This window comes from Tyto alba, unplaced genomic scaffold (assembly GCF_018691265.1).
Source record: "Tyto alba isolate M040663 unplaced genomic scaffold, T.alba_DEE_v4.0 Super-Scaffold_9, whole genome shotgun sequence".
NCBI lineage: Eukaryota > Metazoa > Chordata > Aves > Strigiformes > Tytonidae > Tyto > Tyto alba.
In genome coordinates this window covers 40344285-40416373 of record NW_024881330.1, presented here as the reverse complement: position 1 = coordinate 40416373, position 72089 = coordinate 40344285, and the positions used below count along the sequence as shown (strand labels likewise).

Below are 72089 nucleotides of genomic sequence, written 5' to 3'. Positions count from 1 at the left end.
GTGTCTGGCTCTTCAGTCTCTTCATAAACAAGGATCTCGGAAGCAAATTCTTCACCAAGATGTTCTGTGGAGCCTCTGGTGTCTGTTTACCCAGTGTTTCTGGCTGTAATGGACTTGCTTTGTCTACAGCTGGGCACAGAGGGACCTGTATCCAGAGGATAACTTCCCCCCTACACCAGCATGCTGGGATCTGTGCATGAATGGTCTTCTGAAAGGATAGATACAGTCAGGCTCTAACAACAACAACAAAATACTAATATTTGAACTGTGCTTTTCCTCTGTGCCTTAGACAATGATTGGCTTTTGCTTGCTCAGTTGTCTATACATATGTATAAGACTTCTATGATATATTTCCTTTTGTATTATTCAAATAAAGGAAACAGAGAAGATTCAAAGACAGTCTAGAGTAGAGGTGATATATCCTAACTTCTAAGAGCTAAGGTATTTCCAAGAAAGTACCATGAGAAGTTTCCGATGTCAGCTTGTGAACTTCACAGGCCAGAGTGTGAGCAGGGACTTGCTCTACCAAGGGCTTCAAATTTCCTCTCTATCTGCTCTCACAGAAACAGGGGGTGAAGAATGACCTCCCACTTTCAGAGGAAGCGATCAAGGCACCTGATGTGTTACAGGATGGCCTGGGGCTCCAGCAGTCATGCACAGATACTTAACACTGGCCATGAGATGAAAAGAGTATGAAAAAGTACTCAGGATTTGCTTGTTTGCCATTAGGAAGAAGTAACAAAAATACTCATTTTATAATTTGCTGCTCTATAAACAAATCTACTGCAACATTCAAGCTTCTTACCACTTGCTTGCTGAGTTCAAATTGATAAGATTAAGTGGCTAGTATAGCACTAATAACTGAAAAAATGTATGATTGGTTAAAAAATGAACCTCAGTACCCTGCCAGCTGAGAGAACCTGATTATATTTACAATATGGAAGATGAATCTGCTCATCCACTGCTTTCTACTGCATCAACTGCAGATCTTGTGAGCACAGTAACTGAAGGAAAATTGTTCTGCTAATTTTTATACTGACAAGCCCATTCAAATTAACAATAGTTGTAGTTTACCATATATCCAGAATAACTCTTCTCTGCAGACTTCACCACAGACCAATGAGTCTTTCCTTAATCCATCTGATTTCATGTTTGCTTATCATAATAAAAAGAAGACACCTACTGAGTAAACAGGTGGTTTTGGAAGGTTAATAACTCCTGAGTTACTAGATGAGACTTTGTGCTTAAACAAACACAGAGACAGAAATGAGTTAACTAGTCATAGTGAGTTCTAGGAAGGGATCACAACTACATAACTCAGCTTATCCATGGAAGACAAAACTCCTGTGAAGAGTCATTTTCATTTCAGGGTGAGATGATGAATAAATCACTTAAAAATATATTTTTAAGGGCTTGATCCAGTTCCACTGAATAGGGTGGTTTGCCACTGAACCAGACAGTGAATCATCAGAGTCAGATTATTAATAAAGTCTGAAATCAATTAATGAAGAATGTGTATTCCTGAATATGTTGCTACATTATACACTTATAAAATATATGTTTTGAAGTATATCTGTGGCTTCCTAGAAATCTTCTGTGTCTGTAAGAAGAGGAAAAAATGCTGGAAGGAGGTTGATTAGTTTTTTCAGTTAAAATTGTATACTTTCTTGTTGATGCAGGATGAAACCACTAAGTAGTCTGTGAGATTTCTCATTGAGATTACAAATCTTTCTCTAAAACACCAATTTTAAATGATGTCTTGTTATCTACAGTTGATACTCTTACCATTCCCTTTTATAGCCACCATTTTTCAAATGGCTTTTGAGTCAGTGACTTATTCTAGTAGCCATTGTCTCTCTGAACACTCTTTATTCTGCCTGGTGCCTAAATTGCTGACTACCCCAGATCTAGAGGATGAATTACTGTAATGAAAAATATTCAACCATCAAAATGGCTGCTGTCTTTGCAAGAAACTGTATTAAAGACTGGAAGTGGCCTAGTCTAGATATTCCTAGTATTAGTGATGTATTAAAGAAATCAGAAATGCATCTACCATTTAATATGTTAAAGTTTGAAGAGCTGGTGGGATAAATGCATCAGAAAATACAGTGTGTAACTTCCTCACCTCTATGTATTCATTAATTGTTTTAATTAGTTGTTGTTTACACTGAAATTTCCTGTGTCTATACAGAAGTTATGCTACCTCTGCTGATAATTCTGGCTATTTTAATCTGTTTATGTGTTGATCCAGCAAAAATGTGCTTGGTACATCCTCTGGTGGCAACACTTGGAAACATCAGTTGGGTGTACAAAGAACCAACTCTCCGGTTTCTGTCTTAGTGTATTAAAGCCTCCTTTTCTCTGCATAGACAGAAGAGACCTGGTGGGCAAGAGCATCCAGAAGGACCTGTTGGGGAGCAGAGAACCACCTGAATCCCAGGCTGGGCTGCCCCAGGATGAGCTGCCAGACACGGGGCTGTCCACTGCATGAGTTTGGAGGGTTGATGGCACGATCACACCACAGCTCTCCATTTGCACCCCTCCATGCCATCCTGCTGCCTCAGACTATTATGTTTTTATGGAATGAAAGCAAAGTTGTGTAAGTCTTGGTTGTGGTTCCTTTCCCCCAGAGTCCCCTCATGTCCTGGCCTAAACCACGACACATCATTGCCAAGGAAACCACAGCAGCCCTTTTGAAGGTACTCAGGACAGGCACGGGTGGCAAAATACCATGCTAGGAAGGGAGGTAATATAGATGAGAGCATACTCCCACCTATCTGTATTTAACGCAAGCAGGACAAAATAAGGATTATTGAAGCAGTTTTCCACTAGGATGGACAAGCCTGACTGAGCAGAAGGTGACAGCCTGGCCATCAAGAACCAGCACATGAGGTCCCCTCACCTCTCTTTGCTTCTACTTCCCAGGCAGCCCAGGCACTGCTCCTCCTCACCATTGGAAGCCAGCAAGCAGGACCATGTCACTTACAGATTAATAACATGCCCAAGGAATGAAGAAAAATCTATAAAATAAGTGTGAAATTGTATTAATTTAAAATTAGCTAGCACATGATCGTCTGAAGGGCATGTGTAAATAGCTCCTTTTCTGATCAGGAGGTTTTCTGGTTTAACCCAAACAAAGTTATTTGCTTTTCTTCTTTTTTAGCCTTTTAACTTCAGGAGATGGACAACATACAAAACGTTTTACTGAACTTGTTTGCACTCTGACAATGAAGAGGGATTAGTTACTACTTAATCAGCTTCTTTCTTCCCAAGACATGTTGATGAGGCCCATGAAATTAAGCCCTGCAGGTTTCTCATTCCCCAGGAGTGGATTGCGCTGAGGATGAATTTCTGTCCTCTAGAGCAAGCCCCATGGGGGAGGCAGAGAGGATGGGAAAAGGGGGCATCAGGAACCAACGGGAGGTGGTGCCAGGTGGGATCTTTAGGATCTGGTTGTCACTTGCACCACAGTACTCAGGTGGGATGGTGGCTTATCTGTACCACAGAGACTACAGACTAAACAAAGCAAAGTGCCTGGTGCAGAAATTAAAGGAGGCACCAGGCTTTGTTCAGACAAGAGGACTGGTGACAGATGAGATCACAGCCTTGACGTGGGTAAGAGGCTGTTAGGAACGGGACAAATTTCTGTGTCTCTGCCTGAGGGTGTTGCCAGGCTTGTCCCTGTCCCCAGGGAGGGACCTGATGCCAGGAGAGGGTCTGCCCCAGTGCCCCTGGCTGCTCCTGGCTGAGGTGATGGGACAGGATGGGCTGCCAGGCCATGTCCTGTCCTGCCACCCCAGGGAGCCTCAGTCCTCATGGTGCCCTGCTGCAATGTCATGTCCATACCCTGAAGGACCCAAGAGCAATGAGGGCAAGGCAGGGGCCATCGTCACTGAAGTTCAGTGTGGTCAGCCTGGATGAAAAGCTTTCTAAGGAGGCAGGGAAGGCTTACGTAGGAAGCTCTCCAAAGCAAGTTATACAAATACTCATCTGTCACCTTTGCCACAATAGGACTAGACAACACGGCTCAACATCCCTGTGTTTTTACAGCAGCAACAGGCTCATATACAGCAAGGGGAGACCTCCTCTGGGAGACAATGTTCCTGTCAAGGATGCTTGAAGGTGCCTCATCAGACTTCACCCAGGTAGGGCCCATAGGAAGGAAGATGAATTATTATTTTGGCTACTCCTTTATCACCCTTTCACCCTTCTTTAGTGACCCAGGAAGGATCAAGAACTTTCATTAAGTCCTTCCAGCTCAAGACCTGAGCTCCTGGATCCAGCAGTGAAACTTCAGACCTCCGAAAGGCCCGTCAGGACCACTGGAGTAGCTCTGCTTTTCTCTCCCAAAGCAGAGCTGACCTGATTGCAGGTACCCTTGAGCCCACCCATTTCCAACCATACCAACAATCCCTCTTTCAAGAACTGACTACACAATTAGACAGAATCAACACTGTTTTGTAGTAACTTGCTGTGAACAATCAGTTAGTGCCTGTAACTCTAATATTTAATTATTTATTTGAGCATTTAAGTATTTGAACAAATATTTATTCAAGCTGCATTATTATAATTATTAGATACTCTGAGTACTAGAATGTCTTACTACAGCTCTGGCAAGAGGAAAACATGTGCAAGTATATAACAAACATGATAAGCAGACGATAAATAGCTTCCAAGACATCTCCTCCTGCTCAGAGATTATTTGTCTGAAGTACTGTGGAAGATTCAGGTCCTGAACAGAGTTCTGAAGAAGTGAAACATTTGGACCATCTCTACTGATTCTCTAGTACCTGGAAAACAGGAAATAAAGAGATTTTTCTTGTTTAAAACCACATGACCTGGAGATCAGTGAGTCAGAAAGAGAAGAGGCCCATTAGTCCTGCAGCTGGAGCTGAAGGACTAACAGGAGTGAGAAAGAGTGGAAACTTATTTCTGTCAGGTGATGTCTGAATGTGCCCAGAGGTAGACTATTTACTATATTACAAAGGTGATTCAGTCACTTCTGGAGAAAAGTGTTATACCGTGGCCAAATCCAGTCCTTATATCATCAGATCAAGCAGTCCTATGCACTGAAGTGGGTAGCGACAGATAAACATTTTTCTCAAGAAGTGCATAGACTCTTTTATATGTCATTATTCCCTCGTTTTATAATTTTATTAAAAGCTTTTAAAAGTAAAAAGATCTTTGTCATTTGTGGTGCATCCACAAAGATATTCTTGTGCCCTTGTTGGAAGCGATCCGCACCCTTTTTTGGCTTTTCACTTAAGATGCATTACCTGATTGCACTGACAGGAAAGATTCTGGACTTGTTTCGATTGATTTGCGTCTCATCTTCTCACTCAGCTGCCTCCCTAGTTATATACTTAATCTTCACATACACAAATGAGAAGGGGCAACTTTTATCTCATAAAGTTCAGAGTTCAGTGTCAGTTCTGGCTTTCCCCTGGTAGGGCTGGAGGAGCTTTTCCTTCTGTTGCTCCCTTTTGCAGTCTCGAGGGCCAGTGGTGCTCTCCTAGGCTGCATCTCCCCTTTGTGCCTGGCTGAGGCATGAGCCCTGGCTGTGCCAAGCCCACTAACACCTTGCAAGAGCGGCCTGCCTCCAACAGCCAAATGCAGGTAGCTGGCAAACAGCAGGCAGTGGAGTTTACCCGGTGTGGCAACCATCAGCCACAGCTGTCTCTTATCCGTGGCTGGTGCCTTACCCTAAGCTGCAGACAGCAGGCAGACGCGGGAGGCAGCACTGGCATCCCCCATCTCCCAGCCAGGCTGCTGCTGCCAGCCACACCACTTGGCGTGTAGCGCAGCAATGGCAGAGGAGCGCTCTCGCAGATGGGTTGCGTGCGGGCTGCTGATGGTGCCTGCTTCTCCCTGATAAGACCAGTGCTTGTCTAAGCTCCTCTTCCTATTCTTCTGGTGGATATTTGGCTGCCAGCAGCAAGGCAGGAGAGGTCTGCAGAGCCAAGCCAAGCAGCACACTCGCACTCATCCCCATCTCTGCTGGCAGAAGGGAGCAGGCAGTACCGTCTCCTGGAGAGGTCCAAATTAGCGACTTCTCCTCCTCAGTCCATAGGAGAGTCCCCACACCTCTGTGCCCTAGAAAGAAGTTTCCCAGAGCAGCAGAGCCCTCTTGTACCGTGTTCCAGGAGTGAGCTGGAAGTAGCAGTTCAAAGGCAACTGGGAGCAACATGTCTCACCAGCCTCACCCTACAGTACTGTATGGATCAGCATGCTGGGCTAAATATCTTCTCACAGGAGGGGTCTTGGTCTTGGGGAGCGCCAAGACTCAGGTTGCCTATGGCTGTTTCTAAGCTAAGAGGTTTGCCAAGATTCAGGCTGAAAGATTGACTCAAGGTACAAATCCTAGACACATGCTGCCTAAATGATATGTTGACCATATTGGCCAAACGACATTGGGTTACTGTATGCTTCGTGTATTTTCTATCATGGGGCCTTGATACTAAAGAATGATGGGAGGTTATTGAACACAGTGTAAATTAATGAAGAAAATTCTACTGTCTGGGTCATTTAGGGATCAAGAGAAATTACCCAAAGGATTCTTTCTGGTCTTAGTATCAGGAAGTTTATTACTTTGCTGACACTGGTTTACTGAGGCTATAGTTAGACAAGATGGTAAACCTGTTTTAAGATGCTTATTACAAGATCAAAAACCCTGTGGCCATATGACACAAAACAGTAAAACAACTTCAGTCTGTCAGTTCAAATTTGTTCCAAATATTTTGAATTCTTAGTACAACTTCAATCTGTCTTGACAGATCAGTTTTTAGCTCATCCTGCCCACTCTAATTTTATGCTGAATACACATCATCTGTTTACCCATAGTTGGGATAAAGCCTGGCATATATCCATACCCTGCACTCTGGCTAATTCATCAGAAATATGTCCATACCTTATTCAGATCAGATTTGCACCATAGGATGATCCAGGAGTGCACAGATCTTACTCTGTGGAAGTACAGCCTGCATGCACTGTGTTGACAGAAATGGTATGTGACAGAAAGAATCTAGGAAGAAAGTAAAAAGTATAAAAGCTGGAGGAAAGCTGATGAGCAAAAAAGAATGAGATCTGACTTAAAATGAAAAAAAAAAAAAAAAAAAAAAAGAAGAAAAGTATGTGAAACAATATATATGAAAACCACACACAAAACTGCATGCATTGCAAATATGGTTACACATAGCACCAGATGTAAAGCATTGAGAATATGGATTAAAGGTAATTCAAGACTAGGCAGAAGGTCAGTGCAAGCTTCTCAACTTGATGAAGGAATTAGTGGGTGAAAATCTGTGGTCTATTTTATGAAGACCATTCCAAATAGAGTGAACCTTTCCGCTTTAATGTTAGTTGATTGTAAGTAATTGCAAGTCACTTTGGTGAAGCAATTTGGATTGCACATATGGACTTGAATATATTTTTACTATAGCTCTGAACGTAAGGCTGTACAGCTGGAAACAAACAGGAAGAATGCACAGATAAAATGGGAGGACTCTATCTGGAGGAGATGAAGAAAATCTCATTAAAATCTAATGAAAGACAATTTAAGAGACTAAGGAGATAAAAAAGACCACATGATCTCATTAAATTAGTAACTGAAAAACTCTTGAGAGCAGATTTAGACTTGACAGATTTCTAACTCCTTTCCTTCCTCTATCCAAATGTCCTCCTCTTACAGGTGCAATTGCTTTGTTTTGGGTGACAACAGCTCTATCCCTGCATGCAGACATCCATCACAGATAAAATGTCAGCTGGAATTCATTGCTGGGAAGAAGACCATGTTTTATTTTTTTTTGTTTTTCCTCCTTCTTCTGGCTGCTAGGGAAAAGGACAGGCATAAGGAAAATGAAGAGAACAGAGGTATCTCATCACGTAGTCTCCTGTTGCCCCATAAGCTCACCGAATTGAAGATATTTGGGTCCTTCCTTCTTAGAAAATGGTAGGAAAGCAGCATTATTAAAAAAAACTGTTAAAGCAATCTCATCTAAGTGTAGCTGATGTCTTAAAGATTACCAAAATAATACCAGATTGCTCTTTTCTAACTGGCTATATAGCAAGAGAAGGTGTGTATTCAAGATCACAAAGTCTCTCCTACTTAGAGATAGTAATGTAACCACACATTAACACTCTCTTCATTTACAGGACAACTCTCATACACTTTCTCGAAGAGCATTCTTTTTTTTTCTCTCTCTCTGAGAAATAAAACCAATTACTTAACAAAACAAAGGTAGAATGCAGGTTGGTCTAGAAAGGAGCTGGAGGATAAATTGAAAGAGAAGTTTAGCTAATAGAACAAAAGCCTTATAGAGCATGACTAAAACTGGTTGAGATTTGAAATCTCAATAGTTTATGGTATTCTGACATGATTAAAATTTCATCGGTTTGGAAAAATACTAGAAAACTCAAAAAGAGCATTTTCTTTCCTCACAGGTGAAACAAAGACCCACTTTCTGAGGACTTCGCTGGCTCCTTACTTTTGAGACCCCAAGATCATGTACATTTTAGGCCTTTCTCCCAAGACAAATCATCTGCCCAAAATAATTTCAGGAAATTAAAATTGTTGTTAACTAAAAAATTGTTACTGTTCAGAAATGTAATGAACGACACAGATTAGCATTCGCATAAACAGCAATAGATCTCTAATGCAAAAAGAAGTGACAATGGCAACGCTCGGCTGCACTCTCACTTCTTAAAAACAGAAAATGTCCTCATCACTCTGTCCCTCAGCTTCATGAATTTGACACTCACTGTTATGGACAGTGAAAGAAAGTTTCTGCAGCTTGTAACTGCAAGATACCAACTGATCTTCCTTCTCTGCATTTGCCAAATGAAAAGGGTGTGAAATGAGCTTGTTAGCTTTTAGTGATTAAAAACAAAGTTAATTGCGATGGAACACTAACCACAATTATGGTAATCAACTCTAAAATGAGAATGAATCCTTAATATTAGATTCAATTTTGTTAATGAGAAACTGGATTTAAGAACTGTTACTTGATTAACTAACCAAGAAATGTAAAGAAGCAGGAAAAGCCTGAACATGATACACCATTCAAATTCTTTTGGGAAAGGGTAAATACTAGAATATCAAGCAGCACACAAAAAGCAGCTGTGCTCTGCAGCCACCCACTACTAGATGCATTTGGGAAAGAACACTCGTCAGCAAGGGAAGGTGTCTGATCAGGAGAAGCAAGAGGAGGTTGTATCTTGGAGGAAGCAAACAAAAGGAACATGATAGAGGTGTCAAGAGGCCTTGGAGGGAGGAGGCACAGTTCAAATTGAAGGGTTACAGGACATGGTTAATCTGCCTCTCTAGTTGTCCTCATTTGAGGCATTCAGGTATTGCCTTGCGTAAACCAGTAAATTTCACAAAACTTCACAAACTTCACTTATTCCCAGACTGTGAACAGAGATAAAAGTGACCTCTGAAGCTAGGTGTCTAAACTCAGGCAATATTTGCCTTCCAGGCAGTGGCAAAGGCCTGGAAAGCATGGGATGTTTTTCCTCAACCCATTCTTGGCATTTCAGCACAACAAGCACCCAGGAAGGGCTGGCGATCGTTGTGCCTTGGGGAAATCCTGTGAGAAAAATGTTTATGTTTACAGGTATGTAAATATCTGTACATGCAGGCCACACTTAGGCTGGGCTGTCCTATTGTTCAGGAAAGACGTGTGCATTGCTTTAACGTAATAAATTATTACCTTATCATTATTATTAGGAACAAAGCCCTTGGGGACTATACCTGGGCTCACAGTACTCGCAGCGCTCAGCTTTGAGTTTCCTAACACCACCGATTGCACTGAAACCAAACAGATGAGCTCCATTTCACAAGTAAGAAGCAGCAAAAACCAGTGGGACCCTCTGAAGAGTCGGAGGCAAACCAGCACCGGGACTCACAATGCTCCTCAAAGCCACTGGTGGCTCTGCTGCCGCCGGCCCCCACGCCTCCGATGCAACCGCGGCGATGCCCGGAGAGCAGTGCCCTGAGCCACGGGTGTGCCCAGGACCTGCGGGGGCCGCAGGACCAACTTCGTAGCCACCCTTACACCCGGGGACATCGCTACTGCAGCCCGACTTGCCGCTGCCTTCGTCACGGGTCACTGCTGCTCTGTGGAGCCACATGAGCTGATTAATTGGAATTCATCATGACTTAGGTAGCGGCCATTAGGGTTTGATTTCCAGTGTTTGTTTGTGAATTTCGTCTGAGTAGATGTGATCTCAACAAATGGCTTAATCTACAGTTTTCTTTCCATTTTTAATAGAAACCATCCTCAATTTTCATACATGTAATTTTGCTTGCAGAGTATCCCTTTGCCCACAGACCCCTCCTTGACCAAGGGGCATAGGTCAGAAAAAACAGATGTCAAATTAAGATACAAACATCTGCAGATACGAATTTTCTTTGTTTGCTTTTTATGCTGAGGAACAAACCCTGCCTGAAGCTCTATAGTATGCAGACATCTAGTGGTTGGATAATATAGTGCAATTAAACATTTTTACAGGACACCTGTAAAAATTTTGTGCAGTCACGTCATCGTCTGGAGGCCAGATACCTTGGGTCCTGTTGAAAATGGATTCTTTGGCTCTGCAAGTCCTTTTTCCCTTCATTACAGCCCTAGTCACGGGTATTTTGAGATGCTCTGGCCTCATGTGTTTCTAGGATTTCATATTAAATTGCATGGAACTGGGGTGGTCAAAACATAAAAAACCAAGAAAACAGGAAGGTTCAAAATGCTGCAGCACATCTGCTAAATCACAGCCTATAATTTCACACTGAGACTCATGCACTTGGTAATCATTACTGGCTTCCCTGCCAAGAGCACACAGCTCTCAGGGTCTTTTGTGTTTGTTTTTTTATTTGTCTCTTGAGTAAACATCTCCTTATCTATGTGAATTACTACATGTTTCTAAGCCATGAATAAACCTTTCAGCTACCTTTGGTTTGCATTTTTTTTCTTTTTTGCTCAGCCACACATATGATTATGCAACTAAAGCAGCCCAGCCTTTTTCTGATTATGATTCAAGATAACGAAATTCACTTCCAACTGACCTATAGTGCATCAAAAAAAAAAATAATCTGGTATCTTCACCACATGAGGTTAAACACACATTTTCCAGAACTGCTATTTAAAATAATGCTGACATGGTGTATCATAGGCAGTTGTATGTGTTTCACTGACTTATCAGAGCTTTCATCTGTTTCATGCTCACCACTGTCAGATGTTTACATGGGAGGCACTTCAGAAAGCACTGTTTGTAGTGTATATTTATGTTAAAGCCTAAGGGAGTCAAAGATTTTATGCCTATGGAAGCTCAAGATGTTTTTTGTCTCCATCTCAGACACAAACATCACCTTAAATAATAAGCACAAGAGTTGTTTACGTGCTTGAAGCTCCAGCCTTCTCAAGTGCTTTACTTTTTAAAAGAATAGAGGTTGTGTTATGACCTTATTTCTTTATTGTCTTCCAGTGGGTAGGGGCAGGGGGAAGGTAACCCAACACAGGGAACGTGGTGAACAGTCAGAGTTTGGGATAACATCTGGTGCCCAAGGACAAGCAGCCAGTTCCTTGGCACTGGTGGGAGAGGGGCAGGAGAGCAGCAGCCTCGGGGAACAAGGCTGGATGGACATGGTTTCCAATCACTGACTGGGAACTGGCTGTGAGTTAGTCAGCCAGTTTTACCCAACCCAGAATGGACCACTTCCAACACAAGCAAGTTGAGATGGAAATAAAGAAGGAATATTTCCAACCACATCCCTGCTACAGAAAAGGACACTTAAAGAAGTTTCTTCATGCTGTTTTTAATTTATGCTGTCTTTATACTTTCCTTTTTCTTTGTTACTGAAGGCTTGAATAGCTCATTGTGTACTCTACAGGGCAAGTTCTTTTCAAGTTTATCTATTATTCCCCCCCCTCTTATACCCCATCTTCAGCTGTTTGCCTGATATTTGAGGGGGAGAAGGGCCTCTGGATCACAATGGGGTCAGGCTCTGGAGAAGGCCAAGCAGAAATAAAGAGCTGCCACTGCCTCTGTACACAGCATGGTAAGAACATCGGTGAGAAGGGTTTGAAGATACTGAACAGAAAGGCCACAAAAACTTATCCAGCACTGAAAAACTAACCTTGCAACAGAAGTCATCATCTCAGCAAATCTGTCAGGGAGAAGACTGAAGAGGTGACGTGACTACTGCTTCAATGCTGTTTTTTTAACTTTGCAGATAAGGTCACAAGTAGTTCTCCTGGACAAGGACCACGTGTTGCTGCAGATCAATATGAAGAGTCTCACTCTAACATGGCTGACTGCTGAGACTTTTTCTTATGGCTGGCATCCCATAGATAGCCAGTCTGTGATCAGAGAGGAATCCTCACATGATACAGGGGAGAAGGCATTTGCAAAGTGAGCGTAAAGGTAAGTTCATTAATACCCATGAAGCATTCAAATGACTACTGTAAGAGAGAAAGCCCCATGAGAAAAAAAATTATTATGACTTCAAAACAAGTCTCAAACAGCATTTAGAATAAAGGATCTAGGACTGAATAATGAATAATGGGTGAAAAAAGAAGGGAAAAGGACTTTAACACATGTTGATTAAGCAAAGGGAAAAAATATCAAATCACTCAAATACCAACAGTATAAGTACAGTGCTGGTGAACTGGTGTGAGGCACACAGTCTTCACAGTAGAATTTATTACTTTTAATTAGAAGTTCTAAAATTAATTTTGAATTGTCCCTGTTTTAAAAATAGTTTTTCTATGTATAGCATTCTAAAGATATGAATACGCACACAGACGTGTGCTTACAGAGACAGCTACAGGTTCATAAATAAATACGTACACAAACACTTCCAAATACATCTTGCGTGGTCCAGCCTCAGGACATGCAGTGGATGGTTCTCCAACTGCCTGACGTTTCAGCAGGCAGCACTGGTGTATAAAGCAAGAACACATCCCAGAGCTAACTCCATGGCTGATGATGCCACCGTGAAACCCAGTGAAGGAGGAAAAGGCAGGCCAAAATTTGTCCTCCTTCCACAGTCCTCAACCTTAGGAGAGGGATTTCCCCTTTTCCTCTGCATCCATCATTCACCACGGGGTTTCTCCATTTCTGCAAGGAAGGACGCTTCTCTTCATTCTCACTGGAGATGATGCGACAACCATGAAAGGATTAATTTGCACAAGGCATTACTGCACCAGTGCTGTGCCCGCCAAGCCAAGCTTGATGAAGGTGAGTCTGAGCTTACTGCAGCTGCGCCCTGGCAGGTTCTGGAGAACACTGATGTGTACGACTTCTTGTGAAGCTGTCTGTGTAGGGAACTCCCCCTCCTCGTTGCTTCTGCAGTCTCAACAAAATTCAGCTGAAATTTCTCAGTAAAAGTGTTTTTACTTTATGTTGCCCTGTTGTTAAGGTCTTTTAACTCTTCGTCAACCGCAGCCTCCAATTACCCTCTGGGATTCAGGAACGCAAATGAACCAACCATTAGGAGACAGCAGGGATGCTGGCCGGACACCACTCTTATTTCCTCTTAGACTGTGTCCTACTTCACGCCTGTTTCTATGCACAGCCACCATACCATGCTTGCCACTGCAATGTCTGGTCAAGCCTATCCTTTCACCCACACCAGTTTATGTCCGGTCACTGGTTTATTTTGGGAACAGGCCTAGTATTCATTATTGCTCCACCTATGCCTTGATTTTCACACAAAGGAAATGTGGGAGCCAGGGCAAGAGGCAGCCGGAGGGAGGCACGGTGCTCTCTAAGAGGCTCCTCTGATCTGAAGAGGCAGGAGCCCAGGATCACGGGTGCAAAGTGCCTCACACCACAGTCTGAAGTCCAACTGGGAGCTTAAAGCCTCTAAATATTCCTGGGAGCTCTAGAGAACTACAGAGGAACCTAAAGAACATGTCGCAGCAGACATCCTGCCCCAACACACCTGCCTTCTCCCAAGAGTTGGATTGCCTCCTATTCCCAATACCTTCTAAGGTTTACCAGAAGGCTGCAGAACCAGCTTTTGCCTCATGAGGCATATAGCTGCTTTTAAGTATTATGTCATTAATTTTTTGATCAACAAGCGTGTAACTGCTCAACGTATCTTGGAAACTTATAATTCACATTTCTAACAAATATTTTAAAATTATGCGGAGCATCACTCACATTAATACTTACCTTTAAAAACACTTCCAGTGCAGATAGCGATTTGATTCAGAATTTTAGCAGCTGTAGGCATGAAGAGGAAATGACTAATTTAGGGCCTTACACTATCCTCAGAATACCTTTATCAGTTCTTATGGTTTGTTAAAAATGTTAATACAAAGGCAGGCATGTGGAACTTTAATCAGAGTAACAGAGCCTCATCACACTCCATAAAACCCCTCACTGGTGCAGCGTAACTGAAGTAATACACAGAGAGCCCTTCCTGAAAATTCTTTCCTGTGGATTACTACCAAAACCAGAAAGACTAATTTAACTTTTCCCAACACACCATGAATGTGGGTTGACCAATCTGTAATTAGAATGGCTGTGTTTTGTGAATGAATTTGTTATTACAATCACATCTAGTTCTAAAGACAAAATACAGTTACAAGTATTTTTACCAGTGGGAATTTTTTCTCTTTCAAAGCCAGGCCTAGGGAAAAAAAAAAAAGTCTGAAAAGTATTGAGGCAAATTCACTAACATCAGTTCCTCAGTAGTAGTATTTATATGACTAGAAGTTCACTGCACAAGGCAATGCAGGGAAGAACAGCAAACACAGGAAAGGAGCACAGGAAAGGGAAATAATGGACTTTTTGGTGGAGACATTACATCATTTGCTTTGCAATGTATCTGTATTTCACAGCCAGAATAATATCAGCCAGCTCCAAGATAAGGAACGCATTTATTTAGAGAGTAAATCTAGTTCAGATTTCATCATAATGTCAATATTTGCCATATTAATACTACAGTTCCTCTCAGTTAATACTCAGTAGTTAATAATAGGTTGTGTGCAAAGGGAAAAGATCTTCCGAATGAGCTGTGCATATAACCTGGGAATTACCAGGTTCAGACCACGGGGCACTCTGCTTTTGGAGGGTTCCTTCATTGCTGGGTGCAAGGAGATAGAAAGAGGCCTTCAGCTGGCAGAAACCAGTTGGCTTCTACCTTGCAGGGCTTTGTTTTGGGCTTTTTTTTTTTTTTTTTTCCCCCCCGCCCCCCGAGACTTCAGTTCTAAATCTGACAACTGGGATGAATTTTCAGGCTCCTGTCAAAAAATGCGGACCGTCCGGCCTAGCCCTTGCAGCAGGCCATTACAGCAGACGTTACGCAGAGGCTCCTCTCTGCCCGTGGGCAAGGTGTGGGCAAGGTGTGGGCAAGGTGTGGGCAAGGTGTGGGGCAGTGGGAGGCCAGGCTGCGGTGAGCAGTGCTGGCGCTGGGCTCTGGCTGCAGCTGCGCGGGCAGTCCTCGGTGAAGAGGGGCAGCAGCCACTGAAGCTGCTACGTGGACATTATGGAAGCGCTGGGGACGCCGCAGATGGAAAACACTGAGATCTTCAGCCCCTTGACTAGATAACGGGGTTATACTTTCATTATATTTGGGCGGAGGGTGGACAGGGGCTTCCTTAAACATTATCTCTAAGAAACAGAAGTTTCCATAGGCCCAAAGGGCAATTTGAAAATTGCTACTCTGCTAGGCCCAAAATAAACAGATGGCTTCATGGTGGGCTGCTTGCCGTACATTTTCTACACACTTATTGCAATGCATGCTGTCAAGGGCAGTTGCGTGTCTCTCCGAAGGCAGCACGTGCTTCTGCAGTACACAGAGTTAGGAACGCACGAAGTGGTCAGCAGCATCCACTCTTCCTCACCCAGCTCACATGTGGCATGGGGGGGTTGTCCTGTTGTTTCTGTCCCTAACATACACCTAAATGACTCAGAGAATTCGTAACTCACTATTCAGCAGCAGTTTTCCCCCATCACCCTTGACGAGGTAGATCAAGCACGCCTCCTGACACTGCATTTACCATTGCCTGGTGATGACTTTGTGACTGATGACTCACGGATCGGCTCCAACGGAGTAACCTCCCCCTTTGTGAGCCTGTGGTTTGCCACTCCGTTGTGCCCCAGCCTGGATTTTGCCGTCTGTGCCTCCGGTGTTCTTCCACTCACAGAGATCTCTGCACCAACCTGCCCTCCTCAGGCTAGTACAGTGGACCTCACTGACACCTATGGTGATCAAAGCTATTGCCCACCACAGGACTGATTCGGTCCTTCAGATCTTGGTTGTTTTGCAGGAGTCAGAAGCTATGAGCTTAACTAGCTGGCTTAGACTACCATTCCCTTATCTGTTCTGTCAGATGTGTCATGTGTGGCCCAGCGTGGCGATCCCCATGCTGTGCAGTGAGCTCAGGACACACAGAGCAGGTCCCCAGACCACCATCCTCAGCAAATGTACAGAACGAACAGAACTATCATAATTCACAGGATAACAAAGGGTGATAATTTTCTGCCTGAATCAAACACTTCTTTGCAAAGATTTGTGACTCACCAAGTAGAAAATAATCCAGGTGATTCTGTTTATTGTTATAATGGTTAATTTTCCTTATTTCAAAATTGTCCTTTATTTCAGTAAGGTTCCTAGTAATGCAAATGTCATTCAGTTTTATTCAGATCAGTCATGTTAAGTGCACAGGTTTGGCAGAGAAGTGCTTCCTTCTGCCCCAAAATTAACTCAGAATTTGTATAATACTCTCTGCGAGCAAACAACATTTTTATTATCTTTATAGAATGCACGTCCCCTCTACAGAAAAGATGGTTACTGACAGCGCAAGAGATGATACAGAGTAAAATTAAATCTAGTGTTTAAAACAGTATTTCTACATATTAACATTCATACCAAGCTTAAAATTAGTGCTATTTGGATCATAGACCACTACTGAATGCTATGGCAAAGAAACTATATAAGCAAAGATAATTGCCATTTAAAAATAGTTAACAGTGTGAATTGGAAGGTTTAATGTGTTTTCTTCTTTTAATGTACAGCCCCATTCCCAGAACTTCACTGGACCGTGCGGACAGACCAACTGGCACAGCTGTCTATCAAGGCTGAATTAGATGAAGACAAACAATACAGGCTTTGTGGTTCAACTGAAGCAGCAGCCTCAAAAGTTTCCATTTCTCATCTGAGGCACTGTGGGAGCATTGTCTTCCCCCTCTCTGGAAAGAGAATGGAACAATTATGTTACTGAAATTCCTCTGCAGTGGGTCTGAAAGACTGTTTATGTCCAGCCAGGGAGACAGGGAAAACTAAAAGCTGGGATTTCATGACAGCAGGTGGGGGCAGTTTCAGGGTATATACTTCAGTGACATAATGGTCCTGATTCTTCTCTTTTAGGGTAAAGCCAGTGCTGGAAGATTTACTAGCAGTGGAGGAAATAGCAATGAAAATGCAAAGTTAAATGCAATGGTAAACTTATTAACTTGAAACAAAGCTTTGCAATTGGCTTTCTGAATCAATCAGGTAATTGATTCCAATGTGGAAAGCATGGCGATAAACTAGAAAGGAAAATACACTAGTCACAGAGAATTTTTTACTGTTTACAATTTTAGGGGCCCTACCAAGTGAAGTGCTGAGTACACAGCTCTCATGGGAGTCAGGTGGCCTCAGGAGATAGAAAGCAATCACCCAATTTGTCCCTCCTAATGGAAGTAATATTCTTATTCATTAGCAGCAGGGATAAATCAATACTTGGTTTCATGCAAACACATATTCATGTGCTTCAGCATATCCTTAGGAAATCAGCTGCTCAGGTTGCCCCAGCGCTCTCAGTTCAGAAGCAGTAGGTCTGAGAGTGCCAAACCATTTCTCTCAGTTTTACTAATAATCTCATTTTTTCCTGAGGTTATTTTAGTGCTAACTAGAGCTCAGTACATACACACAAAAAAATCCGTAAGTGCTTGGGCAGAAATGGTCACCCGGGGCTACAATTGCTTGCAGAAGGAGTCAACACACCTCTATAGAGTTTCTACTCATTTTTCTTAGGGACGAAGGGAGTGTAGAGGCTGTCAGTCACCAGCACTGCTGTTAAGAATTCAGTGTCTGCCCATGAAACAATCTGTGTCGCGATTTCCATGTGCTCCCTGGTTATCATCCAATACTCCCAAAAATCATGGTGTCTAGCAGCAGGACAATTTGATGGTCAACTTGAAGAACTTTCTATCAGTTGCCTTCCAAGGGAAGGCTGTAAGCCCTTCACAGAGCAGCTGGTTTTAGCCACAGTTACACTCTGTGTAAGAGCACAGAGGATTCCCAGCTCCTTCTGGGGTTTGGTATAACGGTGTAACACAAAAAACCCATCTAATAATAACCAGCTATTCTCTATCACTGGAAAATCTCTTGGCGTGTTTTGCAATGGCCTACTGATACAAGGGTGCAGGAACCAAGCCACTCCCTGCAGTGAACAGAAAGGTTCCTCTTGCATGGACAGAGGGTACTGGATTAGAGAATCAGACTGAAAAATCTGAGCAAGGAAGATCAAAAGAAGCCAAAAACTTTCTGTTCTTAAGGCTCCATGTAGGCAAACTGATGCTGTGACACAGTGACACTTTCTCAATCTCAATTAGTGCTAAACTAATTAAGAAAACTGTTTTATACACTGCAGTGAGTAGTATCTCTCTTCTTTCTTGGATAATCTCTAGTGTGATGTAAGGGTGATTGAGTATCTAATTACTCCTTAATTGAATGCACATTTTGTACATTTTTCACTAGTTCAAGCCTAATGCTTTTAGTCCAAAAATCAAAGTCAGTGAAATTAAGTTGAACTGGGATTTGGGCAGCTATCGTATTAATGGATTACTTTTGGAAAGGAGCCTAATTACAAGCCGGTCTGAAGATTTCAGTTGTGTTTGTTATAGAAATACTTAATGTATTGTCTGACAAAAGAATGACTGCATATATTGGTAGTGTTGTTATTCTTGCTTACCCTTTATTCTTGTTTAATTTTTCTACCATGCTAAATTAGTAACACTGTTCTATAATATATGTGGTCAAGTAACATACTATTTAGGCTAAAGGTTTATGTAGACCTGAAGATACCTGATTCTCTTACTCTTCTGAAAAGTTTCTGGAAATTAAATATTTGACTCACAGTTGTACAAATGGGCTTGTGTATCATAATCAGAAAACTGCCTGGATGCCTTGCTTGTTTATAAATTATGTTTCTGCCTCTGAAATTTCCTTTGCTTGGGTTGAGTCCTACATATAGTAGAGTCTCACTGCTTCTGCTGAAGTCCTCTACAGACCAGACAACCATCCCCAAAGAAATGCTTTCAGGATCAGTACTATAAAGTGTAACTACCTGGGAAACCTGAGAGCTATTATTACAATACCCATGGTTTAAAAAAACAGGATTATTAACAAGGTCAATCAAAATTCAGAAATCATCTTCAGAATGTAAAAAAATCATTATGTTTCCAGAAATATTTATTTCTAATTCTTGCATATAATAATTCTATGTACTTAGGTTCCTCACAGAGAATAAATTTTCTTGTACAAAACTGGGATAAATGCAAGACTGTAACTTTATCTCAGAAACAAGGAGCAGCAGCAGGAACAAAGATAGGGCCAAGCTGGTATATTCTTAAGAACCAAAGGTCCCAATGTTCCCACAGTAATAGACAGAGCACATTTAGAAGAGAACATATAAGAAAACTTCAGTGAAAAGGATTATTTTTCAAAGTCTTCCAAAAGTGTTGAGAAAGTGCAAATAAACGGACTATAGAGAAATGAAATAAGATGGTCACGATAATAGGGAGGAAATAAGATGCCCCACTGCAGCAGCCTTAGGTCAGGATCACTACATAAGACCAAAACCTTTCTTCTGATACTTAAAAGTAGTCAGTCTGCTTTCTGGGGAGCTTTTCCACCCATTTTGTCTTATCATATTCCTTACCATTATTGTCTCGCTCAATGTCTCTATTTTCTTCCTTGTAGAAACATCTTGCCTTCTCCTCCTTAACACTAGGTTAAACCAAGAAGTTTAAGAGTTTAAAAAAAAATCAAATGCAAAAACCACTTTAACACTGACTACACATTACCATTATCCTATACCTTACTAAAAACTGCACCTGAAAGTATGGTCAGGCATGGATTCAGAGTGTCTCAGAAAGAGAACTGACTACCTTATGAACCCTTATCTTTCCTGAAGCACTCTGTATTCCTTCCATGAAAAGGTCACAATTTATTGAGTCTACATCTAGTTCTGTGGGCATTTAACAACAACTAGCTAACTCAAGTGTACCTTTGTTTTTCTTGAGCTCTGGGGATGCATAAAAATATTTTTAAAATTACAGTAAATTTTGCTTTGTAGCACTGCTCTGTCATAACACACCCATGGTGTTAGTCATAAAACACTGCTAACCACAGTCACCGCTGGTAGTCTCTTCCTTGAGTGACAATTATCAATTGCAAAAACATTTTCAGTAACCCAAATAACTTGGTCGGTTTTGTTTGCTATTTATTTTCAAAACATTGCTGCCTGTTTAGCAAGAGTTTGTTTGCATATTTTCATTGAATTGTTTTCATCCATATGAAATAATTATAATTAAAAATTCTAGTAAGAGTGAGGACCTGTGACTGCCTTGAATAACGTTCTGCTCAAAACTCCCTGTGTGATTTCATAGAGGAGTACACTCCCACTGCCTAACACGTGTAACAATGCTGAAGGAGGAATGCATATGGTAGGCTTTCTTCTGTGTGGTCAGACACAGTCCTTCTAATATCCTTGACATTTGAGAGCTGTTACATTACTCCACTTCACATATACTAACCCGGAATGTCTATATTTTAGAAAACAGGTGTAGCTTTATCAAAGATGATTTAAGCTTCCTATCATTTTGCCTCACCACTAATTTGCAGCATTTTCCCCATAAGTGAAAATAACATGGCCGAGTTTCAGTGTGCGTACAGACTCTAATTTTTGTGTTGGAATTGCCAATATATGTGCTGTGAGGGTGTTTTTTATGACAGGCACTCCAGTTTACATTATCACTTCCCAAATAGCTGTGTACAAACCACACATGGTTTATGGTAAGCAGCTGGAAATTACATCCTCAGAATGCCTTTCATAAAAAAGCTGATGATGACAGTGCATTGTGGATAGCAAAGAATGTGTGATGCTGATAGAGAGTCACGGGTCTTGAAATTTGGGAGCCCTTGTCAGCATGAAGTATCTTATTTGAAGCATAAGCAGGGGCTTGATTCCTGGACTATCTTACGATTTTTTTTAGCTTTGAAAATGAAGCAGAGTATTTTGTTTCTTCTTTGCTTCTTCTTTATGTGCTAAGGGATTTTGACTGTTTTCCATTCCTCCACCAATAGTTGTGTATTTCTAAGAAGAGCTTAGTAAAGGATTGAACAAAGACAATTCCAATATGGTACTAATTCTGGAAACAGCTACAACTCAAAATGGTTTTCTTCTTCATTTAGGGCTTGATTGCTCTCTATGCCGATGCTCTGGTCTGGACACAGCATCAATTCCTACTACAGCAGTGACCAGTCTATGACTATTGGGCTGCCTGTGGCTACCAATTCCCTAAATTGTGACTCCTGTGTCAGAGTTATGTCACGCAAGCAACAAAAATGTTTTACTGCTCACTAATTTGGATGTTCAGCAGTGGGAATACAAGCTAGGCTGACTTTACAGGGTTCACTTACAATCTCAGTGCACACACCATTCCCTGCCACTACAATGAAGTAGTGGGAAGCAATCTGAAAAGGCATCATCTTTCAGCCTTTCCTGAAGCTTTTGGTCCCCTCAGTGCTCCAAGCATTTTGGTATGTTGCCAGTAGGTCTCTGATTAGGGTGTGTGGCTCACAAGCCAGATGTGTTTGGCCCTCTGTCCTGTAGTCAAGCACTCAAACGTACGCACATTCTCAAGTACTCTGAAGTGGCAGCAGAGTGTTGGGCACTATACAGAAGTTCTTAAAATCAGGAGAAAAAGTCAGTTTTGTTGATAACATGGAGTTTCTTTCAAAGACTGAAACAACAAATAAACCAACCACCTTTTAAGCACAAACCCTAAACTTACGGAGGCAATGACAGATGAAAAATCACTTGCTGAGAAGCAGCATACTTGTATTTCATCAAACCCAGGAAATTGGTGTTTGTATTTCTAAAGAACTAGTGTTGATAATCTTTGTGTTGGTTTTGGTTTGTTTTTTTTTTTTTTTTAAAGCAGGAAAAAGAGAAGAATGGTCATAGGAGCCTAATGATGCATGGCTGCTGAAAACTCACTCCAGTTCTGGATCGACACAACAGGAAAGGATAAAATCTCTAAGTGTTGGAACTTCTGCAGAGCAACATGTTTGTGAACTTGAGGAACTACAAAGGCTACTAGTAAACTGAGAGTAAAGACACGTATCGATTGGTAATGTTAACGCCCATTCAAATGCAAAGTTTGTTGAGATCTACTTAGGCAAAGAAATACAGACCATAACATCGTGCCACTCTTACTTCCATTTCTCAAAGGCACGGCACAGCTCCGAAGCTCACTCTGTATTTGAACATCTCTTCATGTTCTATCATCTAGTTACCATACAGTGTGCAATGCCACAGAGAGGGGAGTGCACCATTACCTGTTTAGTACTAGCTCATTCCCACTGGCGACACTGATCCCCTGTTCAGTGTCCCATGGCAAGGGCAGCATAGTTTTGCTGCCACAAAAGCAGCTCAGCAGCTTCAAAAGCAAGTAATTTGCACTATCCACTCACTAAACACACCAGATACAGTCACCACGTTGCTCTCTGTCCTTACTGTGAAACCAGTGCTGAGCCAATTTCTGCTTGCCTGCTCAGACCTCTCAATATCACACAGACGGTCTCTGCAGTATTGGGCATGCAGTCTCTGTTCCTCCCACCCTAAATTACTCCTCCCTGTTCCTCAGGCCTAGCATAACCTTGGTATTTGAATGATGTAATTTATTTTTTTTCTCTAACCTTGAATGTACAACTAGGGAAACGGTAATTATATTAAGAATGTTTTTTTTAATCCAAATCAGTTTCTGCTATCATAATTCAGAGGACATTGGATAAGCTTGCAGCTACTTACAATCTGAGGTCTACCAAAGACATACGTGTATGTATGAATGTGTACATGCATTTCTGTATATAAAAATTGCTGCTTTTTCAGGAGTTCCTGAATCAGTCACAAAAAAAGTTCAGATGAACTGGAGTAATGTATATAGATAGATGGAGCACGTATATGCCATCATTACACTTGGAGGACAATGCTTTATTTACGGATACAAAATAAATTGCATCTGGGATGTGCACTTTTGAGACAACACAGTGGGGATCAAATTCTTTAGTTTATTAACTCTACTCAGTGGAAAGTAAATTAAAGTTTATCGCTTTCAAAAGAGAATCCTCTTTCAATATTATTTTAGTAAGTTTTTGTTTTTAGAACTAGCTCTCACTGCCTTCTATTAAAAGAATCTCATTGATTTCAATGACTTCTGTAGCAGGCACTTACTTGACCTCCTCTTAGTAAATGGGAGCAATGCCATTTAACTATCCCATGCATGAAATCATGCTTATACACCCTGATTTATAAAGGGATGAAGACATGTAGGCATGCCATACCGAATTCAGTACCATTATCAATTCAAAGTGATACTCGAGTGTTTGAAATCAGAAATCTTGCTCATTCACAGATAAAGCCGTTCCCCCGATATAAGTGGAGAAAGGCATGTCTATCAAATCGGTTACATGTAAAACAGCAAGGATTAAAGAGAGGGTAATAAATCCATTGGAAACCACAAATTATGTTGCCTTCAGTGAAGAATACACTGCTGAAAAAGTAATTATCCAGCAGGTAAGGTGGCAAGCCTGGTAAACAAGTGGAGCATGAGTCAGTAGTGCACCCGCGTAACAACGGCAGCCAACAGCCCCCTGGGCTGCAGCAGAAGAAGCACTGCCGGCAGGTGAAGGGAGATGATCCTTCACTTCTACTCAGCACTGGTGAAACATCTGGAGTACTGGGTCCAGTTCTGGGTTCCCCAGTTCAAAAGAAACACGGACATACAGGCCACAAAGATGATTAAGGGATTGGAGCACCTGTCACCGAAGGATAGGCTGAGATTGCTGGGACTGTTTGTCCTCGAGAAGAGATGTTTCAAAGGGGAACTTACCAATGTGTATAAATACTTTATTGAGAAAAAGTATAGAAGATGGCACCAGACTAGTCAGTACTATCCAATGAAAGAAGGGGCAGTGGGTACTAATTAAAATACAGGAAAAGTCATTTAAAATTAAGAAAAATCTTTTTCCCTGCAAGGGTGGTCAAACACAGGTACAGGTTGCTTAAAGAGGTTGTGGAGTCTTCACCTTTATAATATGCCAAAGGTAGCTGGACGTGGCCCTGAGCAACCTGCTGTAGTTAAAGTTGCTTTGAGCAGAGGATCAGACTAGTAGATCCAGAGAGGCACCCTCCAAATGCAATTATTCCGTGATTCTATTGTGCTTCAACATCTAAAACTGAACTCAATTTTTTCACCTTCCATGACTGACAGCAAATCTGTACTGAGTTTTCCCTCCGAATTCCTTAACAGCTCACTGATTCTATCACTACTGGATATGATTTAAAGAGGTTAGAAATAAGAAAAAAAATGGCTTTTTCGAACGAAACATGTGAAAACTTTGGCACCTGCAGGAGAGAAAGGATGTAAAGGTTGTTATATAAGGGATATATCTCAAAAACACCCACACAAGAGTCCAAAGACTCATTAACCTCAGGCTATAGGAGAGAGATGCATTTTTAGCAGAAAAGCAGAGTCAAAAGAGGCTAAATAGATATAAACAAACTTATTCCAAAACCCACTGGGTTAAAGAGAACAGTGAAGCTACAAAGTTCTACCTGTTTTGACCTCCTGAAGGCTCCCTTTAGAGCCTGGCCAAAGTTTGTTCTAGAACTGGAAGGGGGTATTTTGGGATCTGGGCTTTCTCATGACAGAGGAACATTAAAAAAAAAAATAAATCAGATCTTTATCTGAGATTATCTACCATGATATACCATGTTTGTGGCAACTCTGCCTTCAGTTTGACAAACTAGCACAAATTGCATCGTAGATCAACATATGCCACTTGATCATAAGCCACAAAGGTTTCAGTCCTGTCAAGGTTTAAATCAAGGCTGAAGAGCAGATGTTCTGAAGATCTGTGAGTATAGCATGCATAGAGCCAGTGTTCTGATTCAGTCAAAACCAGTTAGACCTTTTAAGCAACCTCTTTCTACTCCTGTGTATACAACGCTTACAGAAACATTCATCTCCTTCTTTCCCTGAGAGTGATAAGGTCATGGAAAACTAATGTTCCTCAAGGTTCTTCAAGTGACTGTACTACACTGGCTTGGAATAAAAGAAAATATCACAAACTTTACTGAGAGGAGTTCCAGCAGCCTTGACGGAGGGGCATCATGTCAGAAAAACAGTCCACCGGTGTGTTTGTAATATTCAAGACATACCAAAGCTTTAAAACAAAAGGAAGAAATGCTCCCTCTTGGATTGCTATGTAGATGCCACCCTGCAAACTATTACCTCCCCATCCGCTACTGAGTCTTCATGGCAATATTTAGCCAACGTCAGTGGTCCCAGCTCAAGGACCGTTACCCATGAGTGAAGGAAGGTGATTTTTCGGAGGCCGTCTGAGGTCTGTGTGAGGAGCTGCTGTTCCTCAACACCTTTTTCCTGGAGAGAACTGTAAGAAAATCACTACAAAGTAGGTAGGATTGTTTTCTTCCCTCTTTGCAGTTTCTTCCCTCTATCTCCCTCTTCGCATAGAAGAAAGGTGATCAAAGCCACATAATTTCTTCTTATACTTCATTTTTCCAGCTCCCCAGAGACAAACTCAGCAAGGATATATTGTGAACCCTTGATTGGTTCAGTGCTATTTGGACTGATGCATCAAAAACTAAAAAGAAGACCTGGCCAAAGGAATTTCTGATAACTAATGCAATCAGGTGTAGAGAACCAAGTGTCATTTCTTCTGTGGGCTACACAATGCCCAGAGTCACAGCTCTTTCTCAGCCCTTGAGACTCCACAATTAGCATAGCTCTACAGTGAGGACTAACATTTTACATTAAAAATTCCATCATTTGGGAAATAAAACTGCAGATTATTTTGTGAAGCATGGCCAATTTAAATCTTATTATTTAAAACAAATCTTTAAAAGTATGGACAAATGTAATAAAATTTCAAACATGAAAGCAAAAGGGAAATTTTTACATTTCAATTCCAGCATTGTAAAGGAAACTCTTTCATGCTTAAAATTCAAACTCAGTGTGTCAAGTAATTTCACTGTTACAGACTTGAATTACCTGCGCTGGCCTGAGGGCATTATTCACTCTCTGAGAAAAATTGTAGTTTAATATTGCTATGATTTTCCCAAGTAATTTTTATGCAGAAGCTGGGATGAATTTAAAACATGCATTTCAAGATTAAAGTGACGATATTTGGTGACTGCAGAGAACCATGTAATTGAGAATTGGGCTTAGGGATGTGCCCAAAATTAAATATGGGAATGAGAAAACAATATTAATAACAGCACCTATGTTTTGCTTTCTTTGCTTAACTTCTGTGATGCAGATATTAAATAGGCTTATAAAATACAAATAACCTTTACTTCAGAAATGTTTAGATGCATACGCTATATTGAATGCTTACACTCTATGGAAGGACCATGAAATTGTTGGCCACTGTCCCAGCCCATGTAATAATTTCTGTCATATGCAGGAGGAAAAAATAATCTTCCCACTCACTTTTAATGGATCCATTTTTGGAAGCACTGAATTATCAATCGCTTTTAGAGGTTATCTGCTGTCTGATCATTTGTTAACTTCATATGAAGTTGCGGGCTGGACCCAGAGCATGCTCTGAAGAGGCTTAACTCCACAACAGAGCCTGATGTGAATTAAGGAGTTCTATCATTGACCTAGATAGGACAAGAATTTAATGTACAAATAAATGCCCTTACCTAAAAGGTTTTATCAAAAACCTTTCAGCAGCATGCTTCCATGTGTAACTCTGGATGAACTGGTTCTCTTCTGAGCATATGGCTTTGAAGATGATCACTGGGCTGGAGCACCTCCCTTATGAGGACAGGTTGAGAAGGATGGGGTTGTTCAGCCTGGAGAAGAGAAGGCTCCAAGGAGACCTTAGAGCGGCCTGCCAGTACTTAAAGGGGGCAACAGGAAAAGTGGGGAGGGACTCTTTATCAGGGAGTATAGGGATAGGATGAGGGGTAATGGTTTTAAACTGATAAAGGGTAGATTTAGATGAGATCTAAGGAAGAAGTTCTTTACTGTGAGGGCGGTGAGACACTGGCCCGGGGTGCCCAGAGCAGCTCTGGCTGCCCCCTCCCTGGAAGGGTTCAAGGCCAGGTTGGACGGGGCTGGGAGCAACCTGGGCTGGGGGAAGGGGGCCCTGCCCGGGGCAGGGGGGTGGGGACTAAGTGATCTTTAAGGTCCCTTCCAACCCAAACTATTCCAGGATTCTAAATGTGCAGACAGAAGAACTGATGTTTTTATATAATGAATTCTACCAGTAAAATAGGGTAATGGGGAGTACCCAATGTGTTTATTATTTAAATAAATTTTATTGTAGGATAGTAGATGAAAAATTTTACTACATTAAAAAGTAGTAGGACTTATTAAAGAAAGCAAGTGAAGAGATTCATTATTTTCTTGGAGACCTCCCATATTAGCTGTCATTATTTGTATCAAGGTGGGGCCACTTCATTACAAAATCAACCGTAAATGTTGGTGTCTTGACTCATGATTTTCAAGGTAACTAGTTGTCTTGATAGCAAATTTTCTTTAAGTCTCTAAGAATCTCATTGCCAGGTTTTTTCTAAAATCCTAAAACATTGATTAGCTACCTATAATGAGGTCTAGGAATAAGTGCTGAGCACTGAGGGAATTAATCTTGTAACTGATAGAGGCTAGGGGAACATGACATGGGAGTTTTAATAACTGAGACGAGGCTAATGCAGATTCACATGTGTATTAGTTCTTACACATTGAATCTAGCATCATCCTTAAATTCTTGCTCTGTGAGCCAATGAAGGCTGAAAACATTGAGGACAAATAGAAGCAACTACTTTGATGAATGAAATATGAAAAATTTGCCATGACACAAGTTACTTAGTATCCTCTTGTATCTGTACTAGTTTTGCCCAAGATCCAGCTTTGTTGGGAAAGAACAATATCGTAAAGCAGGAAGAAGTGGTCAAAAAAAAAAAAAAAAAAAAAGCCTCCTTTGAGAATTAGAGGCCTTCTTCCAGAATTACTAGCCTGTTTTTAACAGATAACACTAGAAAGATTCACCAATGACTGGTCTTCTAAAAACACAGTAAAGAAACCAACCAGTGAACCGCAGTAACTGGAGAAATCTACCACATAATCTAGGCATACTGTGCTGATGCTGACTGCAGTAGGAGAAATTTAAAGCTACAAGAAGTAACTGTGATCTAACTGTGCTTGGTCCACTGCCTCCAGAAGTCAATACAAATATTTCAATTCACTAAATCGCGTATTAGATTCCAGCCAATAAAGAACCAATAGCAACTAAATTATTATACCACAGGACAAAATAAAACAGTACAGTGTCAAAATTTACAATTGCAACAATATATTGTAACACAGATGAAATTAACTGTGTGCATTTTATCCTTTAGTTAAATTTCACCTATGAAAATTATTTCAATGTTTTGATTTTTCTGGTAGGATTTTACTTACCTGAATAAAGATTTATTTTTGTTGTTCTTCCTCTTCTGCTACTGAAATGCAGCCCTGATGACTCTATCGCTAAGTGGCTGAGTTGGTCTGAAGTTATCTCCTAGGATTCCATCACAGCCCTCTAAAAGTTCAGCACCTTTAACATGCGTCCTCAGTCTACGAAATTCCTCTATCTGAAAAGCAGAAAAACAGACATGAAGAAGCAGAGGTACATTCTTCACTGCAGGACTAATGATCAAGATCAGCCTTGTCCAGCCATTTCTGGAGCTTTGAAACTTGGAGATGCAGGTACCACATACTAAAGTGAATATACATCATTAATAACATTTTAAAATAGTTGTCATCACTGTCAATACACTTAACATATACAGAAAAATAGGCACTTCTATGCACATGGTTTGGCAAACTTATCCTTTGGGTTTTTTTATAACTTCTTTTGGGATCTGTAACTTTCTTAGCCACTGCAGATTATACCTTATGAATCAGCCTCACAGTTGTGACATGAGATTAATCATTCTGGTCTTCAAAGAAGTGCGTTTCAGGAAGAACTTGGTCAACTATAAATTGATTTTAATTTCTTCCAGTGATGTATTTATTGCATGAAATTGTTGCTTCATTTAAATATAAATTATTTTCTAAACCAGGAGAATTCTAAACAGACTCTCAGCTTTAGAGGAAGTATGTTGAGATTTTATATGGAAAAATACAGTTTTTCCAATCAAACAAAATACCACTTCAAAAGTTCTGAAGATGTAGGTGCTAACTGTACTTAGAAAATCAAATGCAGTTAAAAATCAATATAAAATATTTCAATTGGTCCAAAAGAAATATGATTCCAGTTTATAGACTCTTTTTAGATTTTTCTAAATCTAATCTGGTGTAGGAAAGAATGTGAGCAGCTTCCATCTCCATCGCTGGCATCAGCATCAAGCTCTGTGTGATAAAAAACCTAAGAAAATCAATGCATATCTCAGCAATATTATACCTTATTGTTCGACAGTGCTGTTTTTAAGACTCTGGTATTTTAAACAAGTAGTTACAGCTACTAAAAAATTGTGTCTGCTTTTTCTTGGCATATTGACAAGCTATCTTAGCTGGGTACACCAAACCTACTTGAAGGATGACGTCCCTAGCCTGAGCCTTTGTATTTGCACTGACCCTGTGATGCCTTGCTATTCAGCTCAGCTGTAACTTGAAAGCGAAGTTACATAGAAAGCAAAATGGAGCCTGAAGTATTTAATCATTTTACCATCTAAGACATTACAGAGAATTAATTTCTCCATTAAAGCCACCCTATGAAGGATTACAGGGAGAATGCAAGTGTGATTCCAGAATTAAAAAAATTAAGTACCAAACAGAAGGTAATAGCATTTTTATTCTTATACTGCCTGCAGAAAATACATTCTTACTGCAAGCTGGAAGACAACTGCCTTCATTGTTGTTCTCCACTCTATAGCACAACAGATACAAACTTATTTACTTGATTTAGAGACTAGCTCTGCTCTGCCTTATTTTCCTCAAAAAACAGTGTGCTTAGAAATCGACACTCAACTTTTTGGAGGTGAGACATAAGGCAACAGCTTAGACTCAGAAGATGAAAAGAAGAACAAACTGTAAAGCTCCTTGAAGATGCTTTTAGAGGCAGAACCCTGTTCTGGAAGATTTTTTTCTTTGTTTATTTAAAGCAAGCTGAAAACAAACCCACTAGAGGCTTGGAACTGATAAAGCCTTCAGGAGTCAAGTGCTGGTAAATCGCTGAATGGGTTTTGTAAAGGTAGCCTCTTTCACCGTCTGAATCAGCTCTGGAAAGTCTGAAATAATTGTAGTTTAAGAAGTAGCATTTTACAAAAACACGGCTTTTGTTTGATCTTTTGAGAATAAGAGACTTCAAGCAAACACAGATGAAGGAGAGAGGAGAGCAGACTCTGCAAAGCTGGCATTTGTGAGCTGGCTCCTGCCATAGCTACAAATGCTCTGCCCCAATCCACACTGTGAAATCTTTCTCCGGGAGGTACTCCTCACAAAGCAGCTTCCAGTTTCTTCAGTCAGGAAAGCAGGACTGACCCTGTGCCTGCTCTTTAGTCTTCAGGGAAGTCAAGAAATGTAGCCCTGCTTCAGAAGGGAATTCCTTCTGAGATCACCAGCCTCCTTGCTTAGTCCTTCCTATCATGGTTCAGACCCCCGTGACAGAGCCCCGCCGCACACAGGGTGCTCTGCTTCACTCCTGAGAAGTGGTTCTGTCAGAAAAGGGCACTAGCTGTGCTGACGCTGCCTTCCCTGTTGAATTTCCACATGGCAAGGCAGTATGCGTGCCCCACTCATCCTGCTTCATCTCATGTGGAACCACTTACTACCTCCTCCCAACCCCTCACGAGTCAATGCTGTGAAGTACACCCTGTAGGACCGCCGAGGAAGTAGGTATTTTAGAGGCACATGGCAAATCATCCTTGGATATTCACATACATTCAACAAGAATAGACATTTATAAGAGTTTTTCTCATGCCCAGAAGACACTGAGGATGACCTAGGCCTGTTCACACTGAAATTCTAACCAGTGAAGGAGTAAATCCACCATGTTAACAGTCACATTTCTACTGAGTACAAGCATTTAGTTTGTATTTTGTACAATTTTGCAGGAATGTTTTTACCACTTCCCTGTATTCAGATCCTGAACACTGATTTCTTCTGTTTCATTTAAATATTTGCTGAAGAACAGAACACACATAACAAAGAATTTGCATGTTTACTCTATAAACATTTCTTCTATATGAGGCATAGAAGCATTATCCTTCTGCTTGAAAATTCCACATGCCTCTGTGACACCTTTCAAGAACAGAGATCTGCTTCCCAGTGAACAGAACACCATGAACCTCTCAGAGTGCTTTATTTCACCAACTACATAAATTTTGCACAATTCCCACTCCAGCTCCATATGCTAGTTACTATTTCTGTCCTTTAGGAGGTCTTGATTTTGAATGAGGTAGACAAAAGAACTAGAGACCTCGCCATTCAATACGAACCCAGTTAACTCTGACAATGAGTACAGTAGAACGACAGCTCCTGGCTGCATCATTTTTCAAAATCCCTACTCCGAGTGGCTTAGACAATGTACTTCTTCTGAGCTTCAGTGAGCCACAAAGCACATTATTCAAAAACGTCCAATTTTTAAAAAATATAGTGGAGAGAAGCACTAGCAAGTCTTTTTCAATTATTCCCTGCTCTTTACTGGCCAACAGGAGGGAGTTTTCTATTTTCTCTCATTGCATTTCAGCAGTGTACATGAACGGGCAAGGTGTCTCACAAAAGCAGTCAACATTGTTCTTTCTGGGCTCTACATTTCAGCACCAGACAAGTGAGGATTATAAAAACCACAAAAGGAAGGCAGGAATATGCAAAAAGAGCACTGCAGGGTGTGAAGCTTTCCAGGCAAGGTCCTTTATACTGAGGACAGTAATAGAACTCCAAGGCCCAGAATTGCAAAGACCTTATTCTTCAGGGGAGCAGAGATGCCTGAACACTTTATCCAGGCCTCACAGAAACACCCATGAAGGAAAGAGCTCTCTGATGGACGTGAAGCCTCGTGTCAAAGAAAACAACTTCCAGCAAGGAAACAGCATTGGACTCCAGGGAAGCACATCCCAATGCTGCAGTCCTGGCTTGCTCTTTTGCTACTCACATAACCAGCACACTCAGATCCCAGATAATGCAGTGAGGTACATATGGAGATGAATCTCCTTTCGCTTAACGTTAACTTAGATCAATAGTAAATCAACTCCTCAGTTGAACTTTACTATCCATAAATGTCTTCAGGAGAAACAGAAAAAGGTTCCCTGCTTTTCAATGGTCATGCTATGCCAAAATAGTTATTTCTTCATTGTTTCAAAATACGCAAATGTGAAAATATACAGAAGTGACTATGAACTAGAATTACAATTTTATTCATTTTTTCCCCTTATGACCCACAGCTTGTTAAGCTAATCAATATTGCTATGTTAATTACAGAAAATGAGAATGTGAATGGGTATCTTGTCTCCAATATATTAACTAGCTTCATCAGAGGAAGGCAGTAAAACCTATTCCGTATCAGACTGTGTCATTCTTTATTGTTACTTGTTATTGAAAGTCAGAAGTTGATTATTTTATGTCATGAAAAATGAAAATAGAAAGCTTTGAATTTGCCTCTTACCAGCTATAACCGCAGATCTTACTACTATTTATATAAATCACTTGAAGTTTCATAAGCTGTATTCATTAGTATCCCACAGAAGAAAGTTCTACAAGTTAATGACACATGTAAAAATAATATATTTAAATCCATTAGGAATGCATTTGCACTGAAATCTATGCTTTAATACTACAAGCAGGCTTAATAAAATTAAATGCCTTTACCAGCCTTCCATGGATGATTCAGAATGGTGTATGCTATACTACATCCTCTTATTTTCCACAGACAAAAGCTCTTGCATTTCTAATCTCTCCTTAAATGGAATATCTCATAGGCACTCATGACCACATGCACAAAAGAGACCAGGTACTTAATTGCAGCCAAAATCATAGAATCACATCATAGAATCATAGAACAGTTTGGGGTGGGAAGGGACCTTAAAAATCATCTAGTCCCAACCCCCTGCCCCGGGCAGGGCCCCCTTCCCCCAGCCCAGGGTGCTCCCAGCCCCGTCCAACCTGGCCTTGAACCCTTCCAGGGAGGGGGCAGCCACAGCTGCTCTGGGCACCCTGGGCCAGCTCCTCACCCCCCGCACAGGGAAGAATTTCTTCCTAATATCTCATCTAAATATACCCTCTTTCAGTTTAAAACCATTACCCTTCATCCTATCATTACACTCCCTGATGAAGAGTCCCTCCCCATCTTTCCTGTAGCTCCCTTTAAGTACTGGAAGGCTGCTGTGAGGTCTCCCCAGAGCCTTCACTTCTCCAGGCTGAACAACTCCAGCTCTCTCAACCTGGCCTCATACGGGAGGTGCTCCGAGCATCACCTTCATGGCCCTCCTCTGGACCCACTTGAGCAGGTCCATGTCTTTCTTATGTTGAGGGCCCAGAGCTAAACACAGTACTCCTGGTGGGGTTTCACAAGAGCGGAGTAGAGGGGAAGAATCACGTCCTTTGACCTGCTGGTCATGCTTCTCTTGATGCAGCCCAGAATACAGTTGGCCTTCTGGGCTGTGAATGAATATTGCTGGCTTATACTCAGTTTTCCATCCAACAATGCCCCCAAGTCCTTCTCCGCAGGGCTGTTCTCAATCCACTCATCACTGAGCCTGTATCTGAGCTTGGGATTGCCTTGACCCATGTGCAGGACGTTGTAATTGGCCTTCAGATTCATGAGGTTCAGCTTCATGAGGTTTGCATGGGCCCACCTCTCAAGCCTTTCAAGGTCCCTCTGGACCCCTTCCCTCCAGTGTGTCGACTGCACCACACAGTTTGGTGTCATCAGCAAACGCTGAGAGTGCAGTCAACCCCACTGTCCATGTTGCCAACAAAGATGTTAAACAGTGCCAGTCCTGATGCTGACCCCTGAACAAAACCACTCATCACTGCTCTCCACTTGGACTCTCAGCAATTGACCACAACTCTCTGAGTGTGACCACAGAGCCAATCCCTTATCCACCGAGTGGTCCATCCACCAAATCCATGTCTCTCCATTTTAGAGAACAAGGATGTTGTGTGGGACTGTGTCAAATGCTTTGCACAAGTCCAGGTAGATGACATCAGTTGCTCTTCCCTTATCTGTCAATGCTGTAATCCTGTTGTAGAAGGCCACCAAATTCATTAGGCACAGTTTGCCCTCAGTGAAGTCATTCTGGCTGTCAACAGACACCTCCTTATTTTCCATGTTCCCCAGCATAGTTTCCAGGAGGATCCGCTCCACGATCTTGCTAGGCACAGAGGTGAGACCCACTGGTCTGTAGTTCCCTGGGTCTTTTTTTTTTTCCCTTTTTAAAAATGGGGGTTATGTTTCCCCTTTTCCAGTCAGTGGGAACTTCACTGGACTGCCACGACCTCTCAAATATGATGGGTAGTGGCTTAGCCACTTCCTCTGCCAGTTCCCTCAGGACCCATGGATGCATCTCATTGGGTCCCATGGACTTGTGCACTTTCAGGTTCCTTAGATGGTCTTGAACCTGATCTTCTCCTACAATGAGAAGTTCTTCCTTCTTCCAGTCCCCACCTTTACCTTCTATGTCTTGGATGATGTGGCTGGAGTCCTTGCTGGTGAAGGCTGAGGTGAAAAAGTCTCAGTAAAAAGTTTTCACAAAGAATTCTAGTTACAAGTTAAATCTTGGATGTCTAGGCTATAGCAAAATATTCTGGCACTCCCAAAATCTTATTTTGGGCATCCTAGAGAACTCTCAGTCCCTTCTGACTTTAGAATCCCAGAATCACTGTCTCTCGCTTACTTGTCCCCATATTTATTTTCAACTGACATCTGAAGGCAATATCTGATGCAAGTAAAATTTTTATCCCACCTTGGCAAAAGTCCTTCATGTTCTTAATAAGTCTTTTCTGCACAACCTTGACTTTAATGCTGCTCCATTCATAACTATCAGTGAGGATTTTCTTTCTAATTGATGCTAATCTACGACAAGTACCAAGTATGGTGGATCATATTGGCATAAGTCTGCTCCAATCTCACTCTGCTCCAGTGCCACGTCTCATCTGCATACTGTGTCAATGGCAGAGAAAAATCCCCTCCATGACTTGTGTGCCCTTCATCACTGCAATGTTCTTGCTGGATTGTGCTTATACCGATTGAAGTAATGCAGTAACAGAAACCAGCTACCCCTCACTTACAGGTGGTCATGGTTATGAATCACGATCATTTCTCCAGGCACAGTATTCTCTTCTGGAGATTTATCCCTTCCACACCACGTTCCAACATCTCCTTTTTTTGTGGTAAATGAGTACATAATAATATTAAATAAAGTTGCATTTCTCTGATTAATTCCTCTTTTATTCACCCTCTCACCATCTCTCACTACATGTGGATGGCTTGAACAGTGCTCTTCTCTGTGCATTGACTGGATTAAAAGGGAATAGAGACTACAAAAACTGAAACTAGCATGAAATAAAATATCATACAATGTCTCAGTGTAATAGCTATGGTCCTTATATTTCTGATTAAGTCCTCTTATTTATCCATAGCATATCTGGGCAAATAACTGCCAAGTTATGAAATGCACTGTCTTTAAAAGTTATTGTGACTCCAATAATGCCAACAGATTTCAGTTTCTATTTGCTCAGTAGTAAGCAGCCATAAGACTTATCCTTTCATAAGCAAATAAATACCAGATTCACAATAGGATACATTTAAGTTGCGGCTGCCATACAAATAAGCTTATTGGGAGCTATTGCTTTTATCTTATGATTAGAACTAGAATCCAGTTTTCATAGGAAAAGGAACACTGCCAATTTCACATTGTTAAAATTGTTAAAAAATTGTGCTGGGATTACTAGCAAAATTTTAGATTATTAAAGCTGAAATAATTTAAATCTGAATTTATCACCTTTTATACTTTTTCCCCTTCCATCTGCACATGCTTCAGAGCAGGCAATGAAAATTAACGTATTCAGCTTCAGGGATTCTAGATAGCTTCACTTAAATTAAACCCACATTCCTCCAGCTGGGATTCACAGACTGTGGGAGAACATTCATCAGGAGTTTTCATTGGTTTTACTAGGATTATTTGTAGACAGATTTGAAATGTTTCCTACAGAATGGCTCACATGACACTTAGATATAATTCATAAAAAAAAAAAAAAAAAAACAAAAAAAACCACTTTAAAATACATACGTGTGAAATCAAATTTAAATAGGTAGTTTCCATTTGACATTTATTAAAAAAAACAGAATTAAAGAAGAACAAGTTAAGTTAAATATAGTTCAATGCAATATAGCTAGCCTGGACTATGTTAACATTTTTCATTCTCCAGGACATAGTGTCTCCCTGAGCTTTTTTGTTCCTTTAACATCAAAAAGCAGTGATATTTGAAAGCTTACAATTACAAAGAATTGAATTTCTTTTGCCCATTGACTTCTTTCTTTCTTTTTCTTTCACTTAAATAAAGAATTATTTTAAATGCAGATGATAAATGATAACAAGGCTTTTCATCTCTGACCTTTGCATTGCTTTCAGTGACTCAAAAGGCTTAACCTTTACTTGAAAAGCCATGTACTGATCTAATGGGATCTTCAAGGAGAACAGATATAATGTCCTGATATATATATTTGCACGCTATAACCTTTAGCTCATAACCATATTCCAAGGTCACTCTAAGCACAGCTGTTACCTGCACTTGGGACACAGTCAAAGGATAGCGAAATAATATCCAGGTGACACCTTCACTGCAGGGTGGAACGGTTAGAGAGCCCTCATACACCCAGTAGTCACGCAGAAGAGGATCTGAAATGAAAAGAAATGTGGAATTTTAATGACATTAAGGAAGATAATTGTGTCTTTCGATTTATGACAGTTCATGGTAGCCATGGGCTTGCTCATATGATGAAGTTAGTATGCAGTAAGCTAAGGTGTGAATTTATAACCTGCCAAGCACTGTCCACTACTTCCTCACATGAATATACATGAGCTTGTGGTCATCGTATCACAGTAATATCCCCCTGCAGATGAGTAGTTTAAAGATGAAAATGCTACTTTATAGATGTGAAAAATAACATGTGCAAAACTCCTTAAATTAATACAGCAAATAAATAATATGGTGGAAAATAAGTCCTGTTAGTTTCAGAAGCTACAAGAGACATCCCATTTTGAAGGCAGAGGGGCTGCGGTGATCAAACTGTAGCTGACTTTTACATTTAGGATATGTCTCAAGGATGATTTATTTCATTTTTTAGAAAAATTCAGTGAAAACAGCTCAAGCCAAACTCTTCAGTTCACAAACCCAGTGACATTTTTTGAGATGCACTGGTGCCTCCTAGCTTTGGAAAAGTGAGTTGAATTTCACAGGGGAAAAAAATCAAGGTTTATTGTAAAATAAAGTTATTTTAATAAGATTTTAAACTTATTAATAGGTTTAGAAATAACTATTAGGATAAACAGTTGTCTCTCAAGAAAATGTACAATGGTTTGTCCAAGCAGAGTTTTAACTCTACATACAATATGTTTGATGTTAATTATTTTAATTCCCCAGAGATTCCAGACACGCCGCACTTCGTAAGTGAGACTACCCAGGGCTTTCCTGTGCTGCTGTAGGCCATAATCACAGATGACTCCCTATGTTCCTCTCCCCTAAGTACAGAGAGGAAACTGTCTGACTGTAAAAGAGGTGACAAGAAACAAACCTATAGAGGAACTGGGGACAAAGGGTGGTTAATTATGGCATGGAGAAGGGGGGGAGTTGTGACTAGCTTGACAAGGACAGAATAGAAGATTGGAAATTAATACACTTGCTTGGTTGACTTAACCTGTTACTGCCATTTCACTACTAGCTCAGAGGAATATCAGTAGAATTAAAACTTGCTAATGAAGCTTGTGATTGTCAGTGAATGAATTTTGTTTTGATGGTGTAATTTTCTTTCTCAGTTAGGGAATTACATAGCAAACCCATCGAAAGCAAGTTGCATTATCAAATGCTCAAAAGTTAAGAACTGCAAGAATTAATTCAGCCCATCCTGTGCATGCATTGTGATACCATCTTGTTACATGATCATGTATGTCTCTTCTAGAGAACCTTTCATCATTTACTTGCAAAGATGGATGATTTTTTTCTGAAAAGCATCTAATAACATTTGAATTTCTTAGTACAATATGTGATCCTTGATCTTCTTTTTCCCACCCTATTAAAATTCTGCTTGTTAGAAGAACCATATTTTCTCATTTTTCATATTTCTAACGCATTCATTTCTTCATTGTCTGAGCACTTCACAAACATGAATTAATTTATCCTTCCAACAGCCCAGGGTGGTGAGGAAGGACAGATTAACCCCACACTTTAAAGCTGGGGAAACGAGGCACAGAGAAGTTAAGGTCAAATGCATCTATTCATTTGGTGTTCAATATGAGATGCTTAGAACCTGATTCCTCAGAGTAGTTAACTTTCTATAGCACTTAATGCAATCAGAGCACTGCTCCCATTGACTTCAGTTGAAGGTGTAAGCACTCAGCACTTCTGCAAATCAGACCCCATGATCTCAAGTCGGGCACCTAAAAAATGAGGAACACATAGTTAGAGATGACTTCTGAAAATTTTGGTTTATGTGACTTGATCAGCATCAAACAGGAACTGCAAGGCAGAAGTCCTGTAAAAAATAACTTATGGTCACACAATTAAAAGACGTTTTGTAGCACATATGCATGAAGGGGCACGGGCAGCCTTAATTCCTACAATTCCTAATTGCTGAGCTCTTGACTTTGCAACCTAAACAATATTCTTTTGATACAATTAATATCGTTTAATGTAGACCTGGATTACTTTGGAAAATAAAAGATCTTGCCACTATGACATGGAATTCAGCTCAGAAGGATTCCTACATTCACCTTGCAGAAATGCATTTTTAAAAAGTCACATTTTTTTTCAAGACGAAGTAAAGGAAGCGGTTGTTTCTTACCGTTACTCTTTAACTTTTAGCTATATGAAACTGAATTTGCCTCCCATTGTCACTACTCCTGTCACTACTGTCATTGCATTACTGCATTGTCTTTTGATGCTGCCAAAAAGCTACCTTGGTAGGGGGGTAACCTTACGCTTCCTACTTTACGCCAAAGCAGAGCAAGGAGGACACACAGCACCCCCTCTAGGTAGGATGATAAATCATCGAGAAAGCTAGCCACAGTGCTGCCAGCAGTGCATGGACTACAGTATCACATCCCAGTCACACGATGAAGATGCAGATTTACCCTAAATTCCAAAGGGACTTCACCCCTAACCCTGTTAGCACCACGAGGTGCAAAATGCATTACCACCTTACGGGACACACTCTCAGGCTTGCACTTAGGCTACGCTTTAGATCAAGATTGTCTCAGCCTCTGCATTTAGCTAGTAATCCATGCACACAAAAGTAAGCAAAGGCACCTACCTGGCAATAAAGAGTTGGGATTAAAACAGGGTATTGTTTTGGACTTTCCCTGAAAAAATGAATACAAATCAATCTCATCTCTAATTTCTTATTAAAATGATGATGAATGGAGAGGTAAAACACACTGTGTGTTCTTATAACATTAAGCATTGAATTCCTGTGCAAAGCAACCTCATTAACAGCCCTCATTTAATCATGACTGCATTTGTCCTTGCAGCTACACAAACACGGTTTTTTATTCTATTTTATACTCTAATTTTAAGGTTATCTCAGTAATTTGTTAACTTTCTGCCTTTAGTACCTGGGCTCCTTCTGGGTCCCAGCCTTGAAATTCACTACATGAAATTCAGGGGTTCCATACCAAATGAGTTTAAAAAACAAAGGCCAAAGTGAGCTTTTCCTTGACTGACATGGATAATGCTTAATGAAATAAAGCCGGTTTCACATATTTAATGCAAGAAAATCGAATGTATGCCAAAAGTATCTTTGATGCTGACCCTATGAAAGTCATTAGTATAACACACTCACAGTGACGAGGCCTTTCATTACCTTCTTCTATTTGGCTGTCCTTTCAGTAATGAAACTACATAGTTTCATACACTATTGTTTTCTCTGACACCTTCATAAACAATGGGTTTGTAATATTAAACATCATGACTGAAGTTTAATATAAATTATTTGAGTAAAAGAAGATTTTCAATTCCTTTCTAATAAGGGCTTCTAATTTCTCTACTTCAGCATCCACTGAAGTAAATGGCTAAACTCTACAGACCAATAGAGAACATCTCATTAACACATCTCAAAATCCTTTAAGATCAAAGGTAAGTATGAATATTTCTGTGTTACAGACAAAGACCATGAAGCAGAGAGATGGAAGTAACTTGCCCAAGGTCATTTAAGATAGCACCAACATCCTGGAGAGCACTCATATCTCCTCAGTCCTGCTAGGATTATTATCTGCCCTTCAGGATCTCCACACATAATCCACGACAAGACAGCATTGTGTTTTTGCTGATTTTCCACTGCAAGTTAATAGGGGTGCTCAGTTCATCTATTCTTTTCCCCTACAAATTAAAAACAGGTAAATTTGGAGATACTGCTGCTGGTGTTCACTAAGCATGTTGCAGTGCTTGCATTCCCACTGACTCCCTTGCAGTCACTGAAACAGTAGTATTTGCTATCAGTTAGTGGTACAGATCAGACTTTCTGGACACCAGAAAAGGAAGTAAATAGAAAGATTGTATATTATCTTAATACTGTAAAATGCTGAGATTCTGATGCAGGTAACCAAATGATGGCTTTCACATGTGGTTTTACTATAGACACATCTGAACCCCTTCTCTTGGTGTCGTATAGACCCTTTGCTCACTTACTCTCTCTCTGGTCAGTGCAGGAAGCATTTCTTCAGATAATGCCTTACCTTGTACTGGATGTCCTGGAGAATTTCAGTTACGGCCTTTAGGCCTACATGCTCTTTTCCTATCTGAAATACAGCAAGCAAATATGACTTTCAGTATTTTGCCATTACAGAAACTGTGAGGCAAGACAGAGGTCAACCAGTTTTGTAGTTGTTTTTAGTTAAGCTACGCAACCTTGGGTTAGCCAAATACACCTCTACATGGCAACTCCAAACAATGAAATCACTATAAAGCCACCAGTCAAAAGTAAACGAGGTGTAAATAACTTTAAAGCAGAGAGAGAAGCTCACAGAAGAAGAGAAAGGGCCACAGTTAAGTCTGGTAAGTTTTGCCTAACCCTGTTTTGCAGCACGTACTGCATGTGGAGTCAAAATCATGCAGCATTATGGCATATAAATGCCAAGGATACAATTTGTCCTTACCAGCTTTTGTCAGAAAAGTGCACAGAAATGAACAGAGTGAACAAGCACGACAGACACTTTTTGAATTTGTTCCCACAGCACTGCAGATCTGGCCCAAGGTATCTCTGAAGCTTGGGGGAGTTTTTTCCTGTCTGCAGAATACAGAATGGCAGATCCCCTTCCTCACGGCATCTCTGGGATCCTGCTGGCAAAAGTCAAGCTCCTAGCAGCCTGCAGCACTGCCTTTACCAAATGCCTTTAAGGCACAGAAGATGGGACTTTCAAAAAGAAACCTGTTGCTGAAATAAGAGATTCTTATTTTCCATCAACGTTGTTCAGTCTGCACACTGATTTCAGCTGTTTCTGATCTAAATCACCCATTCTAGGGCCCTAGCTTTTACCTTCAGAACGTTGTCAAAACAGGAAGACTCAGAACGGCCTTCCACTCGATTTCTTTGCCAGTGTGTAGACATACGAAGTGAGGAGTGAAGCAGGCATGACTGAAAACAGGAGAGCTAGATCCTGAAAAATTTGTTTGCTTTTTGTTTCTCTTGGAATAGAATGGCACAGTTGTCACTGTAAGGAAACCACTGAATGTCAACAAAAGGTACTTTGTTATTTCTAGGAATTTAAGAGGATTTTCTTTTGTTTCGGAATGGGATTTCAGTTTAGAACCTTCAAAGTGCATAAAAGATGTTGAATTCACTTCAAAGATGCTGTTTCTAAATTAATAATCACCAAGGGCTGTCACTTAAATCAGTGAAAAGATCTTCACTGACCTTAAAGTGATGTGTTTGAGAACTGTGGTGCAAAACTATTCTATTTCCATGTCTTCAACAGGAAAAAAATGGTCACCAAATTTCCTCTCTGTTCTTTTAATAAACAGCATAAATACTATTTTTTCTTGGTCAATTGTAATTATATGATGCCTTTCTTGGCTAACAAAAAAGCCCTTTGGAATGCTTAAAAACTGATGAAGGTGAGAGACCAGAAACGGAAAATGTATCACTGAAGTTTCAGATTTATTTAAGAACTTATATATAACTTTCTAACTCACTCAAAGGTTACCTCTGCTGGAATTAGAAGGTGACTTACATAAGCAATTATCACACAGCCCTCTAGGATACAAACCTGAAGACTTTCTAACTTCCATTTTTAGCAGTTCTATCTGAGTGTTGGAGCTGTAACCAATGGACCTTTAAATTCAAAGAGAGGTAGAGCTCAAAGGCACCCATAAACTCATTATGAAATATGACAAATTAATAATATCACTGTGAAAGAAAATCCATTTGATCTAAGCACGAACTCTAAACCTCTTCTTCCAAACCCATTTAAATAAAACAGTTTGCCATTTCTCATGAGGAGGATGAGAATCTGGTGTTAGCGGACTTAAACTGAAAATCTTCTTTATAGGGTACAGCCCTTGAAAAACCTTCAACAGCAATTCTCTTATGGGACTAACTTCCTCGCTTTCATTACACCTTCTCCCTAGGAAGCTTTAAGCCTCCTTGTCGCAGGCTTTTCTGAGAGTCTGTGGCAAGACTAGTTCCACTCTCAGTCTGGCATCTCTGAAGAAGTAATGCGACCCCACCTCACATTTGTCCTGTGTGAAGAAACACACTTGCCCCTGTGTTCAGAAAAGCACGATCCTACCACCAGTTTTCAGCTGGGCCAATGGATTAGTAGGCTCTTTCCTCCTCTCTGTGGATTCCCTCAACCCCCCAGAACAGGCCTGGCCAGGAATGGAGAAAAACACATTACAGAGACAGTGAAGCACTTGTACCTCCTGACAGCCCTCATTCTGCCCTCAGAGGAATGGAGACTGGATGTCTGCTTATAGCCAGAGTCACAGAGAGATGGCCGACTATGTATTACCCCTTCTTTAACTAACATACTTCCAATATCCTGTTTGAAAAAGAATTGATTACTTAGCACTTACACAGAAGACATGACTGAGAACTATCTTTTGAACAGAATACCAGCAGTCATACGTTGTTTCATTTCATGAAATCATTCAAAATTAAAGAAAATGGAAAGGAACTCATTTCCCTCAGACAAATGATAGAGCATGGTAACAAGTGCAACACAGGAAACTTACCTGCACAAACAAAGCAATAATAGCTATGCCGTGCTTCTTCCCTACTGCCTCATCAATGCTGCTGTACAGTGTGGAGTTCCAGTGCATTAGATGAAGCTAAAACAAAGCAGTGCAAATAGACCAATAGAGAAATACGTTTTGGAATAAAAAAACACCAGCAGTTAATGTTAATTAACAAAACCTCAGCATCTGTGTGTACGCATGTGTGAACATACATATGTGCATGCCTGTGGCTGTGCATGTATATATAAGTGGATTCTTATTATAAACGTCAGGAATCCCACGGAAAAAAAAAGGTCAGCTGCAGAGAAAGTGATGTGCAGTCACTTACCAAATATCTACAACAAAGGTGTGAATAACTATGCTAATGATGCTAATGATTTACCAACTCTCTCACTTTGAATAATGAAATAATGCCAGCTAATGAAACCCGCCAAAATTGCCTCTCAGCCAGCCAGCTCTCTTCCAAGGCAGGACTATGATTATGGACACAGGCTGTCCAAACACACGTTTGACTGCCTGACTGTACTGTCTTAATGTCACTTGTCTCACATATCACCTCCTTAGATGAGTCACTCAAATGTCAGTAGTAAGATTAGGCGAAGTGATTTCAGGAAAGGTTAAACAGAGAAGGCTAAGCCGAGGAAAACGGCTGGAGGACCACCTTAGGGACAGCAGTGAAAGGGATGCTAAAGAGTAAAATATGAGCCCTCAGCTGCCTTCTTCCACAAGGTAGCAGGGCCTGTAGGAGTTAATGCTTGAATACATGTCAGGCAGCAGTTGCCGGATGGTAAACACGAAGTCTGTTCTGGTGAGGTGTCACAGCACGACTGGGGAAGTGGTGTTTGAGAGAAGTGCTGGAAGACAGACTAGCAGGCAGCTGGAAAGGGAGAAAGGAAGGGAGGGAAGGAGAGGAAGAGGGTGGGAAGGGGGATGGGGGGAAAAGAGAAAAGTGCTGGAAAACAGGCTGACAGTTGGAAAGAGAGAAAGGAGAGAGAGGGAAAGGGAGGGACGGAAGGACGGAAGGGAGGGAGGGAGGGAGGGAGGCAGGAAAGAAGGCAGGAAGGCAGGAAGGCAGGAAGGCAGGAAGGCAGGAAGGCAGGAAGGAAGGAAGGAAGGAAGGAAGGAAGGAAGGAAGGAAGGAAGGAAGGAAGGAAGGAAGGAAGGAAGGAAGGAAGGAAGGAAGGAAGGAAGGAAGGAAGGAAGGAAGGAAGGAAGGAAGGAAGGAAGGAAGGAAGGAAGGAAGGAAGGAAGGAAGGAAGGAAGGAAGGAAGGAAGGAAGGAAGGAAGGAAGGAAGGAAGGAAGGAAAGAAGGGAGGGAGGGAGGGAGGGAGGGAGGGAGGGAGGGAGGGAGGGAGGGAGGGAGGGAGGGAGGGAGGGAGGGAGGGAGGGAGGGAGGGAGGGAGGGAGGGAGGGAGGGAGGGAGGGAGGGAGGGAGGGAGGGAGGGAGGGAGGGCACTATCTACTGAGATGCAATATGCATTTCAAACACGAGTTTTTTCCAGCACTAATGCCATAATGTAATCTCCCTGGCTGGGTCTGATAACATTTCGGAGCTTCAACGTCCTAAGCACAGTTTCTTTGAAGTTTATCTGCTAACAACTTTTGCACATTCCACATAGGTAAAATAGCTAAAGAAATACAAACTCTTAGATTTAATTCCCGTTGTAAAATTATGATCAGTGTTTTGCTCAGTCATGTGTCTAAGAAGTTAAAATGTCACCTTATTATCTAACATTTTCTCTACCTTCAGCAAAATGTGCCTTCTTATTTTGTGTTTTATTTCTGCACAGTAACAGCCTCTGTGAAATGCTTATTGCCCCCTCAGACAAGAGAAGTTCACTCAGGCATCTCAGCATTTCAGAAGACCAGTTCCTCAAGCAATCACTCTCCCCTTATTTAATCTCCGATGAGAATTTTGGGCACTCCTCTTGATGATTGTCATTTCAAAAGTCAACACAAAATTTTAAAGAAACATATTTTAAATCAAATTAAATTCCAATTATCATACAATTAATTCTATTCATGCTGATCAAAGGCATCTGCTGTGCTAAAATCATGAAACCTTTTTCTTACAAAATATAATAATTCATTTGCACATGAGAACACTAATACAAATGTACTTGCCCACGGCTACAAAACTTCTAGACGTACAAATGCTCCCTGTTAGAATTAAGCCATCTATTGTCCATGGATTTACTTGGTGTCATGTATTTTATCTTTAAAAATCTTTGTTAAACATTTGATTCGCCTTTTAAAGGAACAAAACCACAGGATCAAATAATGAGATCTCAGTCTCCAACGCCCACGTTAGCAGGCACAGAACTTGCCCCCACTCAGCAAGATCTAAGTCAAAGCACTGCCTTTTCCCAGAGACGAGCCCGGCGTTTGCAGCAGCTACGCACTAGAGGGGGCCCACGGAGTCCCACGAGCCTCACCAAAAACTTGCCGTTGAAGGAAACGCGAAAGAAAAAGGTTGGGGTGACTGCAGTCGGGATGGCAATGTCCTTGGTGCGGCGAGAACAGGGCTGCATGGCACCACGACTCGGGTGGTTGGAAATGTCAAAGCAAGCTTGTCCTTTGGTGGCTGGAACAATAGCGCTGAGGGCGATCGCCAAATGTAAAGAGACCATGACTTTGACTGTGTCAACAGGCGGGTCTTGGCTAAAGCTGCCATGGCATTCAGCAGCGTGTTGCACTCCTTTGGAGGTGAAGTCTAATCTCACATTTGTCTGCATTCTGACACCAGTGGGGTTTTTCTTAAGATTTGAAAGGAAAATGCTGAGCCTCGGCAAAAGGAAAATGAGCAAGCGCTTCAGACTGTACCAAAATGACCCCAGTTCATCCAGAAACTGTTGTCCTGTCTTAGGCAGCAGGCTCATCCAGACAGAGACTTCCCCATGATAAGGCTATATATCAGCTAGAAAAATTACACCAAAACCTCCATGTGATACTAAAAGCATCAAGTCTAGAATTAGTCTATGAAGCAGCATGAGCAGCCTGGCAGGAAGACATGCTGCAAAATACACTTAGCTGCTTCATGAAAGGAGGACCACGCTGCAAAATTCCCTGCAGCTGGAACTGCTCTAAAAGGAAAATACCTACTGGCCAGCACCTGTTCCCACATCTCCAGGGAACGTGGGGAGAGTGAGTCAAGTATTAGTTATTAATTTTAAGAGTATCTTTAGGTCTCTGCATCCCCTCCAGGCCTCCTTCCTTTCTACCAGCTCAGTAGAGGTCAGGATTGCCTACTAAAAAAAAAAAAAAAAAAAAAAAAAACAAACACAACAAAACACAAAGACAAAAAAGGTATGTACTTAAGGCTAATGTAGACACCCCTAGACTAAGTTCAGGTTTGGTGATCAACATTACTAAAGGTATTGAAATAGGCAGTCAGCACTTTCTGGTCCAAATATTTCCATAACTTTGAAGTTTTGCTCAAAGATGCTTAAAATACATAGTAGGCTCCTTGGAACAAGAATGACCATTTTGTACTGGGTTGTTAAAGCCCAAGGTAGAACAGACTTCTGGTTTGTGTCTAAGGTGGTACTGTGTTACTTCCTTAGAGGTGGCGATAATTACAGTGGATTGATTAGTGATCTATTTTTAACACAGCAGGTTGTAACCCTGCTGTCATAAACCCTGTGGTGCCAAATGGTATCAACAGGTTCATAAACAGATTAGACAAATTATGGGCAAGCCCCAAAACAAACACTAAAGACAACAGGTAGAGATGCTGCCTCTAGCACTCCCAGTCCTATGACAGCAGGTGACTGGAGAGGACAAGAAGTGGTCAGGCTCACATGCTCTCCCTGTACAGCACCCCTTGCTGACAGCGCTGAAGAAGCATACTGGGAGAACCACTGGCCTGATCCAGCAGTGTATTTATTACGTTCCCATGTCCTGAATCAAGGTGATATTCGGAATAGCTATTCACAGAAAAGGTTCCATCGTTAGGGATTTACAAACTGAAATTAGACAGGCAACCTAATGGAAAATAATAATCAATACCACAGTATTTCTTAACAACAGGCCAACAGGCCTCACATCTTTTGCGCTAACTCTGATAAGCCCATGCATGCACACTGAAATAAATAAATGGGTGTCAACATGGACTTAAATAAATGGAAGTCAAATCAAATTAATTCTTCTACAGAGCAGGAAAAATGTAGCTCAGATGGGGGCTGGGTAAGTACATAAAAAAGCGATTCAGAAAGGGAAATATTAGCAAGGAAGTAGTAAGGCCTGAGTGTTTGAAGCAAAGTGTTGCTTTCCAATAGTGTTTTATCCTGTGTATTTGTGTGGTTTTCTGGAGCTGCTCTGTCCTTAGTTTGCTCCTTTTTTTTATTTGTACTATGACATCAGATGAAAACCTCAGATAACAGTTTAAAAATAAAGGATGGCAAAAAGTCTAAAACATTACAAAATTTGAACTCGAGAGACTACACTCCACAAACAACACGGCCTGTAACTCTTGTTAGTATTTATGGGAATCAGATATGCACACAGGAAAGACTCCAGTGCTTTTACAAACCTTGAAATTGTCAATATAACACCCACGCACATTGGCAACTCCATACCCATGCATCTGTATCTTACAAGAAGCAATAGCCAGAGAGACTTATGAGATTAACACTCTGTATTTTGGTAACCTTCAGTTTTATGTTAATTTGAGACAGCTATATAAAAAGTGCATACTCACAAGGGGTGCCAGTCTCCCGTATGAACATAGCCATGTGGGTTTTTTTAAATAATCAGCTACAGTGTACTGGCAGCTTACCATTGTGTGCTTTTCTTTCTGAGTACAAACAAGCTGTACATGTCAGTACGGCAGGAAAGGCTCTGCTCAACTTGTTAGCTAGTGTTTTGATACTTAGTAGTTATGATGGTTCTATACAACCAAAATGAGTCAGCTATGTTGTTAACGATTATCAGTGTCTGGCCTGGCATGCCAGACAGTATATTTTCACAAAATAATCAGAAAGCTGTGAGAAACTCCTTACCACTCAAAAAAATACATTTTTCTCTTGGATTAAAAAAAAAAACAAAACAAAACAAACAAAAAAAAAAAAAAAAAAAAACCAAAAAAACATTTGGAGCTTTTTAACATTCCAGCTGTAAATCAAAGAATTGCAGCAGTGACTTCCTTAAAATCTGATAAACAGAAAACTCATGAAGGCAAATGATAATAAAATGCTGATAAAGTTGATTTGTTCTGTGAACAGCTGGAGAGACTCTCCTTCACAGGGAAGATTAAGAAATTATTCCAGGTAACAGAGCAAACCCCTTAGAAGGATTATTCTGTATGGAACGAATGTTGAGAATCTTCTCAATTTTCACTCAACCAAAAAACTACTGATCCCAGTCCTAATGTCCTTGCTTAGGAAAAGCTGACACTGACATTAACAAGGGGCCTGTATCAAATCAAGACTTTCTCAAAGCTGAGAATGGACCTGAGATTCTGGCTTTAAAATCAATAAGCAAAGGAAAACCCTATACTTAAATCCATTCCTTTCTCTAACACAGAAACATCTTTCATGTCAATATGAAAAGGCCTAGGAAGGTAGATTTTTACATAGAATCAAAGTCCCTGGGATGACAGATTCTGGCAGGAATCAGTCACCATATATGACAGAGCACATTTATCAGTTATGGAATCCAGTTTCTCTCAATAAAAAACAGAGTCACAAAAAGACATACATTTTTCCCCTGTCTGGGGCACTGGCTGCTCTGTGGAAATCTGCAGGGTCCTAAGCTCACTGAGAACAAAAATGATCTTTTAAACTCTGTTACTGACCTTACTTTATTCCCAGCTCACACATAAAAACATATAATGACAAGCTAATTTATGTTGGAAGTGGCCTCTGAAGTTCAACCACCTCCTTCCCCCATTCACAGCACTACCAACTTCAAAGTTAACTACTAATTCAAAGCCAGATCAGGTTGCTCTGGGCCTTGTCGGACTCAGTTTTACATATCTCCAGTGATGGAGATCCCACAACCTCTCTGGATAACCTGCTCTGTGTTTGACCTCCTCCATAGTGAAGAATTTTTTCTCCTTCTACCTAATCAGAATCTCTCCTGTTGCAACCTGTGTCCCTCACCTCTCACCCTTTCACACTGCCCCGGAGTCCTTCCTCAGGAGCCCAGGCATGAATTGCCCATGACTGCCAAAGTCACACCTCTTTCTCAGTCCCTCTCGGTCATCCACCTATGTGAATGAACATGTTTCACCTAAGCTTACTCTCACCTAAACTTACACAACTCTTGCAATGTCAGGAAAGTTGCTACTAGCTCTGCCCCTTGCTGCAACATGCTGGTGTGCATCTGTCACCCAAGTGCCGGACCAAATATGAGACAGGCTCATTCCTCACAGGAAAATAGACTCTGAAATAAATCACAGCTCATCTTTTGTTATGACATATCTGCTTAACGGTAAGGGGAAAAGAAGGACTCTGCTCCAACATTTCTGCACTCTCATGTGATCTTAATGCTACAAATTGGCTATAAACCTGAGCAATCTGGAATGATTTGCTACCATAAAAAGCAGTCCATATACTGTAACTGCTTTCTTTATGAATACTTATTGCTAAACTACTGAAACCCTAATTTGTTACTGGGATCCCTACAAAGCACTGTTCAATGTGCCTCCACTCAATGTTCAGTTCCACACAATGTTCTGCTCTTCCAAGTGTTTCCACTGGCTAAGCCAAGCTGTTTGGAACAAAGCACCAAGCCCACACCCCACTGGAGTCAAAGGGAAATGTGCCAACAGCAAAACTCCTCCTGACCTCCCTGGCACCAGAACCAGGCCCTACAGGGGACTTAAGCCTCATAACACCACTGGCAGCCGAGGCAGCAGGAAACAACATGAAGCACCTGCCCAGCCTGGGTGTAGGTCCTGCCTCAACCTAATTGGCAACCATATCCCATATTGCAAGAGGTTGTGACAAGGGGGATCCTCCTATTCAGCAGGCTCCTGTTTGTGCTCTACACACAGTAGAAGACCGTAATTTTTAAATAATTTCTCTTCAGATCTGCGTGTTAAACTATTAGAACACCAGTCTGTGACACTACCATCACTAGGCTTGCTTGAATCTATGCTGATGTTACAGATACCCATTGTACTTTTTCCACTCTTTACTAAGGAGCTAATTATTACAAAAGCTTCTTCCTTCAATGCAAGCTGCATCATGTGTAAATTAATCTTCTGGAAAGCTTTGTTCCTTGGTCACAGCTAGGTTATACAGCTATTTCTTGTTAACTGTGCAACTAGAAATTACAAGCTTCAGAAAAATCTCCTTAGTCTAGTAATATTACAGGACAAGGTGGCATCTAAGGATGAGAGATAAGTTATTGCTCTTACATCTTCCCAACTCTTATTTCAATTCATATAGGCTGTACCTCAAAAGACTAATAGGTGAATACTGCATCACCATGTATTAAACAGAGTTGCATCTGAAACATGTTAGCCTGGAAATTTGGGGCATATTACTTTTTTGCCATTTTTCACTGCTGAGAAAGAGAGTGGAGCTGAAACTCTGTTTTGATTCCACATAAATGCCATCTCAGGGATGAATCTATATCTTAAAGGTAAATTAAAGCAGCTTTAGAGCTCCTCTGCTAAAGACTGTAGAGCTAAGAACTGTTCTCATGGACTCACCCGAGTTTGTTAGAGATCAGTATATGCCAATGTGGCATTCACAACACGCCATAAAAGCAGAGGAGGGAACAGTACAAATGAGAATCTCTGGGTACCTAACTAGGGCCAGCATAAAGTCTTTTTCCTGGTTTGAGAGGAGTTAAATGGAGCTGAGGACTTCAGCTAGTAATAATGGAAGGCAACACAGCCTAGCTGTACAATGATGATGTGTAATTTCAACAGTGCAAATATTGCATAAGCAACATCACAGGAGGACAAAATGTGGAAAAACTGTGTCTTGATCTTATACATATGCACAAGAATTTATGAGTTGATACTTGACTTGGCACTGAATTGTTTCAGGAAGCAATTGACTAAGCTGCTGGCAGCAACCATAACATACAGTAATTAAGTTCCAAATCCTCACAAGGGGACCGAACCAAGGATATGACCAGGGTATACAGCTTCAAGAAAAGTAACTAAAAAAATAGAAAGTTAGTTATTAACAGCCCGAAGGAGAGGTTTAGCAAATTACAGTTAATGCAATTTATACAGAGGCTGTTTGAAAATGTCTTAGGAGAAGCAGGAGTACATGTGCATACTCCATGCCACAAAAAAAAAAAAACAAAAACTCATAAAGTAACAAAGCCAGCATGGTTAAACATTACAGTTCAGTCAAGGTAAATATGTCTCCTTCGAAAATGCAAATGCAAATAAAAGCAAATTACTAGATCATGAACTCTGGGCAAAATCAAGAAGAAGAAGAGGATGAAGAAGTAGCCAAGGAAGTTAGGTTATTAATCAGTGTACTCGGTTTATGCTTGTAGATTTCAATATTTCAATGCTTCTATTGTGGATAGGTGCCACAGAATTTCAACAGAAATTAAATCTTTAAAATTTCACACATAGGTCATTGTCGTTAAAAAAATCACATAAAGAGAACTCTGCCTACCTTTGAAAGCAATGCTAATTCCATCCCTAAGAGACACTCTGAAAGCAGCGCCAAGAAACACAGATGACAACACTGTTAGCGTTAAAAACCTCTTGATTAATATAATGTGGGAGAAGGGAAAGCACAGCTTCTGCTGAACTTCTGCTTGTTACAATTTTTTGAAAGCATTAAAGATATAGCAGGTCTAGTCTGTGGGTTAACCGTCAGGCTCCAAGTATGTACAGAACAAGGTGACATTCCCTGAACAAAGAAGTCTGTAATCTAAAATCAGAGAAATTAGGTGCAAACAAATCAAGTTGAAGCAGAGTACAAGGAATCCTGGGCATAGCGCTTTAACAAACAACCTCACAGTCACAGTGTGACATACTATATGTCTCGGGTCAAAAACTAAATTCTCAGCTAAAAATGCAGAACAAATGCTTGACTCAGACATCAGCAAAGTCCAGAACCCTTGCTGACTAGCGCTCTCCTCTCTGTGACGGAAATGTAACACGGCTGTAAATAAAATTATTTTAGTTAGATCATAAAAAGAAGGGTTCCAAAGACACCTTCCAAAATCTATTCTCTTACCAAGAAGCCGGCCAAACAACAACAACAGTAGGCTAGGCAATTGTGTGGCATGCCCTCAGGCATGCCACTGAAAAGATAAGGAACAGTGGAAATACTGAATTATTTGCAGCACCTCAAGAAACACTCTCACAGTTGCTGCGGTGAATCTCTTGTGCTAGAGAAGTACTGACATAGGTAAACCATACTGAAAAAGAATAATAAAAACATCGCAACATCTAATATTAAACAGGAATCTGTGTCCTCTTTGAACAGTCTAATCACATGCAGTAGCCTCATTTCATATATGACAGAGAAGTACTGGTCCATTGAAAAAAAATGAAATTAACAGCAGCAAGTACTGACATATGGAAAGACTCAAAAGACTGAAGTTACAAAGAGTAAGCTAAAAAGAAAAGTAATGGGAACCATAAAAATCCAACTGAGTGTTCTTCTTTCTGTTCCAGCAAAAGAAGCCAAAAGGTTAAAATATAAAAAAATAAAAAAATTAATTTAAACTTAATAAAAAAAGGAAAAACAGGAAAAACAGGTCAAATCTTGTGACCCTTTTCTAACCAGAGATGGACTAACACTTCAAAGAGAGGCTTAATTTCCACTGTACACGAGGTTAGGAAACAGGAGGAGAACACAAGGAGGATGACACGAAGCCAAACACCACTGCAGTTCTCTCAGCCCTCACAGGGAGGCAAAGCATGGCCATAATCTATCTTCATGGTTAATGCAACCACAGTGCCAATGTCTTCACCTACCTTGAGTTTCTGTGAAGGACACCAACCTGAAGAAGGTTTTGCAAACACCACCCACACCCCTTTTGTTCAGGCCTTGAACAGAAGATCAAAATATCTCGTTTGCCCACAGAAGCTGCCGACATGTCACATTAGCTTTGCCTGTCTCTTAGGAAAATCATTGGCAAAGCATTGAAGGGTATAGGGGAAACTGAGGACGCTGCAATTTGTAATTTGTGTGTATTTATTTTTAATTCCTGTTTGAAAGCATATGCACTGCTTATTTCTATTGGCATGCACATGAGATGAAAACAGGAATTAATCAGAAATTAACATTTTCCCAAGTGTGATAAAAGTATACAGGCTAAGAAAATGAATGAAAAAGCCAAAGTACCCTTGTTTCTAGGTTGCTGACTTGCGGTGTCAACCTAATCAGTGAGAAAATTAAAAGCTACGCAATTATTACTGTCAGATTCATAGGCCAGGTTCTTTGCTGTGCCAAGTTTCTGCTCAGTGTGTGAAGCAAGGAGCACCACAGAGCAGGTGATTGCTCCCTGATACCACATCTGGCCCCAGCAAACATGTAGGCTGAGGTGCCCTAGGTTTGCCCTTACCTGTACTAACAGGAAAAAGGCTTTTTCTTTCCCTTGAACTATGCAGCAGGAAGGAAAAATCGAGGATTTTAGTGCAGGGTTCTCCAGTCTGCTTTTACTCTGGATTCTTGCCAACCTGTGTGGGTGTATGTGTGTGTCTGCATGTGCTTTTATAACTCCACAGTTAGAAAGCAAGAAGCTTGGAAAACTGGCCCTTGATGAATAGTTGATGATATTACAGACTAGCAATGCCATCAAGAAGACAGAAAACATGAAGTGCTATGGGTTAAGTATTTAATTCTGGAAGTGTTATTTATATGACTAAGCATTTAATATAAGCATGTCCAATTCCACAAAGTGTTGGCTGCAATCTGTTGTCTTGGATTTAAAACCAGACTGTTCGTATGCAGAAGGATTTAAATCACTGATTTAATTTTCAACAATTGATTCTCTAATGAGGGCAGAATAAAAAACACTCCTTCCCTGCTAATTTACTAAGTTTTATTAAGAACTGATCTGAATCCCACAGTTCCCTCTGTTTCAAAGCTAAGGGTCTCTCTAAAGAAATAAGAATCTGCAGCTGCATATCACCTACTTAAGTCATAACCTTGACTGTTCTCTAGTTAGAAGTTGCTCTTCCATACTACGCTCCTCTAGGAAACTCAGTCAGGTTTTTTCTGTAATGTTGTCTAAGCTTCCATGGAAATAATAACACTCATTATGCATCTCCACCAGTTTTCTGTTGAATTGCAAGTTTGCAGATTGCACAATGTAGTTCATATTTTTCTCCTCTCCCACAGTTTCATAAACTCCCCAAATTTTGTTAAACTTTTAACTGTTCCTCAGTCCAGTTCATTACGTGGTTAAATGCTGGCACAGCTAGAAGGCAGGAATGACCCGTGAGACTATTCTCTCTGACAGAAGTACGGTCTATGGACTAGGGCATCAGATAGCCCTGTGGTTAAATTGCTGAACTGGGATTTACAACCTAAAGTTTGGTATTTTGGTACTACAGTGCCTGAAAAACTTACTAGAATTCAAGCATCTAGGAATCATGAGTCAGTTCTCTGTCAGTTATGAACAAGGCAGCATGTATGACCATGGCCAAACAAGTTAATCCCTTTGAACCTGTACTCTACCAGTTCATTGGCAACAGCAGACCTTTTCTCCCTCACACTGATGTTTTAAGGATTACATTATTTGTGCTTGTGAAGCACTCAGGCATGATGGCAAACACTTGTCAAAGTCTTCAACTGTTTTCAGCTCTTAGGTGATCTACAAGTTTCATCCTTTACCTCTTAAGAGCCGCATGTGTACCATTTGCACAAGTAACACAAAATTTTGGGGTTAGCACCAGAAAGCTATAATCTCTCTCAGAGTATTCACTCATGCACTGGGCCCAATTTAGGAACTGGTCCTGACTCAAGAATGCAGAGTGGAAAGTGACAAAATAAGGAATCTCCTTTCCCATCCAGCTTTTTCCACAAATAACAGGTCTTAGATAGAAAAACAGTTAGACCCAATGGTTAGGGTAAAGTGCCAAGGAAAAACAAACAGGAGACCCACAGCTCCAAGAAACTGAAGCAAAATGCGAGCAGAGTGCCAGCAATGATCATGGAAGCAATTAGAATAAGATGTACAACTGAAGCAAATCACATCAAGGGCACACAGCCAAGAAAAATAGCAAGGAAGAGACCTGAGCAGCCATCTTGTTGCACTCAAACCTGGGTTTAAATCCTCTTCAGAAGTCCCATCTTCTAAGTGACTACACAAGCTTTTCTCCCACAGAAGAGAGACAACATACGTAGCTGTCTTGTTAGAGGTGGGAATGGGGTTTGGAATAAGGGATGACGTGACAGCAGCCTCTATATCCATGAGTACAAGCACTGTCACCAAGACGCTTGTGTGAGGAAGTAAAATAAGGAGAAGGCAAAACTGTAATTCTGTTCAAGGAGTGGGAAAGATTCATGTCTTTTTAAAAAGAATCAGAAGATATATTGTTTCCACCACAGACAGGAATTGCTAAGAGCCATTTTATTCAAGGTCACTTGCCTACCTGCATGAGAATGCAGTGCCATCAAACCTGTTCCTACAGGCTGCAACCGAACATTGCATCCTAGCCCGGCATAACTGCATGAAAATTTGGTGCAAAATGTCTGTTACAGGCAAAGCACGAAGACTGTCTGCAACTTCTGGCAGAACTAAATCAGTAAGCTGAGGTAAAATGGAACAGGGAGCCCAGATAAGGGCTCCCCTCTTGAGTCACTCCTCATTTTCTTATCCCATTTCCTTCACCCAACTTCTCTCCACCTGCAACATTTCTCCTTAGAAGAGCTTTTCCTATTCTGCTCAGTCATTTGTAGTTTGGACCATTTATTTCATAAAAGTATACTGAAATTCTCCATCCTGGTAGAAATTACAAATCACAGACTATTGCAACAGCCACCTCAAAAGAGTTTTAGGTACGTATGATCCACAAAGCTTCTCCACACACAACTAGCTGTAAATAAGATAACTCTTAAAAGAGAGACAAAGGATAAAGAAGCTTCAGTATAGACTGTTAATGCCACCCTTCTTTGAACTGGTGTCTTGCAGCTTGTACATCTTCCATAATCCAATAAATAAATTGCAGATTTTGCACAGAAGGGAAATCACATTTGCTACCTCTCAAAATGTGTACAGCTCTTCCACAGACCTTAACTGAGCATTTCTCAGGTGCTAGCCAAGCTAAAAGCACGTCTGTGCTAGCACATGAGACCATTTTTGCACCTGCTTTCATGAATCCACAATACAAAGCACGCAGATGTATTCCCTGAAAAATTCAAACTATATGTGACTGAGCAAAACAAGGGCCAATCCAAGCTCATGTTGACAAATCACCTAGAAACAAAGTATACTTCAGAGTCTGCATGTGCCTATTTAGGTCAAATTAACCCTCAACCACAATAAAAATATAATACTGAAAGACCTTAGCAACTAGCAATCTCCAGGAGTCATAAGCTGCTCACATGTGCTTTTACAGTAGTGGTTAATTTTGTTTTTATCTTGTTGCTGGTTTTCTGTTTCCCAGTATAATGGGAGGGGATGCAGACCTCCCATCTTTGTACCATTATTAAAAAAAAAAAAAAAACAACCAAAAAAAAAAAAAAAACCACCGAACAGAAGTCACGACAATTAGGATACCATGGAGCGTATGGTACATATTAAAATGCAGAAAAATACTTTAACACCTGCACATATGGGGCTAAGATCCCACATAATATAATTCACTGACAGCTCTGGAATTGGTGCTAGGACCAGTTTTGCCCATGGAGTGCTGTGTAAAGCTAAGTATTGCTGTTATGTTTGTAAATGGCATCTACATAATGTATAAAATATTGTTTCTGTATAAATCATTGCCAATTTGGAAAACAAAAGTGAAAACATCTGCTTAGATATTGGCCTGATTTTCCTGTGTTTTTTCACAATGCTGTCCTTGAAAATGAGATAATGTCCAATGGGCATATCTACTTTAAACTATTATTAATCTGTTATTCATAATCTGCCAAGGATATAGTTATTACATTAATGTCATCATTTTCTTATATTATGCACTGTTTTAATCATGGCTCACAGTATTCATCTACAATGATTCAAAAATTTAGAAAACCGTCCAAGCCTTTCAGTAACAAATTAATTTTCCACCAGAAAATTTGGATAATTCCTGAGCAGAGTTCCAGACCTCAGCACGAAGCAATGTAAACCCTTTAGGAATCTGTTCTTTTTGCCTCCTGTTAAATTCATGACTGCCTAAGCAAGATATTCTTCATTGAAAGGTTTTGTGCTGCCAAAGTGAGCGGAATGTATTAATTTTTTTTTTTTTTTCACAAGCAGGTAATCAATGCAATCAGCTAAAGCAACAGGATTTACTCCTTGGTTTAAAATCTTTTCTGTTAGGGTTTATGACTGGGATCATAGTCCCATTAAAGCTACTGGCAAAAATCCACAGATAACAGAACTGAGCTCACATATGAGAAACTACTGTCATTATGGATTAAATCCTGCTTGCCATTCACACCTACCCAGTCTCACTGCAGTTTGCAAGTCTCTGCATAAAGAGGGAGAGACACGCTTGCATGCACACTATCTCCCAGGCCTTCTATTACAATTACAAATACTCTGTTTTATTTTTTTTTTTAACTCAGTAAGCTAATAAGAAACTGACTAAAACAGACGGCAAGTTTAAATAATATTGGCAAAGAATATTAAAAAGTTGGCAAAGAATGAATTTTCTGTGTTGAAAGCATGATTCCTCCTCTCAAGAAATGCCAGAAGGGGGATGCATAGTGTGGAGGTCTCTGGTTTCAGAGCTGAGCACAGGGAAATCCCCACACCGAAGACGGTAAAGACTTGAGCAGGTAAGTATAATGTCAACAGCCTAACCAGAAGCCCTAAAGCTGTAACTTTGTCTGATGAGATTCTCAGGCAGGCACCATATCACGTGAACAAAGGAAAACTTAATGGTTTAAATCAGATCAAGGGTAGGATATGTTTTTTGCATTATCTTTGATTTCATTGCAGCAGGTATTTCAGTAGCTCTGAAAGAGTCTACAGAATGTATTAGTCTGCTCTTCATTACACAACAGAAAGAAGCATCTTTTGTTTTTCCTGCACAGAACTGATTCTGGTCCCTCAGGCAACTGGATTTCCTTCTGTTCTACTCAAAAACTCTACATACAAATACAATACAAAATACAATAATACAGTTTTTAATCTTCCTGCACATCTTGGAAACATTTTTTAAATGATTTGCTGCCAATCCTCTTCTACTGAGAGCTTTCACATGGTTCACAGCTAGTATAATCCTACATTTTAAAGAGGATGGATTACAGAGAATATCCTCCTGTATATTACAAGTGGTGAAAGGAATCTTTTTATTTTCTCAGATACAGTTTTATTTCAGAACAACTGTTCCCTCATGGTCAGATTGTGCCTTTGGTCACACCACCACTTGAGTAACTAAGAGGAAGAGACACCTTTAAGGCATAATTTTCTTTGTTTCCCTTCACTTCAGAAGCAGTGGAAACTTTTATCTTTTTTCTTTTCTTTTTTCCTTTTCTTTTTTTCTTTTCTTTTCTTTTCTTTTCTTTTCTTTTCTTTTCTTTTCTTTTCTTTTCTTTTCTTTTCTTTTCTTTTCTTTTCTTTTCTTTTCTTTTCTTTTCTTTTCTTTTCTTTTCTTTTCTTTTCTTTTCTTTTCTTTTCTTTTCTTTTCTCTTTCTTTTCTTTTCTCTTCCTTTTCTTTTCTTTTCTTTTCTTTTCTTTTCTTTTCTTTTCTTTTCTTTTCTTTTCTTTTCTTTTCTTTTCTTTTCTTTTCTTTTCTTTTCTTTTCTTTTCTTTTCTTTTCTCTTCCTTTTCTTTTCTTTTCTTTTCTTTTCTTTCTTTTCTTTTCTTTTCTTTTCTTTTCTTTTCTTTTCTTTCTTTTCTTTTCTTTTCTTTTCTTTTCTTTTCTTTTCTTTTCTTTTCTCTTTTCTTTTCTCTTCCTTTTCTTTTCTTTTCTTTTCTTTTCTTTTCTTTCTTTTCTTTTCTTTTCTTTTCTTTTCTTTTCTTTCTTTTCTTTTCTTTTCTTTTCTTTTCTTTTCTTTTCTTTTCTTTTCTTTTCTTTTCTTTTCTTTTCTCTTCCTTTTCTTTTCTTTTCTTTTCTTTTCTTTTCTTTTCTTTTCTTTTCTTTTCTTTTCTTTTCTTTTCTTTTCTTTTCTTTTCTTTTCTTTTCTTTTCTTTTCTTTTCTTTTCTTTTCTTTTCTTTTCTCTTTTCTCTTCTTTTCTTTTCTTTTCTTTTCTTTTCTTTTCTTTTCTTTTCTTTTCTTTTCTTTTCTTTTCTTTTCTTTTCTTTTCTTTTCTTTTCTTTTCTTTTCTTTTCTTTTCTTTTCTTTTCTCTTTTCTTTCTTTTCTCTTTTCTTTTCTTTTCTTTTCTTTTCTTTTCTTTTCTTTTCTTTTCTTTTCTTTTCTTTTCTTTTCTTTTCTTTTCTTTTCTTTTCTTTTCTTTTCTTTTCTCTTCCTTTTCTTTTCTTTTCTTTTCTTTTCTTTTCTTTTCTTTTCTTTTCTTTTCTTTTCTTTTCTTTTCTTTTCTTTTCTTTTCTTTTCTTTTCTTTTCTTTTCTTTTCTTTTCTTTTCTTTTCTTTTCTTTTCTTTTCTCTTTCTTTTCTTTTCTCTTCCTTTTCTTTTCTTTTCTTTTCTTTTCTTTTCTTTTCTTTTCTTTTCTTTTCTTTTCTTTTCTTTTCTTTTCTTTTCTTTTCTTTTCTTTTCTTTTCTTTTCTTTTCTTTTCTTTTCTTTTCTTTTCTCTTCCTTTTCTTTTCTTTTCTTTTCTTTTCTTTTCTTTTCTTTTCTTTTCTTTTCTTTTCTTTTCTTTTCTTTTCTTTTCTTTTCTTTTCTTTTCTTTTCTTTTCTTTTCTTTTCTTTTCTTTTCTTTTCTCTTTTCTCTTCTTTTCTCTTTCTTTTCTTTTCTTTTCTTTTCTTTTCTTTTCTTTTCTTTTCTTTTCTTTTCTTTTCTTTTCTTTTCTTTTCTTTTCTTTTCTTTTCTTTTCTTTTCTTTTCTTTTCTTTTCTTTTCTTTTCTTTTCTTTTCTTTTCTTTTCTCTTTTCTTTCTTTTCTCTTTTCTTTTCTTTTCTTTTCTTTTCTTTTCTTTTCTTTTCTTTTCTTTTCTTTTCTTTTCTTTTCTTTTCTTTTCTTTTCTTTTCTTTTCTTTTCTTTTCTTTTCTTTTCTTTTCTTTTCTTTTCTCTTTTCTTTCTTTTCTCTTTTCTTTTCTCTTCCTTTTCTTTTCTTTTCTTTTCTTTTCTTTTCTTTTCTTTTCTTTTCTTTTCTTTTCTTTTCTTTTCTTTTCTTTTCTTTTCTTTTCTTTTCTTTTCTTTTCTTTTCTTTTCTTTTCTTTTCTTTTCTTTTCTTTTCTTTTCTTTTCTTTTCTTTTCTTTTTTCTTCTTTTCCTTTTCTTTTTTCTTTTCTTTCCTTTTCCTTTTATTTCCATAAAATAGCACTGATGCTGTTATATGGTTCACTTTCCCCTGCTGTCTTTCCTGTCTTTTTTGACTGTAAATTGATTCAGCCTGGCACTATAGTATGCTGTGTTTATACAAAGATTGGGTACAATGGGACTCCATTTTTAGCTGCTGCTATTTTAACTTTGTTAACAACAAAAATAAACAGCAGTAATTTGCTATTCATGTCCCCCTCTATCTCCCTGTTATACCTCAAAGGTAAGGGAGAGAGTCAGAGTTCCCTTAGATCTTCATTTGTTCTTCCTCCTTCTCCAATCCATTCTCCTGGCACTAATGAGAGGAATAAAGATGTCAAGTAGTTCCTCTCTTTCTTACACCTAAATCAGGTTCAGGTAAATCACATGTATAAGTGTGGATTTTACTGCTCTGTGGAAACGTGTACTGTAAAGCAGAGTCTAATCTTTGGTACCTTGTTCCATTTGCTGGCAAGAAACAGTCTCTCAGTGTTAAGATCATAACTAGATATTTAGCACAAGCATTGGCCAAATCAGCTTTGGCCAAAAGGCAAAGCAACACCATTTACGTGCAGTAGAAGTACTTGGTGGGAAAGATTTCTGGAGAAAGTAGCACAAATGTCTCCTTCCAGTTTCTGGCCAAAAGGCAAGAAGGGACTTCATGCTCTTGTTTTCATGGAATAGACTGGAGTGTTGTACTGATACGCACAGCCCTCATTTGTATAAAAAGATGTGTTACAGTATTTACCCTTGACAACTCTTTATTGTTTTGTCCTGCTTTCCTGACTGATTGCAAACACAAATGTTTTAGTGAAAATGGTAACACTGGTGTGTTACTGTCAACATTCTGTTTTTTTCAGTCAAGGTGGAAAAAATATCTTTGCTGAATAATAAAAATAACAATGAACTCCCCCCCCAAGCCACATGAACAATGGTTTTCAGCAGTGTGAATTGTTTCAATAAGCTGTTCCAGAGGTTACATAAGCTTAGCAGTCTAACCCATTTCACCATAAGGCTATATATCCCAACCACATGCAAAGGCCCCAGCTGTCTATTAAGAAATAATAGACATTAAGAGACATGGGATATTACCCAACTAATACAGGATATTGCCTAATATCTATAAAAGCAATTACAGTATCAAAGGTGAAGAGAATAAGGAAGTAACTGAAGAGTGTCTTCCAAATTTTGAAAAATAAAATAACACTCTTTTTTAGTCATCCTTTGCAAAGATCATTACTCTGATAATCTGAAGCTGTTCCACAACTATGTAGTCCAATGTAATAAAATGAAGCCTTGCAGTCTTCAGTCGTAAAAAATCAAACTGCTGCTCCTGTCAAAACATAGTCTTAGATAGTCATCTCAGATAGATCTCTTCAAACTCAAAGTTGGTTTCTGTAGAACTGCTTGGGGTTTATAACAATGTAATGGAATATATAATCTGGGCCTAGTTTGTTGTGTTGTTAATGTACCCACGTAAATCAAGCACTGATGGTTTTTATACTACTGCTTATCCCCTTGACTTGTCTTCCGCCCACAAAGAGAGGAGAACTTAAAATCCTTGTCATTTCCTTTGTAAATCATTTCTAGTTTCGTAGGAAAACATCCTACTAGATTTGCTCCACTGGCAGAAGACCAAAACTTATGCACTTGGTGCTCAACATATTTCTAGGCATGCACTTGTGCACAAACAACTGCCAGTTTATTTTGTATTTAGTACAGGATGAAAGCATAAACTACACCAGACTGTTTGTATGTAGCCAAAATAGGCACCCACCACTGTCTGCATTCAGTAACTAACAAACCCAGCGAAAATCAAGCCCAATATGCCTTCAGGATACAGTGTTTTCCAACACCTGTATGTTGCTGGAACAATGCTAATGTTAAAAGTTAAGAAAGTAAGATTTCCTGGTCTCTTGATCAGAATGATTCTTCTTCACAGAAAAAAATTAGATGGGGCAATCCCTGGAATGGAAACAGAAAGTCTTCCATTGTGGAGGCTCAGGCGTACTACTTCATAAACATTTATAGTCGTCATAAGCACCTGTTTTATTATTGCCCAAGTATAATATTTGATTTGGACAATTTGAGATTGAGTTAATACAGCAGCTCTTTGTGCATATAGCAGAAGGAAATGCAATTCTGTTGAACAAACTGCCCTGCACTTTCTTGCAACATGGGGCAGAAGATGATGAACTGGCTCAGCCAATACACCTGTGTGCAACCGACCTTGGATACGACAAGGAACGCTGTCATTTTCTGTCAGAAGAATTCATCTGCATAAGGATCTGTTTACAGAATTAAACATTCACACAGTATTTGAAGTGTATTATAAGTCACTTATTTCCTGCTACAGAATTTTTGCATCAGTAACAGATCAGGGTCTAGCTGAAAGCTGCTCTGATGCAAGAGACAGGGTAACACCAGCTTGCTCACCTCCAGGTGATGTTCTTCAACTGTGCCAGAATTCTGTTTGTGCAGCTGCCATGCTGCTTTTAAAGTTGGTGAAGAATTAAATCCCTTCATGACTGATTAAGTTTGCTGTTTTGCATCTCTGGGTCAAGTATATTTTTCTCTAGACTGATTTGGAGTAGAGAATTCTGGGGTTTCTGTACATTATCAATAGACTGTTCCCACATACCACCAAGACTGTTTACAGTGATCCTTAGCAAACAAGGAGACCCTTGTAGACTCCCAAGTACAGCTCTTGATATAGTTCACGTCAGTATTTCTTGATCACCACGTGCTGGATCAGCCTTGAGGAAAAGCTCTAAGTAGAGCTGTTTCATAAGGAACATAAGCTACTTCCTGCCCCGGGGGAGCACTGCCGTATCTTGAAGGTCTTACTGCCCATATAAATCATGGTGTATATATATTATGCCAGGTAAACAGGATGCAGAGGTGATTCCTCTTCTTTCCCCTTGGTTGATGAGTCTTCCCCATCCAAGGAATTTTCCTGCACTGCTGGGCTCTGCCTGAAATCAACCTGCAAAGAGGACCTACACATAGATGTGGCACTTAGGGACATGGTTCAGTGGTGGACTTGGCAGTGTCAGGTTTGCGGTTGGACTCGATGATCGTAAAGGTCTTTTATGAATGAAATGATTCTATGATTTTATTATTTGCCTCAACTCAACCTGCAAAGCCCTTATGAGTGACTGTATATATGGGGTTTTTTGATGGACCAGTTCAAAATAGCAAACAGCAGAGACCAAAATCTGACCCACAACTCTTAAAGAAAGTACCTGAACAACCCTAGGAATTAGATAAATCCACCAGCTTTTTCCATTTAGCTCTGCAGTAGTTGCTCTAATACTTTTTATATCCTTTCCAGTAAAGCAGTTCTGTTCCAGTAGTCTGGCACTCACAAATGTAATGCTACAGTAACAAATTTCCTAGCACTGAACAACACAGAGAAAAAGGAAACAGTTTCAGGCTCATGAGGGATTATGGTAGATAAATAAGGCAAAAAAAACCTCAAAGAGCTCTGGAAAAATCTTGAGTTTCTTTAAAACGGATAGTGCACAACAAATTAAATAAAAGATGCAAAGCTGAAGTCAAAAAACATCAGGGTTGGTATCTGTTAAAACTAGTCTTGCAGCCCAGGGTCCAAGGGATACTCCAAGCCACTCACTAACAAGTATAATCACTGGGACGGTGGGAAGTGAAATAATATGATAAATGGCTGCTGGAGGGCAGGATAAATAGGTCCTAGCATTTTGGGTTGCCCAGGAGACCAAACTGACACCCCCATGAACAGCTCAATTTTTTCAGACTGCATGAGCATAATTTTGTTTCATAATTTCATCATTCATTGAGATATTACAGAACATACCCAAGAATATCACATAATCTTCAATTTTCAGGTATGTAAAGCTGTTTCATGAACAAATTGCTCTACACTTACTCCAAATTTACCTAAGCTGTTCACCATGGAAATATTTCCAGTGGCTAGTTCTCCCCATCTATAGCTACTAGTCAAGGTGACATAGGAAGAGTTGAAATGGCAGATTTTGTTAGAACGCTAGTATTATTAAAACAGAAGTTAATAATTCTGCAAGTTAACTTTATGACCAATTAATCATACGATGTGAAGAGTGCTGGAGGCATTCTATTCCAGATGCATATCTTAATTTACCTGCGGTAAAGCACACCTCAACAAGACAACTTTGTGGTTGAAATATAAAGCAAGGAAACGCTGAGCTTAAAGAAACTCTCTTTTGAACTACCAGGAATTCAGGGTGTGAAATCAAATCTTTTGCATTTAGCAGATGTTATGCAATGCAGCGTCACTCTTACCTCCATGGGAAAGGCCTTAAAATTAACCGTGTGTTCAGAACCACGCTGGTTTTCTCTTCCCCAGTGAAATCGAACATCGTGCAGTTCAAACTCATGTCCTCGAGGTAATGGTCCCCCTAATAGCACTGGGAAAGAAGACAAATGGTAAGGAACTTGGCTTTCGAAGCAAGAGAAGCCACTGAATGTATTCTCCAAATACAGTGGGGATATTGTTGCAAGCTTCTTCATTACCAGCAGTACTAGAGTGGAGAAGAGTGAAGTTGACAGACTTGACATCCTTACTTTTGAAGTACCGTGCAGGTACAGAACGTAAATTCAGGCACTGTTGCAAACAACAGTGAAACTGCTGTCATGCTGCACTCTTTGTTTTATAAGGCAGAACAGCTGGTCATAACACAGAATAAAAACATTGTACCTTTATCGGTCAGAAGAGTGAATATGTTTATTGCTTTTATCAAGACAGTATCTGTGCACTCTTAACAGATGGTGGGGGTTCTGAATTGAACTGGTAACTACCTCCAACTTGTCCAAATGCTTAATCTCTGTCACCTATATTTGCTATGAGTCACAGAAACTGATAGAAAACTTTTGATTGCCAATATTTTGCTAGGTAAAGGTGTTCAGTCATACACCACCTGTCAGGCTTCTGAGATACAGAATGCCTCCATATCCAAATATAATCAAACCTACACACAGGAGCAACAACATACCTAGTTTACTTAAAAGCAGCTTCTAGGCAGGCATGGCTTGGTTTTTTACCTCAGTTTTTTAAACATCCAGAATTTCTTAAAAGCATCTGTCCACAATTGCAACACACACACACACACAATTTATATAGTAGCTTGATTCTTTTGCAGTCATAGAGACTTCCACCCTAAGTAGTAAAAGTGAGCAGTCATACCTTGTGAGGCCCAATCTACTTTGGAATTAATCAGTGGAAACGTTTGACCCAGGGATTTCTGAATCTGCTTCAGATCAAATATTACCTCACAAGCTATAAGTAACTTCCCACTGAAATCACTGAATATTGGCTTCTAGACAGGGTTGGATTTTACTTAAGGACACTCAAAGTCTTCCTCAGAATCCATTAAATTCTAGCTTACATTTCACAGACTTTGAATGAAGCTTTTACAATCTCTGATTATCGACAGGATTATTTAATTGCATAACCTACAATTTCAGGGGATTAAAGTTCCATAATATAAAGTTATTTTGACACACAAACTAAACGGCCTTAGTTTGGAGCACAAGACATCATGTAATAATAAAACATGATTTAGCAATTGAATCATATTGCAGCTGTACAAACACAAAAACAAAAGTGCAGAACTATAAAAAAACCTGAAGAAAACTGATCAGTTAGGGTTTCCATAAGCAATTACACTGAAGAAGAAAGTGAAATAGTCCAATGAATCCTCCTTTAATAATCCTTCCTAACTAATCTGACAGCCATTACGGTTTTTAAAATGAAATGTCCTAAGTGCAGTTATAGAGTCAGATTTGATCGTTAAATTTGCTTTATCTATATGCTATCTACAACTATAACCTACAGGGAAAATCTACAAATCTGGTGAACACTGCGGGAAACAACCAATTGAAGTATTTAGGGAAATCTGGACAAATAAAAAGAAACATGTTACTCAATTAGTGCCACTTCTTAGGAAAATTAAGCATTTTCTCTCTTTTAAAATATTGCTCCTGGAGAATGTGAAACTAGAACAAATGTTCTCTGTATGATGTAGTTCTGGATCTCCAGAAGCTTCAAAGAGTTTATTTTATTATTGTTATATAATAATTATTATTATGAAATTATAAAACTGATCCCATGATAAAAGTATCTCAACGCATGAAGCATGTTTATCTTTCCTTTGCCTTTCATCAAATCTTGATCCTTGTCAATGCATGAAACATACTTAACTTTGCTTTGCCTTTCAGCAATTTTTTGTTCTTCATTAGAAAATCATTCTGAAACCATCATCCACTGTGCAATCCACTGCTGGCTTAAAAGAAGTCTCTCTGGTAGCAGGATACCCTCTAAAGCATTTTTCAATATACAATTCCATGACATAGCTGGTCATGCTTCTTCCACCTAACGCACAGCACATGTACAATGATCGAACTGGAAGCAGTCTGTGAAAATGTTTGCAATTAAATAATGAGAAGGATTTAAGAATTCCAGACGGACTGCATGTCCTGAATTAAAGGATAAAATCAATCACCAGTAATGACAAATTGATTTTTAATATGTCTCTTAATCAGTTTGCTTTTTTCCACAAAGAAGTTTTTCTTCGACCGCTAACATTACAGTAGATGAGGATCTCTTCCACATTAATTGGACAGAGTTTCAAAAGCATTTAGTGCTCAACAGTTCCCATTAAAATAATCTGGCTAAATGGATTTGTCATCAGAGATCCCCTGTGAGGAAAAGAAGCTGCAGGAGTTTCCGCAGTTCCTGAAAACTGGCCAGAATACTAGGTCAAACACAGCTCATTAACTCTTTCTCCTCTTGGTAGGAATAACAAACGTCATCTTCCCCCCTCCCAAAAATGGAAAAATTATCCCCCAGTTTACAAACTGAGAATGGGAAATGATGTAACGTAAAATCTAAAAAAAAAGCTGAAACTAAACCAAGATTTCTTAGATCATAATTCCATTCCTCAGTCATAAACTTTTATTCTATTTCACCTTTTCTTATATTTCCAGTTTCATCAGTCTGGCATCACAGTGCATTCACGTTTAAAAAGAAATCTGTCCTTCTCTTAAGTCTTCAAGGGTTTTGCACATGCGTTTAGGTGTGTCGGTCCCACCTTACTACATATTACTACTAAGTTACAAACTGCCCTTGGGAAAAGTAGGGTTGAGGGAGTTGCATTTTGGCATGCAAGCGATGATGTCTTTTGCAGTCACTCTCACCTCCTCCACAGGAGAATTCAAGAACCTTCCTGATCCAGCAGAGAGACCTTTACTCCTTGGGAAAACAGCTCTGCTCCTCACGAAGGCAGTAAAACTGACTGGAAGTATAAAATTTCTATCCTGTTGCAAATCTGCCAAATTCTGTGCAAATAAATGTTCTGTGTTGCAATACTACATGGAATTTATCATGAATATTACATTACGAAGGAAAGCATCATTAGTAAAATAACAAATCCTTCCTTTTTCAAAAATCCAGTGTAAAACTGAACTGACTCCACTCTCAGCACAGCTATAGCTCCCAGGACTACTGGGATCTCAGAAGGAAACAAAAGATGGACTGTCTCATGGCTTGACAACATTCAGCTGTTTAGATGCCCCGAAAAGGCTGTTACTAGCGAAGATTGGTTCAAATAACTTGGATGCTTTTCCAAACACACGGTAAGAACTACTACAGTGCTGAAAAGCACAATGGACATTTTTTTTTCTCCCTACTTCCTTGACAGTTGTCTCCTTCATACAGAAGAGTTTACCCACATGAAAGGTCTGAATGAGATACTGCAATTTCACTTAAGTTGGAATTGTTTCTTTAATTATTTGCTTCTAGTTTTTATTTGATGAATGACACTAAAAAAAAAAACACAAAAAAAACATTAAGGAATGCGGAGTGCTTTGCTACCTGCTCTTCATCACTACTGTAAGCACGATGTATCTATCTTAAGCCGCCCAATTCTGCAGTCAGTATTCAGAACCCACTCAAATTAATGGAAAAAGCTCTTTTAACGTACACAGTCTTTGGCCTGAGGACAGATTTTGCCAGCTGTACAAAATGGTTTGGCATCTCACCGTGTTAGGGACAGCCTGGACTGCTTCTGAACGCAGACGGGCCGTCAGCGCCAGTGAATTAGATGACAGCACCACAAGGAGGGAACTCTGGACGTGCTCGGGAGCAGTCTGACTGACCGGTTTGGGTGTTGACACCTGCAGCTCCCACCGCAGACCTTGCTCCTTTTCCCCACCGAAGCCAACAGCAACGCTCTCACCGGCCGAGCGGGCAGCGAGCCGTGAGGCACCGCAAAGCTCTAAGAGGGGGGGGAAAGCAGGGGCCGTGTCTCAGCCTACCTGATTTCGACTTCAGGGCAATCTGGATGGAATGCCCGTCGTTGATCACTTCACAGTCACGACACACGACGTAGTTTGGCGACAAACGCACTTCCAGGAGCGAGGGGTCATATCTGGCTTCTCTCGAGTTCAAGTTAATCGGCGACTGGTACTCCCCGTTAGCATCAGGGAAAAGCAGCCCCCACTCCACTCCTGGGACACAAGGGAGAGCCGTTACGGGGGGCAGCCGGCACGGCGGCTCCCCGGGCCACCCACCCCGACCGCCCCGCCGCGGGAACCGGGGGGGGGGGGCGCCAGCTCCGCGGGGCCGGCCCCGGTCACCGCTGCCGATCGGCTCCGCGGCCGCCGGCGACCGGCCTGCCCCCCGCTGCGGGCCGGCGCCTCCCCGCGGCTCGGGGCGGCCGGGGGGCGATTTGGTGCGTGTGTGTGTGTGTGTGTGTGTGTGTGTGTCCCCTCAGCTTCTACCCCCCCCCCCCCCCCCCCCAGCCGTTGCTTCAATCCTCCCGCCGCCACCTTCCCCCGGCCGCGGGGAAAGTTTCTCCCCGCCGCAGCCGCCGCCCGCCTCCTCACCTTCCTCGTAGCCCCACTCCGGAGCCTCCTCCCGGCGCGGGAAGGGCTCGGCGCCCTCGATCAGGCTCCGGTCAGCAGCCATGGGCGGGCACCCTGCGAGCGGCCCCGGCTGCCACCGCCCGGCCTGGGCGGGGGGGGGTGGGGGGGGGGGGCGCGGTGCGAGGGGCCGTGAGGCTGCGAGCGCGCGTGTGTGTGCGCGCGTGAGGGTGTTGCGAGGGGAGGTGTGTGCGAGGGGGGCGAGGCGGGCGCTCCGCACCGTGCCTCGGCCCTCCCTCCGCCCTCCCCCCGGGCAGGGGCAGGGGGCGCGGCCGCCGGCCCGGCGGTGGCAGCCGGGGGAGCGGGGAGAAGGGGGAGCCCGGGGCGGGAGTCCCCCGTGGGCCGCTGCCCCCCTCCCCCCCCCCCCCCGTGCGCCTTTCCGCGCCTTCCCCTGCAGGCTGCTCCCCTCGCCTGGGTGCGTGGGTGTCCCCGCAGCTCCCGCTGCACCCCCCCCCCCCCCCCCCCCGAGATGGGCACAGGTAGCGAGAGCAGCTTCAACAAGGGGAAAGGCGAAGCGGTGCCCCTGGGGAGGAACAAGCCAGGCGCTGGTACAGGCTGCGGGCCACCGGGCGGGAAAGCAGCTCGGCGGGAACGGACCTGTGGGTCCTGGTGGGCACCCGGCTGGACATGGGCCATCGCCGTGCCCTTGCTGCAAAGAAAGCGAATGGGTACTCGGGGCTGAATTCGGCAAAGCTAATGCCAGCAGGTCGAGGGAGGCGATCCTGCCCTTCTGCCTCAACACCGGTGAGGCCGCAGCGGGGGTGCTGGCTCCCAGGTCTGGGCTCCCCAGTACGAGAGAGAGACGGATGTACTGGAGAGAGTCCAGCGAAGAATCACGGAGGTGGTTAAGGGACCGGAGCATCTCTCCTACGAGGAAAGGCTGAGAGAGCTGTGGCTGCTCAGCCTGGGGAAGAGCAGGCTCGGTGGGATCTCGCTGATGTGTACAAATACCTGAAGGGAAGATGCAAAGAGGACAAAGGCATTTTTCTCTGGTGCCCAGTGACAGGACCAGAGGCAATGGGCACAAACTGAAACACAGGAGGTTCCCTCTCAACATCGGGAAACACTTTTTTAATGTGAGGGTGACTGAGCCCCTGGCACAGGTTGCCCAGGGAGGTTGTGGAGTCTCCATCCTCAGAGATACTCGTTGTAATGCAGTCCTGGGAAACTTGCTCTGGGTGGCCCTGCTTGAGCAGGGGATTTGGACAAGGTGATCTCCAGAAATGCCTTCCAATTTCAGCCATTCTATGATTCTGTGGTTCCTCCTCACCCCACAGCACTGTGCCCCTCCTGTGGAGGGATGGAGGCCCTCAGTGAAGGTAAGAGAGACACTGAATAAGCAAGGGATCCCAGCTCTGTCCCTTCTGTTCTGAAAGTGGGTTGAGGCCTCCATTCTCTTTACAGTGACCCCTACATTTAGGCCACATCCAGGAGTGTGACTTCAGCTCCTCCTGCAGAATATATAGGATATAGGGTTTGAGGACAGTCTCTCCCCGAGATCAGATGCTTTAATTCAAGGATCCTTCCCCTTTGCCAACAGCCATGTATGGACCTAGAGAACATTCATTCTGTCGAGGGAAAAAGGGACAGAAGGGACCTCTGTAATTGAGACCTCCCCTAGGCAGTGGCCCAACCACTTGCATTAGTGACAGCAAGGGGAATGGGAACCCAGCAGTGACGGTCTGCAATCCCTGACAGCAACCAGGAAATGTTACAGAGGCAGTCAGAGTTGCTATCGTGATAAGTGGAAGTGCCTTTTGCTTACCATCCTTGGCCACTTAAAGACAGTGACCAGACCTCCCTGCATTCTGATATCCCAGGAGGATAACAGCCCCATCCTGTGCTGTTGATCCACAAAGTCTGATCTAGGTGTGGACCTCACTGTGTTTCAGTGTCCCCCCCCCAGTCACCAGTAGTACCTGTGATTCCTGTGCAGGGCTGACACGGGAGCAGAA

General features: G+C 40.8%; 1 protein-coding gene across 2 annotated transcripts; it reads right to left on the bottom strand.

The window, feature by feature from the left end:
- Positions 1–16730: 16730 nt before the first annotated feature.
- Positions 16731–70457, bottom strand: CA8 (carbonic anhydrase 8). Of its 2 annotated transcripts, XM_032994870.2 has the most exons (9): positions 70099–70453; positions 69529–69720; positions 65497–65621; positions 43735–43830; positions 41238–41300; positions 39818–39866; positions 37075–37187; positions 28768–28940; positions 16731–17193 (listed from the first exon to the last, which is right to left on the bottom strand). In XM_032994870.2, the coding sequence occupies exons 1-8, from the start codon at positions 70178–70180 to the stop codon at positions 28806–28808; spliced, it is 855 nt and encodes a 284-aa protein (XP_032850761.2). In that variant the 5' UTR covers positions 70181–70453; the 3' UTR covers positions 16731–17193; positions 28768–28805. The 2 variants fall into 2 exon arrangements, with proteins under 2 accessions (XP_032850761.2, XP_042642123.1); XM_042786189.1 differs by lacking the exon at positions 43735–43830 and having other exon boundaries at positions 70099–70457.
- Between the last annotated feature and the right edge of the window lie 1632 nt (positions 70458–72089).

Bases quoted from the DNA above. Each gene is read 5' to 3' on its own strand.
- CA8 (XM_032994870.2), bottom strand. From the start codon at position 70,180: ATGGCTGCTGACCGGAGCCTGATCGAGGGCGCCGAGCCCTTCCCGCGC. The intron at 65,622-69,528 runs GTAGGCTGAGAC...CTTCTTTCCCAG, and splicing joins TGCCCTGAAGTCGAAATCAG to TGCTATTAGGGGGACCATTA. The intron at 43,831-65,496 runs GTAAGAGTGACG...GCTTTGTTTTAG, and splicing joins TTAAGGCCTTTCCCATGGAG to CTTCATCTAATGCACTGGAA.